Source organism: Hyaena hyaena, unplaced genomic scaffold (genome assembly GCF_003009895.1).
Source record: "Hyaena hyaena isolate Hyena2069 unplaced genomic scaffold, ASM300989v1 scaffold_109, whole genome shotgun sequence".
In the NCBI taxonomy this organism is placed as follows: Eukaryota; Metazoa; Chordata; class Mammalia; order Carnivora; family Hyaenidae; genus Hyaena; species Hyaena hyaena.
In genome coordinates, this window is record NW_024080740.1 from 3,650,343 (window position 1) to 3,722,431 (window position 72,089).

The 72,089-nt window shown below is 38.3% G+C and overlaps 3 protein-coding genes and 1 pseudogene across 9 annotated transcripts; 2 read left to right on the top strand and 2 right to left on the bottom strand.

The window, feature by feature from the left end:
• Positions 1 to 6,783: 6,783 nt before the first annotated feature.
• On the bottom strand, positions 6,784 to 11,193 carry GNG11 (G protein subunit gamma 11). Its single transcript, XM_039236228.1, has 2 exons — positions 10,660 to 11,193; positions 6,784 to 7,206 (listed from the first exon to the last, which is right to left on the bottom strand). The coding sequence occupies exons 1-2, from the start codon at positions 10,753 to 10,755 to the stop codon at positions 7,081 to 7,083; spliced, it is 222 nt and encodes a 73-aa protein (XP_039092159.1). The 5' UTR covers positions 10,756 to 11,193; the 3' UTR covers positions 6,784 to 7,080.
• Positions 11,194 to 18,298: 7,105 nt separating this feature from the next.
• Positions 18,299 to 43,577, bottom strand: GNGT1 (G protein subunit gamma transducin 1). Of its 7 annotated transcripts, none has more exons than XM_039236255.1 (4): positions 43,347 to 43,577; positions 23,339 to 23,533; positions 22,628 to 22,733; positions 18,299 to 18,576 (listed from the first exon to the last, which is right to left on the bottom strand). In XM_039236255.1, the coding sequence occupies exons 3-4, from the start codon at positions 22,721 to 22,723 to the stop codon at positions 18,448 to 18,450; spliced, it is 225 nt and encodes a 74-aa protein (XP_039092186.1). In that variant the 5' UTR covers positions 22,724 to 22,733; positions 23,339 to 23,533; positions 43,347 to 43,577; the 3' UTR covers positions 18,299 to 18,447. The 7 variants fall into 7 exon arrangements, with proteins under 7 accessions (XP_039092186.1, XP_039092184.1, XP_039092185.1 ...); XM_039236253.1 differs by having other exon boundaries at positions 22,628 to 22,730; positions 43,347 to 43,576; XM_039236254.1 differs by lacking the exon at positions 43,347 to 43,577 and adding an exon at positions 26,507 to 26,648 and having other exon boundaries at positions 22,628 to 22,730.
• Positions 43,578 to 43,690: 113 nt separating this feature from the next.
• TFPI2 (tissue factor pathway inhibitor 2) lies at positions 43,691 to 47,525 on the top strand. The gene is made up of 5 exons (XM_039236249.1): positions 43,691 to 43,885; positions 44,182 to 44,364; positions 45,242 to 45,427; positions 46,649 to 46,819; positions 47,186 to 47,525. The coding sequence occupies exons 1-5, from the start codon at positions 43,798 to 43,800 to the stop codon at positions 47,266 to 47,268; spliced, it is 711 nt and encodes a 236-aa protein (XP_039092180.1). The 5' UTR covers positions 43,691 to 43,797; the 3' UTR covers positions 47,269 to 47,525.
• Positions 47,526 to 55,708: 8,183 nt separating this feature from the next.
• On the top strand, positions 55,709 to 56,634 carry LOC120234427 (annotated as a pseudogene).
• The last annotated feature ends 15,455 nt before the right edge of the window (positions 56,635 to 72,089 follow it).

Below are 72,089 nucleotides of genomic sequence, written 5' to 3' on the forward strand. Positions count from 1 at the left end.
TTAATTTTGCAGCTCCTACACTTAAGAGGGGGCATTTATTTTCCTTCCCTTTAACTCTTGTTTGGCCTTGTGTCTTCCTTTGTACAACTGAATGTAATGAAGTGGTGGTGTGCTAAGTCTTTTTCTAGGCCTTAAGATACCTTCTATGCTTCCACTATTCTCAGAACTCTGCTATGCTATGAGAGCAAGTCCAGGCAAGTCTGCTAAAGGATGAAAGGCATATAACCCAGTCACCAATTTTGCCCTAGCCAACTCCCAGTCAACACCCAGCTAACCAGTTAGCTCCCAGCTGATCCATCGGCTGACTGCAGATGAATCAATCAAACTAGCCATGATCAACAGAACAAGGATCAGATAAATGGACTGGTAGACTCATAAGCAATAATAAATATATTGTCTCATTATGTATTTATTTATATTTTATTTTAGAGAGAGAGAGTATGAGTAGGTTAAAGGGACAAAGGGGAGGGGAGAGGGAGGGGAGGGAGGGGGAGAGAGAGAGAGAGAATCTCAAGCGCCTGATGCGGGGCTCGATCCCACAACCCTGGCATCATGACCTGAGCTGAAATCAAGAGTCACACATTCAACTGACTGAACAACCCATTAAAGGCGTCCCATTAATATATTGTTTTAAGTCATCAAATTTGGGGTAATTTATTACTCATAATAATGGAAAAAGCATTTCAAAGACTTTTTTTTTTTTTTTACCAAAGGCAGTGTACACAATTAACTATAGATTCCTTTTGCTTCTGTTCTATACATTTGATAAATGCTTTCTTAGTCTGCTAAGTTGCACTCAATAAGTGAAATTCCTCTCTTAGTTTAATACTTTACAAATTCTTTTCCTTCATTTAAGCTATTATGTCTTCATCCATGAAACGTTCCCCCAAAAGGTAGAAACTGTCCTAGTCTTATTCTAATCATTCACTTATTATCCTCTTTTTCTCAAACACTAAATCCACTCACACTTTGTAGATAAATTGATTTAATTAATTGGACTTGATAAATGTCACTACCACTTGTTTTGACTGCCAATTCCTAGAACGCAGAAAAAATATTAGCTGAACTTTTCCAAGAGTGTCATGTGTATAGGCCCTTAATCCATTTGTTGAATCAAATTAAAGCAAATTATTTTTAAATGTCTAAATTATTCCCCATTCCAATTGAAAACTCCAAATGTTAATAAATATTCATTTATTCTACCTTATATCTGCTTTTATATTAATGTATGTAAATAAGAATCAGCTGAAACCCCAATTGCCTGTGATCTTTCAAAGATGAATTAAAACAAAAAAAGAAAAAATAGTCAAGTCTCAGTATTTGCAGTTAAAGAGCACCCACATCCACGTTGCGGTGTTCCTTGCTAACGCATAAATTCAGGTTTAAGGATGAAACATTCAGCACCAGTGGCCTTTGAACTGTTCTTAAGTAATCAGTGAATTATGTTAATATTTATTGTAGTTTTTAGGTTATATTTTCAAAGTGTTTAACATACATTTAAATGTTTCTCTCCTCTCCTCTTCATTCTTCACTTTTAGATTTTGGGACACATACAGGTTTCAATACTACTTCAAAACACTCCATAAGCCAAGACCAACTCCCTTTCTCTCTTTCCCTAGGCTGCACCAAACAGAGCTACAAAAGTTTGAGTGAATACACTACTTCTGCAGAATAAATATTGTTTTATTTCTTTATATTTCATCTGAATCCTTCCACGAGGGATTTGAAGGCATTTACTGATAAATGCCGATCAATGCCAAAACATGAGGACCTTTGGGGGATTTAAAGAGCTCTACGCATAACCTAGAGAATCCAGCCTAACAATTCCTAAACCAACTCTGTGAAGCTGGTCATTAACATTGTGTGTCAGGCTGGCAGGAAGAAAAAGATGAAATGACATAAGCTAAGGACTGTACCTAACTTTATTAAAGAAAACATACAGGTCTTACAGGAAATGAGTTCAATCACTTCTTAGAAAATATTCTTTGGTACCTGTAGGCAATTCTCTAGGGCTAATGGTGATTTAATAATTTTGATAGAGAAAGTCCTTTCAGAATCTGATTTATTTCTTCTAGATACTCTACCATAATTTATGTAGTTTCTCTCAGAAAAAATTCTGGTACTAACCTGAGAGATTATATTAATCAGCAAATGAGCAAATGCTACTTGGTATATAATTTTAGCTTATCGCTGTTATAAAAATTTAGGGTGTGATATGATTTTTACTAAGAAAGCAAAATTCACCGACTTGGTACTGGTTAACATGTTTATATTAGGCTGTGATTACAGGAAGCCAGCCAACCAACCCACCAACCAACAAGCCAACCAGTAAAACCAACTGAAATAAGCTACTATAAAGTGCTATGTCATACATCAGGGCTAAATATTTCTACGGTGATAGAAGCTGGCTATACACGTGCCAAAAACGACTTCAGAAAATGATTGAGCTAAGAGTCCTCTTCACTCTGCACATATATTGGCTTGTATAAGAGAGGCCATACTGCATATTGTTTAAGGCACGGTCTGTGTTGCCAGTTATCAGTTACAGTAGCTCTGTGACTTTGTGTATTTTATTTTCCCCATATATAAGGTACTTGTGAGAATTAAAAGACATAATCTATGTTAAAAGGCTTACTCCAATGCCCCCAAAATATTAAGCACTTCATTTGTGTAAGCTATCATCATCACCATGATGCCATCAACAGATCATCATTAAAAAGTTGAAAAAAACACTTCCTATTTATTCTAACCTATACATCATAATATACTCTGTAACTTCCACCTACATCTGATTAATTATAATTTCTGTAAATTCCATGATGTTAAGGACTTTATCTAATTCACCACGATATCCCTTGGGCCTAAACCAACACCTGGCACATAGAGAGAGCTCCAAATATTTTTGGTTTTGAATAAATAAATGCATACATTTTTATATATGCCAACGTGAATCATTTTTCATGACAGTTAATTTTACAAAGATCTTTTCCTTTCATTTTAAGTGTAATTTTTGCACAATACCTTCAAGGTCAATTTCTGAAGTTTATAATTCACCTATTTTAATCCCCCTGCCTATTTTCATGTTTGATAAAGTTAGGTACTCTTTAATGTCAGGTTTACAAAGAAGGTCATCACTTAGTGTACGTGTGGACCGAAAGGAAAAGGAAGAAATGGCATTAATGAGTCTCTACATTCTCCTAGTGCCAGTGGACGGTTTTGAATAGTCTGCGGATCCATCTCCTCAGACTGAACATACCCCAGGTGGAGGAGGTGCTGATGATGCCCTGGTCTTCCCTGGTCAGGACAGCCTGATACACAGAGTAGGGTATCAGGATTCATTTTAACAGGACACATCCCACAGCACTTTCCTTCCATGACCATCCTGCTCCTTTCTATTAAATGAGAGAGATCTTCTGATTAGTCCCTGCTCTCCTAGACTGTTATAAATAGGGGGTTATTTTTCATTGATTAGCATCCTTCTAAGACTCATAAATAATGAATATAATGGAATATAATAACTATAAATATATATTTTTATATAATATATATTATATAATGATAAAGTACTATATATTATATATAATATGATAAAGTAATAACCATTACTGACTTAATATTTTTCTCTTATTTGGCAGGATAAGCTGAATAGACCAAAATATACTATTGGTCATGTTAACTATACAAATTTATTTCTGATTCATAGGACATTAATAATAGCAAAATACACTTACTCACCAAAGCCTAAACACAGTAAATATAAAACCTGCTTCTATTTGTTATGTTTAAATTAATTTTACTTTTTAAAGTGGATAACACATTTACAGGGTGCAAAAATCAAAACTTTATAACATTGCTATTGGTTTCCTGTATAACCTTACAATGTTCCTTTAAACAAATAAAAGCAGATACAAATGGGTACATGAAAAGATGCTCAATATCACTAATCATCAAGGAAATACAAATAAAAACCATAATGAGCTATCACCTTGTATCTGCTAAAATGGCTTTTATCAATAAGACAAGACATAGCAAGTGCTGGTGAGCATGTGGAGAAGGAAGCAGCCGTGCACTGTTGGTGGAAATGTAAATCGGCGCAGCCACTATGAAAAACAGTAACTCAAAAAACTAAAAAAATGAAAATGGAACTACCATATGAACCAACAATTCCACTTCTGGGTATTTATCTGAAGAAAAGGAAAACACAAATTTGTAAAGACATCAGCAACCCCATATTCATTGAAGCATTATTTACAACAGCCAAGATACGGAAACAATCTAAGTGTCCATCAATGGACAAATGGATAAAAATATATAATTAGATGGAATATATATACACAAAATGGGAGTATTATTCAGCTATAACAATAGAAGGAAATCTTGTCATTGCAACAACATGGATGGACCTTGAGGGCATTATGCTAAGTGAAGTAAGTCAGACAGAGAAAGATAAATACTGTGTATAATCTTACTTTTTCGTGGAATCTAAAAACAGCAACACTCTAAGCTTATAGATACAGAGGGAGTTGTAAGAGGTGGGGGCTGGAGGCATTAAAATGGGTGAAGGTGGTCAAAAGGCACATGAAATCGCACTATAAAAATACAGGAAATCAAGGAAATGCAAATTTAGAAAGTATCAAAATACCAGTTTGCATCTAACATGTAAAATAAACTGTCTTAAAATATCAAGCACTAGTGAGCTTGTAATGTAGATTCTGCCTAGAAATAGGAAAACCAATTTTGCTAATTTAATGAGTTCAAAGAACCTGAGTCTCCATACACAAAGCATAGTCACTATTTAATCAGATACCAAATGATTAACACAACTATATACTTGGAAGAAATTGAACACATGATTTAAATTCTACTTAACAAATTCCAACTCACTAAAGGTTACTTTTATAATAAACCCAAATATATAGTTGTTATATTTTTCATTTTCTTCCTAATGCAAGCTAATACGTTTTTAGCAGTTGAACACTTGAAAATCAAGAGGATTTTATTACACTTCTACATGTTTGCTGAATTATTGTGATGAAATAGTAAGAAAAAAAGAACAGAATTAGGTTTAGTGGAAACATCTATAAGATTGGAGATTTGTTAAGGAAAAACCCGAAGTGGGCTAAGTTGTCATCTGGCTGAAAGTACACGAAAAGCCAAGGCGAGGACTTGGAGGTCTACATAAATGGATAGCCTTGTAATCCACAATTCTCAAGAAGTTACAGGATAAATGTGTTGACTTGGCCCTCCATCAAGGAAGCAGGTGATCTGATCTGCCTTCCCAAGAACAAGAATAGATGCTCGTTTCCTCTGCAACACAAGAAAACTCCATGACTTGAGAGAAACAAACAGCCCGTTAAAGCCAAACTTCACAAGCCCTAAACTAGTAAAATCTCAGGCCACTTTAAATGTGAAATGACATTCCAGTACTAATTGCTCTTTGGCTGTTGGAAAAATTATGCCTTTACTGTTCTTAAATCTCATCTTGGAGTAGATCATGCTTTGGGCTAAAATTATCCATGGGCTCTCAGTAATCCCAACTGGCGTCAACACTTGGAAAACAGCAGGAAACTGAAGGAAATAGTCCCTGCTCTTGGTTTGCCCTAACTTGCTCTTTCAAAAGCCTGGGGCTTCCTGTTCCTTCTCAGAGAAGGGAAGAAGAGTAATTTCAGAGTGAGGATGCTGTTATGTTTTAGGAAGCTGCTAGAGGTCACAGGCGCCTCTCTGGCTTGATAAGGTATGGGTCTAAGCAAGAGGCAAAACCTTGTCAAGAGGCAGAACCTGGGCTTCTGGTGTCACATTTAAAATTGCAGGGCAAGTTAAGAACTAAGCCCATTTGAACTGCAACTAACCAGTAAGGGTTATGCTGGTCTTTCTTTTGGCTCAAACTTTGACCAATTTCCTTTCAAAAAAAACAGAGGGAGGGAGGGGAAAAATGCTCAAAGTAAAAAGGTTCCCTTCTTTAAGGTCGGTACTACGGGTGCCTTCATAAAGAACTTGAGTGGACCATGTACCTTGGTGCATTGCACCCAGGGGTTAAAACTGTGGCAACTACCATCCTTCCATGAAATGTTAAGCCACGGACTAGAGAAGGTTAGCAACACCTATCACTGACAAAGGCTAAATGGTCAAACTATATGACGAATGCCTACAGGTTGACGAAGGGGAAAATAAGTGAAAGGGTGAAAGATTAACTGGTCCCTTTGGAAGAGAAGGAAAGGTGGTATGGTTGGCCCGGGCTTGCTGGAAAAGAATGGTAAAAGTAGGTGAGCCAAGTGTCCATGCCAATGCCATAGAGCTGGAGCGTTGCCATGCCCAGGACCTTCAGATCTTGTGGGAGATACGGCTCCCTGAAGAAGACATACCAGGGCTGACCTCCTGGTATGTCTCCTGTGGCCCAAACCTGGCCCTTTCCCAAGGCCACTATTTTAGCAGCACTTTGAACAGGATCTGTATGATGATAAACCTGGGAAGCACTAATGTGGTTCCTGACTCAGAGGCTCCAGCTCCTGTCAGTGTTAGGAGTTCTACTCACTCAGTTCCCTAATAGTTACCATTAGATAAAATACATTCCAGAAGTCAGAACTTAGCACTGTAAACCAACTGAAATTTGAAGTAGAGAGGGCTGGCTTGGAGACCTGATCTGTCAAATCATTTAATCTTCTGATACATATCCCAAACATGCGAAAGGTTAAGGGGAAAAATACAAGAGTAAATGCAAAAAAAAAAAAAAAAAAAAAAAAATTAAAAACCCAAAAACTAAAATGCTTTTTAAATCACCAACAGTCATTTTCCAGAGATAAAACTTTATTTAAGTCATCAAGCAATACTGAAAGAGGTGAGTCATGCACAAGTAATGTCTTTATTCCCATAATTGTACGTTTGATACTCTCTGCCCTCTTAAAAAGGGTGTGTAGTGAGCAAAGATGAGAAACAGCTTTTATACATAACCATATCAATATAAGTATTTAAGAAAGTCTTTAAATTTTGTTTTTCTTTCTGTGAAAAGAATTTTGGTTTTATTTCAGAAAACCGAAACAAGCTAGTTCTTCTATTGAGGATGAAATTTCTCTCCAGAGTTATTTATGAAATAATACAGCTGCCTTTCTCTTTAAAAGGATTCTTGTCCTCTGGAATTCCTTTCACAAGAGGATCCTCTCCAGAACGTTCTTCAATATAGTTCTTTATTTCTTCAGAACATTTAGACACCTTAAGAAAAAAAGAAGAGAATGAATTAGGTAAGGATCATCTACACTTTAGTGAAGTTAATATAATTGAGTACAGCCAGCATTTTAAAAAAGTAAATAATATGAAAATATTAGCACAAAGCATGCACAATACATACGCTACATATGAATGACGCAATCTAAAATCAATATTTCTCATTATGGTGAGGGCCAAGAAGTTTGAAAGTCACCATATTAAACAGATCATCTCCATCAATTTCTGTCCATTGTGCCTCATATGATTTCCTGCCTCTGCTAAAATACAATTATGGCGTATCCATAATATTTTAGGAACTGAAACATACCCCACTTTCCATTTCCCATGCTAATGAGCAGGTGCAGTAATAGATAATTCCCAAATGTTTTGGGCTGTATCCTGCCAAAATTCTCACTTATTATGAGTGTGTGCCATGTTCTGCAATTTTACAAAATGACAGAAACATTGGAGAAGGCCTGATGCTGGTAAGGTTGAGGTTGCCCATTCATACCATTTGTGTCTCTATTCAGAATCCCTTCCCATTGCTTAAGGGCAATGATCATAACAACAGATTTATTTGAGGCTTATTAGGCTTATCGGAGACTCTTGTGTTTATGTAATTAGTTGAAACTTTTTCACAAAGGAGCAAGGATTGAATACTTTCCTCAGAAACTCTATCCTTCAGAAACAGGTTGCAAGAATGAGTTTAAAAAAAGAAAAATGAATAAAAAGGAAAGGAATTGATGAAGGCCCGCATTAAGAATAAGAAATTAGAAGTAAAAATTATGAAAGCTCCAGCAAATTCTAATGTAGACTTCCTAACCCTAAAAAACTGTTCCCATTGAGTTTGTAAGCTAGATTAGTAATCTTCAAATTGTTTTAATGGTGATCACTAAAACATGTTTGCATAATTATCCCCAAATGTGTATAATTATAAATAATATGTAATTATTTACTTATAAATAAGCACAGATGCTGTGTTCATATATAATGCATAATTATAAAACACAAACTGGAAATTGTCAAACGATGAGATGTAAAATCTACCCAAAAGTAGAAATTGCAATATTTTACTCCCATATCCCAAAGAGTCTTTGCACACAATGTGAAGACCACTGTTCTAAAATTTAAAACTAGCTGATATAGTTATATGACTTAAAATGTGTGGTGAAATAAACATCTTTTCAAGTGCCATTCTCTCAGGTAACAAATACTCTTATTTGTTGCTGATGTTTACAGTGCATGCATTTCATGTGAATTGTCAGAAGTACAGTTACAAGTATCCATAACCTGGGGTCTGTGTGCCCAGAGCTATTTGTGGATAGAATTAGAGTTCCCGCAAATTTTATCTTTCTTACAGAGACTTCTTCATTAGGTTTCCAAAGAGATCTGCAGCCTCCAAAAGTGAGTAATTACTCCTCTGAGCATTTCCTTCCGTGATCAAGAAGACAGGTTTGAACAATTAGCTAGAGCCAGAGTTCAGCCTGTGAATTTTGTGTCCTTGGCCCGAGCAGAGCACACAGCTCAGACATGAACCATTTATTGACAGAATAATGAAGTGGGCATTAGAACACACGTGTTTCAGTAAGTGCTCTATGATTATCTCTGAGGTCTTAAATAAGAAGGTAGTTAGCCTCCTTGGGATTCAGTTTTTTATCCTTAAAAGTGAAAGCACTAAAAGATCTCTAAGAACCATAATGTTTGCATAGCACTAATACTCTATAATTCAAAGTGTATATAATGTTTGAATATTATTATTAGGATTTAGATGCCTCTCCCTGTATCCCCTAAGGCTATCCCTCATGTTTTCTTTCCCCTTGGCATACACTTGCAGTTGGAAAATGGATCCAGCAGGGCGTGTCCTAAAGATTTGGAGGTGAGGAGCTGGCAGGGAGGAACAGGCTAATGAATGACACCTTTAATTTCCACACAGTCAGCTGCATCCAGGCTCCTGCCCGATTTCTGATTTGAAGCTTAAAATACCTAGGAGACATTTGTCGCTTTTTCTCCAATAAGTTCTGTACACTCTTGCTATTAGGATATTACAACTTTGTACAATGCTTTACTTTAGTATATGCGACTCTGTTTAGTATGTAACCTCTAAGATGAATTGTGTGAAAAAAATCTAAGTCGCCAACACATACTGCACTTTGCCATCCACAAAATGGGTCCCTTGAAGTTTCAAGAAAGTACCCTATTGTTTGGGTCATATAACTTTGTTTTTTTCCTTTAAACACAGCAGTATCTTCAAAGCTACAAAAACTTTCAACAAGGATAGAAATAACTTTGCACTCCAAAATCTAGGAAGCATAAGGATTTGAGAAAAGAAATGCATAAAGACTAAAACTCAAAAACACCTGCCTCTTCCAATATCACTCAAAATGTTCATCATGAGTAACAGGACTGTGTCATGAACAGATTTACCATAAGCAGAGCAGGAAAGCAAGCGAGCATATGCACCATACCTGCTTAATTTCCATTTTTTTCTTGATTTTTTCTAGTATTAAGCCATAGAAAAATGAAATTATTTTTTTTTAAGCTGAGGAAAAAGGACTAGAGCATTTCCTTTAAGAAATATCCACCCTAAAACCTATCACTGGACCACAAGTTGCCTGATTGAGGAAAAACGGAAGAAATGCATGCTCATATTACCAGTAAGAAGTTGAAGTAAATTTACAAAATCTCCAACAAATGTCAAATTTCAGTGGAGACTTCTGAACACTGAGGCCTATGTTCTCACTGAATTTGTAATCTACTTCAGTGGTCTCTAAAATTTTTAATCATGACCACTAAAAACAATTTTTATATGCACCTCAGTACATTTATAAATATTTACTTATAAATAAATGCAGATATACTGTATTCATTCATGGTGTGTACTTCGAAAACAAAGTGGAAAGGATAAAGGGATGAGAGTTACAAATAAATAAAAATAGGAGTTGTAAGGTTTTGTTCTTAAGCCCCAGTGAGGTGTTCATTGCATACCTCTGGAGAGGCCTTGTGAAATTCAAAACTGTATAATTCAAATACCTAAACTGTGATGAATTAAATAGTGATTAAAAAAACAATAACAACACCTTTAAATACCATCCTTTCCCATTATGAAAAAGATTAAGGAACAAAATAGCCATCTGCCTTCTTCCTGTAACTTGAGTTTTTAAAACCAATGTCTAAGAGCAGGCAGAATTTTTTGTCCACGGCTCCCCTTCTAGGCTCGGATGCTCTGACCGTGGACTTGAAATGACTCACGGGATCCTTGCGCTCTCCTTTACGTCCTGTGATTTCCCCACATCAACTAGCAGTTCCCAGGTGCTACCAAAGCCCCAGTTTAAGAGACGCTGGGAGGTTGGGGGGAGAAACCAAAGAACAAAAAAGCTGTGCTGTTTTACTGTAACAAACCAGGCGAAACTGCCCTTGGTTCATTTCAGAGAAGGGAATATTCTGGGACAGTCAATTTACCTGTTGCCTCTGCAATTTCACTTCTTTGCGCAGTTGCTCAACTTCCATCTTCAGCTTTTCCTTTTCTGGCAAATCTTCGATATGAAGGGCCGGCATTTTCCGCCCAGAGCTGGGGCCCGGGGACTGCTCTGGAAGTGGAGCGGCTGCAAGTCCAGCAAACCAGGGCGCGTCCCCAAATAACTGCGATGCCCGCGCACCCCGCCCGCCCGCCGGCGCAGGACAGGACCGCCTCCCCGAGGAGGCCCCCAGAGGCCGGAGCGCTCGGCTGCTGCCGGGTCTTCTCCCCTCGCCGGCCCTGCCCAGAGTCCTAGGATTTCTCTCGGCCCCCAGGACCCTGGGTGGCCTGGCCCAGCGAGCCCGGGGACGGCTGAGTTGGGAGGGAGCCTGAGACGCTCGGCGCTGCCAGATCTCTGAGCGGGGTGCTGGCCCCCTGCCGGCTCCCGACCCTGCCACGCCCGCCCGCGCAGGACTGGCCAGGGCTGTGGCCGCAGCCACTGGGGCTGCGCTAACCCACTTTCCTGGAGAAACAACTATAAAGTTTTACTTTTCTCGCTTTTTCCTTTTTTTTTTTCGTTCCCAAGTCACATCCGGGGTTTGTTTGCGAAGCAAGAAAAGGAAGACACTACCCGGCAGGAAATAACGGCCCTTCACCTCTCCCAAATTTCAAAAATATACAGCGTGTTCCTTTCCCCCAGCTAATATACACGCGTATTGTGGAAATGCGAACGCTCAAGAAAAGGCCCAAGAGGAAAGTGAAACTGACCTGTAATCTCAGAAACACCCAGCATGTCTGTTGATGGACATCTACCCAGTTGGTTACATGCCTGATACATATTTACACATGTAGGGATCAAAGGGGGCATCGGGATGTGAATATTGTTTACAACTTGCAGGGCCATTTTGTGACAGTCAATGGTCTGCATCCTCCACAGCAGAGCTTTTATTCTTTCTTCACGGGAATGTTTTGTAAGGATTTGGAGGACCCGGGGATGATGATACTAGAGAAGACAAGCAGCAGTCTTAACGTTCTTACCAGAAAGTGTTTCTCCACTCTCTGTCAGTCAAGGTTTGGGTGACTGTTGACACCAAGGGTCTTGAATTCCTGGCTTCAGGTGCTGGCTTCGGCAGCACACATACTACAATTAGAATTCTTGGCTTCAGCACCTTTCTGGACATACGGCGGATTCACTGAGTATTGGTTTCTCCACTATCTGGAAAGCAGTATTCATCTTGCTGCCAGGAAAAGTGTCTGTTGTGACAAATGCTTACCTGCAATATACGGCTTCCCTTTGATTATAAACTAAGCCTTTTTAACGATGCTCAATAGACTAGAAGAAAAATAAAGCATTAAGTAGGAAACCTTTACAGGCAGTCAGATATTTCCCTATTTGGAGACATCACCTCCTGCCTACAGAGCCGTATTCAAGAGTGGTGGCATGAACTGAATTTTTCAGGGCACCGGACCTGAGACACCATTGCCACTCCCTATCTTGTAAGCAGAGGTTTTGTTCATAATTTCTCTCTACGTTCCGCCCACTTATCCTCAATGAATATATTGGAACAAGAAGAACAATGAGCTTCTTGGTGATTTCTCTGGGTCTAATTCCAGCTCTGTCCCTGGCTAGCACTGGAAAAGTGCTATTTTTTTCCAGATTTTGGCTTTCTAATTTATAAAATATATGATGGAGCGGGGAAGAGGTGGATTAGCCAAGGTATGTTTTGTTTCCAATTGTATTTATGTATCCATGTTTGATAAACCACTTTCACAAAGAAAACTGTTTAGGAGCTTCTTTTTCTGTATTTGGAATACCACACATTCCAGGATCTCCCAGGCTCAAAGAAGTCAGATCAGCTGCCAGAGTTTCTCCCTGTTGGTAAGCAGTGAGCCAAGACAAAAAGCTCACATCTGTCTCCAAAAGCGATTCATATTTTCTGATTCCCCATTGCTCAGATTAAAAGGTTGCTTAAAGATAACTTAAACAAGTTAGTGAAAGTAGTTAACGTGGCCCAAATTAAATAAACTCAGGGCCCAAATTAAATAAGTTGTTTAAATAACTTAAAGTATTTCTGGTCCACATCATAGAAGTAGAATTATTTTAGCCTGGAAATTTCTTTTCTATGAAATCATCAACTTGCATGCAGTGATAAATGTTTATAAAACCATAGTGGTTCTTTCACTTCTTGCACAGTATTATTAAACTTAAATTAGAGATGAAGTACATATTAGTCTACATTTTTTTAGTTTTTATTCTTATAAAATAATGCCGAGTCCTAATATCATATTAAGTTGATTAAACTAAAATGAATTGAGAAATGCAGAAATCCCATGACCACACAAAATTCTGAAATATGTCTTGTAGTTTGGCTTTAAATGGAAGGATGATGGGAACACTTTCTAGAAGAGCATGTAGCCTCCATCCCTCAGCATGGAATTTACCTCCTAGACAGCAGCCTTGGTAAGCAATTTCTTTTGTATTCTCAAAGCAATGTTCTACCAACAAAACTTTTTGGATAAACAGATTTTAAAATCCATATCAGTTATATCCAAATGTAATGTTAGCTTTTTAATTTTACATATTACTCTTAATAAAAGTTTTTTTTTACAAAATAGTATGTGTACAAACCATTCTGCAATGAAAATATCAAGTATAATCATAAAGTAACTTTTATTAGCCCTTTATCTTCTGAAAAATGCTTTAAAGAAAACTGCTTAAGAAAAATGTGTTTATTTCCTATCTATCTATCTATCTATCTATCATCTATCTATCATCTATTGAACCTTTACACCCAACATGGGGCTTGAACCCATTATCCTGAGTTCAAGAGTCACAAATTCTACCAACTAAGCCATCCAGGTGCCCCTATTTCTACTTTTAAAGTATAAAAGAGAAAAGAACATGAAACACTTACCTTGACATGCAAAAAAAAAAAATCTTTGGCTATTTTTCTGATTGTATTAAATATGTTGTTAAAAATCCGTATAAAGGAAACTGTATAAGAAAATATCAAGGGTAACAAAGGCATAAATAAACTTTTGAAAAAAGAAAATATCAAGGGTATTATATTGGAATTTGTTTAATGCTAGATTGAACTCAAAAAAAGACCAGGATTCTGGTCTTATTTTATCTTCTGACCTTTTTTTTTTTTTTTTTTTTTTTTTTTTTTTTTTTTTTTTTTTTTTTTTTTTTTTTTTTTTTTTTTTTTTTTGCGAGACATAGCTTCTTTCTGCCTCTGTTTTGTTAGTGTAAATAAACTAGGTTATTTCCCAAATTCTGCTCTTCTGGGATTTATAAAGTTCATGGTGACTGCTTAAGCCATTAAGATGATGGTTTCTTCAAGGAATGTATTTAACAAATATTTGATGCACTTGGTTTATTTTATTTTACTCCAATTTATTAACAATTCTATGGAAAATTTCACAGACTGACCCATTCAACTGTGTGCATAAGCTTCCTTTTCTAGATGGAGATAATATGAAGTAACAGGATGACCTATGCCTGATGCTCCAATTATTTTTATTTTTTTATTTTTCTGAGAGAGAGAGAGAGCACTCAAGTGCACTAGGGAGGGGCAGAGGGAGAGAGAATCTTAAGCAGGCTCCACGCCCAGCATGGAGCCAGTCATGGGGCTTGATCTCACGATCTGAGATCATGACTTGAGCCAAAACCTAGAGGCACCAGAGTGGCTTAGTCCACTGAGTGCCAGACTCTTGATTTTGGCTCAGGTCATGATCTCGTGATTTGTGAGATCAAGCCCCACCTTGGGCTCTGTGCTGACAGCTCACAGCGTGTTTGGGGTCTCGCCCTCCTTCTCTACCTCTGCCCTGTTCATGCTCTGTCTCTCAAAAAGAAAAAGAAAATTTAAAGGAAAAAAGAGTCAGATGCTTAACCAACCGAGCCACCCAAGTGCCCCTGATGCTCCAACTATCCTAACTACTACTTAGAATTCATATCAAAAATTATTTATCAGTTTTGCTTATACAAGACTTTAATTTCCGTTTAATTGGTCATTCTTATTACTCATTTTACTGTTTTTCTCATGTTAATATTATTTTAAGAATTTAGGAAGCTTGATATTAGCCTTGTATTCAAATCTGACTCAAATCAATCCAAATTACGATAACAGTGTGTTTTTGTTCCCTGCTAAAGCTTAAGCTCACTTACGTGTACAAAATACCCGCGAAGTGCAAATATCTCAAATGGTATACTGTAGTAAATATGTATACTTAACTCATTCTCACTACTGGTACCAGGAAGTTTTGTTGAAGGGCCAAATGCTAAGGCTGTGCCTGGAGTATCTTTTGTTTCCCTGTAATCTTACATCATTCCTTTTTACTTAGTAATCCATGGTCCTAAAATAACAACTTCTGGGGGAAAAAAAGTCACTCACCATTGTAGTTGTATAGCCTGGGGAACAGTCATGATTATCACATCCTTCTTCCTAATCCATCTTTCTCTATCCTTTCTTTCTATGATTTTTATCTTATTCCAACTTCTGCAGACAATCTGATTTTTTTTTTAAGTTTCCTTATTTATTTTAAGAGAGACAGAAACAGTGCAAGTGGGGAAGGAGCAGAGAGAGAAGGATCCAAAGAATCCCAAGTAGGCTCTGCACTGTCAACACAAAGCCTGACGTGGGGCTCAAACTCACGAAACCATGAGATGATGATGTGAGCCAAAACCAAGAGTGAAATCCTTAACCGACTGAGCCACCCAGATGTTCTAACAATCTGTATTTTTAAGCGACAGGAATGTTATCCTACTGTCGATTTATTCCTTAATTAAGCTAATAAGAATTCTGAATTATCCAATATAAAAAGTATTGTTCTTTCCTGCTTTTAATTGAACACTTATTAAGTCAATTAAATTGCAGAGACAATTTATTAGTTGGTACAGCAGTTTCAATGATAATCAAAGCTTCTGGCTTGGGAAATTTATAATACAGACTGGAGATCAAGACAACCATACAAACTGTAATAAGAGAAAGCAAAGCAATGTTAAATGAGTTTAAAAGATTTACAGAATACTCTTGGGATGGAGCGAGGGACAGAGGAGATAGTTTCTAGTGAGTCTCAGAAAGGAGTAGGATTCAAAAGGCTGAAGTAAGTTAGAGAAGAGGGATATTTCAGGTGGAGAGATCAATATGACTAAAACTGCAGAAAGTGGGGAAATGGGGTGTCATGTCAGGGGTCATTTAATAGTTATGTTTGTTGGCTACAGGAAGTCTCCAGGGCTTATTACAACAGAGGACATTTGTTAGGTTTTTATCTAGATGCTCATCTCTCTTCTATGTGATTTTAAATTTTCATATAAGAATCCACCCTGTTCTCTCATTGTATACATGAAAACAACTCATGATGTTCAAAGAGTTGAAGTAGAAAGTGGACAACCAAAACTTTAACTTAGACTTAGCTGGCTCCCAGATCTATTTCCAGTTGTTAGAGATGTTGGTTAGGACCATGCATGTTCCTAATTGCCATAGCAAAGACCATATTTTATTAATTCAGGAAAAAAAAATAAATGGAACACGTAATAAACTTTAAAGTGCACTTAGAAATATCCTGGAGACAGACCACAATCAAACAAGTAAAACAAGTAAAATATATAGAAGGCTAGATGGTTGGTGGGAGCTTTGGAAGAAAATAGCGTGAACAGGAAGACAGGTAGTGCTGAAGGGGTGCAGAGAGAAGAGTTTTGTAATTTTAAATAGGGGGAAAGAGCTTCTGCTGAGGAAAAAGGTAAGAAAGTCCAATAGTTTATCCTGGAACCCCTTAATACCCAAACCATGCCTATATGTGATAGAGTGCGTTGTTAACCATGTGGCCAGAGATCCATAGTCTGGACCTGAGAAACTCACCACTTCACTTTTCTGAGCCTGGATTTCTGCCATTTCAAAATGAAATGGTTTGACAGGAGTCAGTAGACCTTTGCTGAGCATTTACTACCACCAGAGTGGGAAAGCAGTGTGCTAGGAGCCAAACTTGGGACCACCTTGACATTTCCTTCCAGACCAAATAATAGATCATTCTTGTCTTGTTTTTAAAATGGATGACAATCAAGGAGCCTGGGTGGCTTGGTCAGTTGAGCGTCCAAATCTTTATTTCAGCTCAGGTCGTGACCCCAGGGTCCTGGGACTGAGCCTCATGTCAGGCTCTGTGCTGAGCATAGATCCTGCTTAAGATTCTCTCTTTCTCTTCCCCTGCCGTTCTCCCGTGCTCATGCTCACTCTCTCTCTCTCTCTCTCTCTGTCTCTAAGTAAATAAATAAAATAAAACACTGATTTTGATCACTAATATATCCAAAACTAACACAGTACATGTGAGATAGCATAAGGAAACACTAACAGTAAAAGTAGTTTCCAAGTTGGGGTAATTAACACTTATCATTTGTTATAAAAGCAGAGGCAAATTATTTTAGTCATTAGCACAAAGGTAGTGAAATTTGGCTTATGTCAACTCAGTAAGATGGCAGGAGGAAACTGATTAGGAAGATGATGCAGAAGATAGCTACTTTTCTACCATTTTGCTCTTAACAGTGCTATAGGAAAAAGAACTATACTGGTGAGAATCTTCTTAGAGATGGGAGGGAAAAGCATTATCTTAAAGGATTCTAGATATGTATCTAGTTCCTTTCTAGATATAATACTAGTGTTATCAATACTAGTTAACACTTACTGGGTCTTACCGTGTACCAGGTGTTATGCTAATTGCCGTAATCATTCTAGTGTAATATTTAAGCCCTAACTAAAAGAGGATAGAACCATTATTCCTATCCTACAGTAGAAGAAACTGAGATTTAGAAAGATTAAGTAATTTATCCAAAGTCACTTAGGCAGTAAAGCGCCAGAGCCAGAACTCTCTGGCTTCTAATAACCTTTACTCTGGCACTGATTGAATCCACTGGTTAAATCCACTGTGCTCCATGACCACAGACTGACTCTTAATCCATTTGGTATTCTCGTAAAAAGTCACATCATGGTAACAAGTAAAAATGGTATGAATATAGGAAGAGGTTATATTAAAACCATCACTGCTGACTAGGGGTTGAGACAGCAAGGAAAACAGAAAACAAAACATACACAACAAAAATATAGCACACATTCTGTCAACATCGATCCTCTGTGAATCAAAAGAATAGACATCCTAATTCTATAAGCAAGAGAAAGGGGTTGGAAAAAATATAGTGCTGACCATGTGATTTCCTGGTGGAATTATTAGGACTGTTGAAAGTTAAGAAACATAAAACATTAACTATATGCTGGAAGCCAGAATAATATAGACTCATTCATGAAACAGTAGTTATTGATTTTTTAAAAAATTTTTGAATGTTTATTTTTGAGAGAAAGGGAGAGAGAACAAGAATGGAGGTGGGGGAAGGGGAAAGAGAAAGGGGAAAGAGAAAGACACAGAGTCCTAAGCAGGCTCCAGGCTCTGAGCTGTCAGCACAGAGCTCGACGTGGTGCTTGAACTCAGGAACTGCACTGCAAGATCATGATTTGAGGGGAAGTTGGTCACTTAACCAACTGAGCCACCCAGGTGCCTCATGAAACACTAGTTGCTGCTAAAGAAAGGGATCAATCAATATTCACTGCCAATTATATGTTAAATTCTATGCTAAATACCTTAAGAAAAACAGATTTATGCATTATCACGTCCCAATTTTTATTAAAAGTTTATATTTATAAATTTAAAGGTTTACGTACATGCTTAATAGAATTCTTATATGTGACCGAAAATTAGTACTGTCAATTAAAGCTCAAGATATTCCAAGGATTTTTTTTTTTTTTTCCTTAGGAAATCACACAGCCTCCTTTGAGTTCCTTGAAGGGGTTTTTGTCCTCTGGGATACCCTTTACTAGTGGATCTTCACCAGATCTTTCTTCAACATAATCCCTTACTTCTTCACAACATTTGGAGACCTTAAAGGAAAGGAGAAAGAAATGACACATTCGGGTCAATACAGAATGCTTCAGAATCCAAGAATGATTATAATTTTTGTATTCTTTTAAATGTGGCTCTGCTTTCTGCCAATGTATATGTACTTTCTAGGAGAGAAGAAGGAGTGGCTACTTTCCTTCCTGACCTCCTGGATATCTTCAAGCCAAGGATAACCATGTGATCACACTCCAGCTGATCACACATCAGCTGATCACACTCTCAGTAGACACTGCCTCCAACTTCTCTAAAGGAGACAGGATTCACTGATCAGAACAGCTGGCAACAAAAGCCAACAGTGTTACTCACCAGAGTGAGCACTGATTACATCCTTTTCCTCATTCTAAAAATGTGACTTGTAAAGGTGGAAGCGAATGAATAATTCCAGGCTTATCACCACTGCTGGATTCTCAGAAGTAGACATGTGTAATTTTATTTTAAGCTCATTTATAATGATTGATCATGACAGTACATTAGAAGGTGAGCTCCAAAGGGTCAGGGACCTTTGTCTGATTTGTTCACGTGTATCCCAGGCATCTAGAGCACAGACTGCATTTATAGTTGGCGCTCCATAAATAAGTATTTGTTGAACTGAGAGGTTTTTTTTTTTTTAATGAGATTGATCTTCCCTCTTCCCTCATCTGTACTATAATAGTAACAAGTTCATGAAAAATCAGGCTTTAGTACTTTAATGGACTCAGCCAGAGCCTGAATGATCCATGTAACATTTTACATACTTTTTAGAAAGAGTCAATGTTCTATAACATATATAAATATAATTGTATGTGTGTGTATATACATGCATATACAGGATCAAATTATTCTTTCCTTTTAACTTTCAACTTGTTTCCTTTCACTTAATACACCATTCATGAAATTAACATGAAACTACTTCATTTCCAGCAGCCCATTAGGTGGCCATTCCATAAGCTATCTAGCTATTGTGTTTTTTAGTAAAATACTTATGCTATTTTTATATGTAAATTTCCAGCAACATTAGATATGAGACTTAAGATTACTTTATAACTCTGAAAACTCATTACGTACAGATTAGAAAACATCATTCCTAACTGGGGCAAGGCCTTGGTCAAGTGGCTCCTTCAGCTGGAGTTTATATACAATTTTAAAATATGCAGTAATTTAGATTCATATTTTTTTCCTTCTCAAAACGAAGATTTAGATTTCCCCTCTTTTTTTTTTTTTTTTTTTTTTAACACTTCTTCAAGCGCCAGCTTTTTGGGCCCCAATCAGGGGTCAGGAATAGAGGTTTAATTGCTGTCCTAATTCTGGGGTCAGTGAGGGGCTGGTTTTGACAATGCCTCACTGGGATCTGGGGCTATATGGAGCCATAAATTACCCTCAAATCTCATCTGAGTGTGTTGTTCAAAATGTATTTCAGTGGGCTTGTTGTAAGTATAGATAGTTTAATATAGGATTACATGGCGTCATGGAAGGCATGAACACTTGATTCAGGCCACTCCAGGTTTGAATTTTGGTTCTACTCACTTAACCGCTATAGGTGCTTAGTTAGGAGAGTTCATCTAAGGTTTAGTAACTGCACTATGAAATAGGAACAACAGCACTAATTGTATTAAGTTCCCAGCATATAACAGATAATCAAATGGCAGCTATTTTCAGCTATTACCACAAAGATTATCTTTAGTCTTTGCCCACTGCATTGACATATAATCACTGCAAATCTGTCCGCTCTATAAACGGGATGCAAGTAGTTGTCTTACTATGACAAGAAAGCAAAATAGGTTGAGGTATATTATGAGTCAGTCTAGGTCTCAGACATCAATAATAATTGAAAAAGTAGTAATAATAGTAGAAAGCACTTGCTATGTCCTAGGTATTGTTCTCAGAGCTTTATATATATTATCCCATTTATTCCCCCAATTGCCCTCTGAATTAGATTTTGTTACTATTCCCATTTTACAGAAAATATCTCAGGTGAGAAGGTTCCACAGAAAGAAAGTTGAGGAGCCAGATTCTGAGTTAGGGTTGTGGTCCCAGTATCTATCCACTGGACCCTACTATACAGATGCTATGTCATCCTGTATCAGAACTGTCGGGTCAGGACCTGAAATTTGTGTGTGTGTGTGTGTGTGTGTGTGTGTGTGTGTGTGTGTGTGTAGTTTTAGCAGTCTGGTATTAAATTAGTGTGACTTCCAAGAGTGAGGAGATGTTGAGTAGTAGGGAAAAGGAACCCCCAAACTTGACAGATGGTGGGATGTATGTGATATTACCCCCCCAAAAAAAAAAATTCCCAGGTGGGCTTGCCACAAGTGAATGATAAACATGAATACAACCAAATTGCCTTCAAAACAACAATCCTGAGGATATAAATAATCAAACAGCTTTTGGATGTTTCAGGTAAGAAAAAAAAAACACTTCCCTTTATGCCAAAAGTTTTTTTTTCCCTAAATTATAAAGATTTTAACTTTTTTGTTGTGAGCTACAAACTTTTTGTGCTGTTTATAACGTTAATTATTTTAACAACAAAATACATCTTGCTAGTATGGAAAGGGCAACAGGGGAGTTTGAGACAATTACAAAGGGGAAAAAACCCAAAATTTCAATCTTTGTTGGGAGTAAGAATTTTGACCAAAGTACAAAGATAATGCAAACTACTCCCCTCCCTTTTTGTTGCGCTGGCTTGATAAAATAAATTTTTGAAAAAATATAAAATATACTCTTATTACTCATGCAGGAGTGTTTGTTCTACTTACTTTCCTAAAATGAAGATATCTAAAATACATAACTACATCTTCCAAGCTTCGGTCACTGTTTGTTCGGAGGAAACTTCTATTCCTTTGTCATTTCTGGCCCTTTTAACAGCAGAGAACTCTTGGGAACCATTTCCAAGATCTGTCAGATGTTTTTAGGAGGAACGAGTGAGTTCTTATGCTTGAACTCATTTTTGTTTGCAAAGAAGGAATAGAATGTACTTCTTCATTACTAGCCATGACAGTGCTGGAAGGGATGAGGTCTTGGCTAAAAGTATTTAAACATCAAACTACTGTATTAAACAAAAAGAAAATCTTATCAATTTAGAAAAGTAAAAATAAAATGCTTGTATGCATTGCTTCACTTTACTTCTTAGCTAAAATATGGTCTCTGTCTCATTTTCATTCTTTCTTCCTCTTTCTTTCTTTCCTTCATTTTTAAAAAAACTCCATAAAAATGTAGAAAAACATTTTTTAGCTTAGTGGTCATACAAAAATGGGCTAAGGACTGGATTTGGCCCATGAAAAATAGTTTGCCAAATCTTTGATTTACAGTCTAGTCAAGAGATAATTATGATTACTAACTTTCTTAATCTCTGATGATTTTTTTACCTGAACAGCTTATTTTTAACTACATTGAGCTTCTCCAGTAAACGATATGAGAGAGGACAAATAATTTCCCCTCTGTTCTTTTAGGTTCTTGGCTGAGACACCCCTGTAATAAAAAAGGCAGATTAACAGGAGAAAAACACACAGAAATTTAATAATGTGTACCTCCTGTATACATGGGAGAGGCCCAGAAGAACCAAATAACCTCACCAAAATGACCTAAGACACCCCTTTAAATACCATCTCCAGCTGAAGACAAAAGATGTCGGGGGGATGTGGGGGAAAAGCCAGTCACGGGAGGTTTCGTGAGGAAAACCAGTCATCAAAAACCCACTTAAATCAAGTGAATTTAAGTTCTTGCCTTCTCTACTGATAAGAGTTTCTAGTAATTTAGAGTCTCCTCTAAATCCTAAATCTCTAAATGCCTTCTCTTCCTGCTACACACAAGACACCCTTACAAACGGAGACATCTCTTATAACTGTAAACGTCTCTTACAAAGGGGCAACTTGTACTTCGTTTCCAGAGCTTCTCTACTATCTCCTGTTTCTTAAAAATAATCAGCCTAAAATAATACTAATGCCAAAGGAACATATTTTGGGATAGAAAATTTTGCTCCCCTGCAACGGTTTCTGACCTGGTGGTAGTAATGCCATATCTACAGCTTAAAATAAAATTCCAAAGAAAGCAGCAGTTTACCAGCATTCTTTCCAGCGTTACTTCTTTCTTGAGCTGGTCGACTTCCATCTTCAATTTGTCCTTTTCTGTTAGGTCCTCAATATTGATGACTGGCATCTTTTGCCTGTTGAAAAAATAGACAGTTTGTACACCTGAACTGCCAGCCTTGAGTCCAGCCAATGTTAGCCAACCCTTCCCTCCGCTCTTCACTTACTAAGTGAACTCTTCCTTTGTTTTAGTTTTCTGTGATAATGGATTTCTTACGAACGCTCTCTGAACAATTCTAGCACTGCATGCTGGCCTTGCAATTTTAAAGCTCCTTTATAATCTTCACTAATATGATTAAACCAAGCATTGGATTCTAAACACCTGCTCGTAAGCTTGTGGGGAGAGGTCAGTTTAATCTTCTGTGATCTTAAACACTCAGAGCCTCTCTTTTTCCCTGTTTTTTGACACAATTTAAAAATTTGGGTTTCCAACCTTCATCTCCAACACCAAAGCCCTCCACCCTATGATTAATGCCATTTAAATTAGTTTGAGGTCATTTTGAGGACTGCCCATTAATCCCCTAAATCGCTAGAGTGCTTAATCTGGTATTAACAGAGAACCATACAGAAACTGTTATTATGAGGTCTTTATAAATAATAGATTGAACTATGAACCAATAGAGCAGAAACACAGCAAACAATTTTATTAATCAAAAACAAACTAGCATGTTACGCTAAACAATACCTGGAAGTGTGTGTAACTGTCACAATGCATTGATAGCAATGCTGAGCAGATGTAGCAGGTTAAAGGTCGCATAGTGGGTCTGATCTATTGAGGATGCACATCACAGAAGAAGGGTCTTCTGCACTCTCAGCAATCTCTTCTCATTGATTAGATCAGTGGGCAAGGGGGAAGATGGTGGTACCCGTACGCAACGGTCTGGAAAATATTTCATTGTAGCCAAGTGGCATCACTTAAAATCTCACCTTTTTTGGTCCTCTCTTTTTCTTCTTTGTCTCCCTGGCCCAATTTTTATAATGACATATAGGTTTATGAACGTGGACATATTCAGGTCACCTGCTATTTTAGCGAACATTGTACATCTACATAAAAAAATTCTGCTAATAATTTATCAGAAATTAACTTACTTCTTTGTGCTTATACAGTGTTATCATTTCTAAAACCTTTCAGGGAATATCATTTCCCTTCTCAGTCTTATAAAAGACTGTTCTTCTCTGGAAAATTGGCATTTTATTTATTTTTTTAAGTTGTTTTTTTTTCTTTTTCTTTTTTTTTTTTTTTCTGAGAGAAACCATGTGAGTGGGGGAGGAGCAGATAGAGAGAGAGGAGACTCCCAGGCAGGCTCCATACTGTCAGCTCAGAGCCCAATGAGGAGCTCAAACTCATGAAACCATGAGATCATGACTTGAGCCAAAACGAAGAGTCCAATGCTTAACTGATGGACTCACGCAGGCATCTGGAAACAGACATTTTAGCGTGTTTTTAGGAACAAGTCCCAGCACAAATATAGAAAAGAACATTCTATCAGTACCCAAGTCAATGTTTCCCATACTTTTTACTTTTGCTATTCTGTTCTTATTTTAAGAAACAATATGACAACAAAAAGTTTATTCCTTCCTATGTAATTACTGCTTAGTATTCAAGAGCCCATGCTCAAGTTTATTCTCCCCTTCCTTCTCAATACATTCAGACTATCTATAACCATTCAAAAGTGTATCTACCTCTGCTGTTCATTTTTAGCTGTTGACACTGGCCTTTGCACAACTTTTCTCCATTTTGGAAAACTAATTCCATTTGGCAATGGCTGTGACACAGTGCATAAAAAAATTCACTTTAGGGCTCCTTAAAATATAAGCCCAATCTAAGAGGTTTTGATTTGGAACAGGGTTTAGAACTTCATTTTCTCTGTTCTAGAGAATCCCTACAGTATTTTTGCCAATGAAATAATCACTCATTGGCTCTTGATATGTGTGTGGTCCTGATCATGTTACTTAACTCTCTGTGCCTCAGTTTCTCAGGAAATAGGAACAATATTATTACCTACATTGTAGATTTCTTGAAAGGACTAAAGACTACAAAGAGTATGTAGTACGGAGCTAGTGTTCAGTACATGTTAGCTGGTTAGTACACTATACCTCCTGTACTTCCAGATTTTCAAACTGTGCTTACCTTACATGTCATTTGCTGATAGGTAGCTTTATAAGTGCTTTTAAAGGATATCATGTGGACATGATTTCATTCATTTAATATCATGCATAGCAGATACCGTTGGTGCCCTGCCTAGATTCCTCTTTCCAGGATGGGATATTCATCTCCCCAACACCTGCAGGTGTTGACTGCCAAGGGCAAGCCTTCTGCATAAGTTTGTTCTTGGATGATGGAAATCACTTCAGCTGATGTCTGGGAGACTATACTTTCAGCTGGCCCCTGTAGCACATGGCTGGCTAAAGTGAGGTTCTAATAGCTCAGACTACTTGCCTCTGGGCTGAACAACCTTATGATTGAGAACCTTCCAGAGCCCCCATTGCATCAGGATCAGCTAGACTCTGAAACTACAACTTTGCTTAACTTCTGACTCATTCATGCTTTCTGCCCTCCTTCAGAGGCTTTTCCTGAGAGCTCACCCTTGATAAGTCACTTGGACAAAGATCTCTGCCTTGGGCTCTGCTTCTAAAAAATCTAAGGCACAATGGGTTATAAGGAGCTTTAGAAGAGTATTCATATCTTTCATAACTTTTACGTCCTTTCTCCTGCATTGTTCAATATATAAAAGGGAATCATGAAGAGTTGAAAAAGTCACTTGCAACCTACATCGTAAATATTCACCTAGACACATAGAAACATGTAAAGTATCTAACTTTATTAACAAATGATCTCCCAACTCTAAACTGCTGTGATTCACCATTTTAATAATATTCTTTTAATTTTTTTTCACATTTCTTTATTTTTGAGAGAGAGAGACAGAGCACGAGCAGGGGAAGGGCAGAGAGAGAGGAAGACACAGAATCTGAAGGAGGCTCCAAGCTCCGAGCTGTCAGCACAGAGCCGACATGGGGCTCAAACCTATGAACTGTGAGATCATGACTTGAGCAGAAGTCAGCCACCCAACAGACTGAGCCACCCAGGCACCCCAATTTTAATAATATTTAAGGTAAAACACATTTGCTTTGGTAGAGGTAAATCTAAGAAAATGTGAGTATGCTTGCAAAATTTGATGCCATAGGACTTGCATGAGAAAACTCAAAGAGCAAGGATCAAAACTCTAACCTCCCTCAAGGACACCCAGACACACAGAGAAGGGCAGTGTATATTGCCTGTGTGTAGTCCAAAGGCTCAGAGTTGCACTGAAGGGTTTAAAAGAATTCAGATACAGCAACATCTAATCATCCCTTCTCCCATTTTACAGATGAAGCAAATGTGGTCCAGAGAACTGAAGTGCCCCAAATCATACAATCCATGGCAATAGAGCTGGGGTTATAGCACAAGTGTTTGTTTACTGGTCTGGGGTATTTTCAACTCCAGCATACTTATCTTTGTTTTTGTTTTTGGTTTTCAGCGCACTTTGTTACTCTTTTCCCGATTAGTGTAAAAGAATAGATTTGTTTTTCATACCCTAAAATTACACAGAAAGAAAGCACAAAATTGAAAACAAAGGGCAGTAAGCTCACCCTGCCATATCTACCCCCTCCCTCCATACCTGGGCCACTCATATTCAAAGCTTTGAAGTTGGGTCACCTGTCTATGGAAAGTCCTAAGATCTTGTAACTGGCCCTACTATCAAGCTCACCTATTACTCACCCCACCTCCTCCAGAATATAAAAGGGAAGGACAGAAGACACAAAGCGACAAGCTAAGGTAGCAATTTGCGGCTAACTCAGGGGAGAAACATACCCTAGTAGAAGATATTTGCCTTTTTACTTCTTCTTCTTACTTCTCTACTTCTTCTTCCATCCTGTACTACAGTCAGAGGAGATGAGGTCCAAAACGACAAAGGGAATAGAAGAGGGAGGAAGTATCTCAGAGTTGTGCTCCATCAATAGAGCTGTGGTTCTCAGTGGGGGCAATACTGCCCCCTCCAGGGCCTTTTGAAAATATGCTAGGTTGTTCATGATCTTCCCTGGTTTTGTGGGTGTGGGTGAGGGATGTAGGGAAGATAAATCTATGTAGAGTAACTTAAGTGTCTCACTAATGTGTTTAGCATTTCCTTTAGGTTTCTTGCTACTTTATTCCAGAATTAACATGGGCTAGTATAAATTTCAAAAGCTACCTGTTTTCTGCTTGTTTTTACGTATTATAGATAAGCATATTTTGAAATAAGGGAATTTGACAAAATATTTTACTTATAGGGAGCCTGGGTGGCTAAGTCAGTTAAGCGTCCTACTCTCAGGCTTCGGCTCAGGTTATGATCTCACAGTTCGTAAGTTTGAGCCCCACATCTGGCTCTGTACTGACAGTGCAGAGCCTGCTTGAGAGTCTCTCTCTCTCTCTCTCTCTCTCTCTCTCTCTCTCTGCCCTGTTCCTGTTCCTGCACACACGTTTGCACGCATGCACACACACGCGCACACACACACACTCTCTCTCTCTCTCAAAAATAAATAAAATATTTAACTTATAAGGATATATTAGGAGAAATGACTGAAATTATTTTTATAAGTCCCCCATTTTATACAGAGGACCAATCGCACGTTCTTTGAAATAGAAATCTTGCTAGCACGCTTTAAATATTTTGATTTATAAACATCAGTCTGACACTTTTTCAGAAACAAATCCACTCTATTATGTACAATAAATTTGTAATCATATGGCTATAAATTTTCTTACCTTGTACTATTCTTTTTTGTCCTGACATTTGGACCTATACAAATAGCTAACGTTTTATTCATTCATTCAGCAAATATTTACTGAGTGCTATTATGTGCCAGACACTATTCTAGATGCTTGAGTGTAGAGCAGAGAAAAATATAAAAAACATTGCCCATGAGGAATGTACATTCTAATGAGGGAGAAAGATGATAAACAAGATAAAATGTACCATATATTAGATTGTGATAAGTGCTAGGGGAGGTATAATAAGTAATTTGTTTATTTCACAGACATTTATAAGATCCTACTTTCCAAGTCTTGCTCTTAGCAATGAGATGTAATGGTGAATGCAACAGGTAAGTTCCCTGCTGTTGCAGAGCTTAGATAACAGTGAGAGGAACAGACAAGTAAAACAAAACAAATAAACATTGTGGTACCAGATGACAAAGGCTATAGTTTATGATAAAGAGTGACTGGGATATGAAGCAACATCATATAGACTGATTAGAGGTAGTGCCAGTGGGACCAAGACTGTCAAGAAGGAGCCAGTAACGATCAGGAGATGAGCATTTCATGCAAGGAGAAGGGCTAGGCAGGAGGAAGAGCTCATGCAAAGGACCTGAGGTAGAAACAAATTTGTTGCAGTGGGAGAGTAGAGAACACAGTGTAAGTTGAATATACACTCAAGGGAGATTTGATGGAGAGTGAGGGGTGAGGTCAATAAGGGCGACGGCAGCCAGATCACACAGAGAATAAATAAAGTGAGAAGCTAATGAGGGGTTCTGATTTTATTTTTAAGGGAGGTATTGTGACATGGTATGCTGTGTTAAAAATACTCTGCTGTGTGGAGCTGAGTGGGGAACAAAAGTGGAAACTGGGAGTTTATGTAAGAATTTGACACAACGGTCCCTTAAGAACAAATAGATCTGAACTATATTAGCGGCCATGGATATAAAAATATATGGGCAGATTAAAAATGTGAGTTGGAGGTAGAATTGACAGGACTATCTATGGATTGGGTGATGAAGAGATGGGACATGTCAAGAGTGACTTCACAGTTTGGGGCCTGAAAGTCTACACAGAAGTGTCATTGACAGAAAGAAAGAAGGTCAGGGTATATACAACCAAGGCTTCAATTTAAGACATATAATATTTGAGACATATAATAGACATCCAAGTACAGACATTAAGTAGATATAAGTGTTTAGAATTCAGAAGTGAGATCAAGACTATACGCAAATATATGTATACGTGTATGTATAGATAAGTATGTATATACACTTGAAATCATATAAGAAAAAAGTACAGAAAGACAAGAGTTCTCAAGGTTGAGCTTGGAGTCACCCTGACCTTCACTGGGCAAGCAGAGGAGAAGGACAGATTGAGAAGGAAGAGTCCATTAAATAGGGGAATACCAGAAGAATGAAGTGTCATAAAAACTAAGAGAAAAGCATGAAATACTTTGAAAAGTTTGAAACTGTAAAATATTGTTGAGACAAAACATAAATGTGGTCCTTGGTGACCTCAGAGGCAGCTGCTTTGGTTGTCATTTGAATTGAGAGGTCCAGTAAGATGTGGAAACATAATGAGGTGCCCTTGACAGGAGTACTTCCTGTTCTTCTTCCAGATATGGAAGTTTAATTGGAGTGCAATGTGGAAAAAAAGGGAGATAAGGAGGTGAAGCAGATAGTGAAGAAAACATTTCTAGTACGTTTTGCTGGAAAATGGAGCAGTGAAATAAGGCTCTAACATAATAAGTAGTTATTTCTTAAAATAACTAATCGAAGCTTTCTCAGGGTAAACGTTGAGCTACACACCTTTCTTTTGAAAAATAAGAAAGGGGGAGATGTTGGGAGCCATTCTGAGCCCACTAGTCGAGAAAACTCCTGGTGAGGTTAAAGCAAGTTTGCACGGTCTCTTGCCAATCAGATGATGACCGATATCCACCCCCACTCAATTATTTCTGCTTGAGCACCAACCCCCAAGGTACCTTCTTGATCAATATGGGGAGTGACTTGTCCCCTTATTCCGGCCCTGGAATGATGATTGCACCTTGTGAAGGAACTTATTGTGGGAACTTCTTCTTTTGATTATGGGAACAGACATCGTGTCTCCAGCAGGTCCTGTTTCCCTCCATACTTTCCCTTGAGCTATGAACAGGCTAATGACCCTTACTCACAAAAGATTGACTTTCACATGTACAATTCTGTTTCTACCGTTGCGTTAGTCCTGGATGTTCATACAGCTCAACATGTAAATCAACTAGCCAAAAATGTCTCTCATGCCCTAGCTAGTCAAGAAATCATAAAACTAGACACAAAGGTAAATGTCCTCGAAGAGGCTAGTCTGTGTATTGGAAATGAGCTAAACTCTTTAAAGGTATGGTTGGCTCTCCGGTGCCATAAAGAATACAACCAGAAAATCAAGTCTTGCCCGGAGACAAAGAGCCTAACTTAGAGAGAAGGAACAGATAAGAGCAGAAGATAAGTTAGTACATACGCCTTTGCTAACCGATGGTGTATAGCAGCCCCTTCCCTAAGGCCTACATTGCACAAACACCTTCCCTTACCCTGGCAGCTGTGATGAGGATGGATAAGAGGATCTACAAACCTATGACTTAATCTTAGTGTTATTAAAATGTGAACACCTTGTTATTTTCTTAATTACTCAACCTCACGATAATTGGGGCAGTTCTGCAAGAAGACTTCTGTAAAACCTGTTTCTGTACATTTTCCAAAAACACCTTATCACAAAGAGCTATCCATTGTAAAAATTCCATTTCCTGATGCCATGTTAACATTTGACCTATAAATAAAGACACCAAAACCGACAGGACGGAGATGCCTGCCTGGTGGTCAGAAAGGATCTCGGGGCTCTCTCACTCTCTCTCTCTCACCGACACCATCCATCCTTCAGGGACCCCTGGACCTGTCGGAGCCGGCGCGGCCTCCGACAAGTGGTGCCTGAACAGCGGACCTGAAGGTAATCTCTTTAAATTATGTCGTTTTCATTGCATTAGTCGGGACGGTTAGGATTCCACCGTAGGGTGCCGCGGACCCCCCTGCATAAGATAAGTAGGGTTAGTTGGTGGATAAGCAAAGAACTGTTTTTGAGAAGCTATGAGCCATAAAGAGTCTAAGGAAAAGAGACTCTTTATAGATGTGATACGGAGTCTGCTTACAAAAAAAAAGGGGTAAAGGTACCTTTCGACAAATTGCTCGATTTTTACATTTTGTTCAAAAACTGTGCCCCTGGTTCCCCAAGGAAGGAACTGTTAATATAAATATCTGGAATAAAGTTGGGGACGAAATTAGACAACGTCCTCAAAAAATCCCGGTCGAAATTCTTTCTCTATTGACCATTATAAAGGGGACGTTAGACCCCTCAAAAGATACTTCGGGAGTCTTTAAGCCCAGTGCCCCCCAAAATGATAATAAGGTGGACTCAGGCACTGTCCCCGAGTCCACCACTACAAAAGTTTCAAATTTAACATCAAACAATTGGGCTTTCCCTGTTCAGACTACAGGGACTTTCCCTCCATCTGGGCCACTTCCTCCCACGCCACCTTCAAAAGGAGTAGGGCTCAGAGCCACCGTTAGAGAGGCAGAAAAAGAGGGAGATACAGATTTTGTTCGCTGCTTCCCCGTTGCTCTTGGGGGAGAATTTGATGAGGACCCTTCTTGGGAACCTCTTCCCTATAAGATTATTAAGGAACTAAAAACTGCCTGCACTGAATATGGGCCACTTGCTCCCTATACACTCACATTGCTAGAGGCCCTAGTGTCCCGCTCGATGACACCTTATGACTGGATTCAGGTTGCAAAAGCCTGTCTGTCAGGAGGCCAGTATCTGCTATGGAAAGCGGAATATGATGACCTCGCTAGGAAAAGAGTAGCAATAAATAAAAGGATGAATAGGAGAGACATTACCCTCGATAAACTTCTAGGCGAGGGTGATTTTGACACTGCTCAAGCTCAAATGTATCTTAACAAAAACACCTTACAGCAGGTCACTGATTGTGCCTATAACACATGGAGAGCTTTGCCAATTGCAACAGGCAGGGCAGCTACCTTGGGAGAAATCCGACAACGATTGGATGAAAGCTATGAGGATTTTGTATCTAGACTCATACAAGCTGTTAGAAGAGTGATAACTAATGATGAGGCAGCAGACATTCTCATTAAACAACTAGCATTTGAAAACGCCTCTTCTACCTGCCAATCTTTATTATGACCCATAAGAAAAACAGGCACCTTAACCGAATATGTCAAACAAGCGCAGATGTTAAGTCCTGCCTTTATCCAGGGCGTGGCCATGGCAGCAGCTTTAAAGGGAGAAACATACCCTCAAAATGTCAGGTCCTTAGGGCAGTCAGGAGGTACTAAGAGCGAAAAACCTTCCTCAAGGTTAAATTGCTATTCTTGTGGGCAAATGGGACATTTCAGTAGGGACTGCCCCACAAAAAAGGCAAATACCTCTCTGCCAACTGCACCTGTTCCTCAGGTGATAAACAATAACAACAAGCCCAGGACTATATGCCCTAGGTGTCAAAAGGGCTTTCACTGGGCCAAAGATTGTAAATCGAAATTTCACAAAAATGGCCAGCCACTGGGAACCAATCTCCAAAAATCTCAGGACCAGGGGAACGGATTGAGGGGCCAGCCCCAGGTCCCGACACTAATTGGGGCAAAACCCCTCAGCCCTCTCCATCCGTTCGCCAATTCCAGTCAGTCTCTGAGCTCTATAGAGCAACCCCAGGCGGCGCAGGATTGGACCTCCGTTCTACCACCAGCACAATACTAACCCCTGATTCACCTCCTATAACTATTCCCACTGGTGTAAAGGGGCCCCTGCCCCCTGGGGTAGTCGGACTAATATTGGGACGGAGCTCCATCTCCCGTCAGGGGATCACTATAATCCCTGGGGTGGTTGATGCTGATTATCAGGGAGAGATCAAGGTGCTGGTCTCTCCTCCTTCTTCCACCAAGCAAATTTTTAAGGATCAGAAAATTGCCCAGTTACTATTATTGCCTTATTATCACATAGGAAAGGATGTCACTGATGCCCCCAGAGGAGAAGGAGGCTTTGGCTCTAGTGATATGGCCTTTTGGATACAGGAGATTGAAGCCTCTAGGCCCACTAAAGTATTGCAGGTTCAGGGAATTCCTATTCAAGGACTTCTAGACACCAGAGCAGATGTCTCCTGCATTGCAGGAAAAGATTGGCCTTCAGCTTGGCCAACTCAGAATGCTCCTGCTACTCTTGTGGGTATAGGACAGGCTTCTAATGTGGCAAAAAGCTCTCAAATTCTAAAATGGTCGATGAGGAAAACAATTCAGGAACTTTTTGTCTTTATGTTATTCCTTCCATCCCTTTTTCTTTATGGGGACGAGACATTTTACCCCAAATGGGAATGTTACTTTACACCCCAGATGACAAGGTCACTAATCAGATGTTACAAATGCAGCTTCATCCCAACAAAAGGCTGGACCAGACACAACAGGGTATGATAACTCCCCCGTAAATATAAAACTCAAAAAAAGGATTGGCTAGCCACACTTGTAGAAGGGGCCATTGTTCCTGTTTCTGCTGACCCAGTAATCTGGAAGTCAGATGCTCCTGTTTGGGTAGAACAATGGCCCTTAACTTCTGAGAAAATAGCAGCAGCAAGACAACTTATAGAACAAAAGCTTATGGAAGGGTATATCGAGCCTCCAATAGTCCATGGAATACTCCCGTTTTTGTTACTGGGGAAAAAATCTGGAAAATGGAGAATGTTGCAAGATCTGAGGGCCATAAATGTTACTATGGAAACTATGGGCTCTCTTCAACCAGGGCTCCCATCCCCTATAGCTGTCCTGGATAGATAGCAGATAATTGTGAAGTTTGTTGACCAGGCCCTTAAACCAGTTAGACAGGCTCATGACAACCTTTAACACAAGTAGATTACGGGCTGCACACTTAGCGTTCTGTGTTCACTCCGTGTGGTCCTGGCCAATAATAAAGACTCCCTTAATTCGGCTTCTGAGGTCTCGGTTGGTCTCTGTGTATCTCAGCATAATATTTTGGAGGTTTCAGAGAGATTATGGAGACCTCGGACCTCCAAATTCCTGTCTCATTCGCCTGCACCCTCCCCGGCTTCTGAAGATGTCCTGGGATCCGGGGAAACAGTCTTGTCTTTCCTGTCGCCCCCAAAACGGCCCCAGTTAATCTGTGGGAGTCACCTTTCTAAACCTCCGGAGGTAAGTCAATCTACCATCTGAATTCTGAACGCACATGTGCTTTTGTCTGGGGGATTAAGTGGAAGGCTGGACGCAGCTACTTCCCACCCCGGGGGCACCGAGACGTCAGTGTGGCCACTTCTGTAACCTGTAAACATGTCTTAGGTCCACTTCTGTACCTGTTTTGTCCTGTTGTCATTGTCATTGTTTTTAGTCTCATCTGTAGGAGTTCTGTGAGAGGGAGTGTAATAGCCTCTGGTGTGTATGTGAGTGTGAATGTGCGACTCAGTCTGGCTTGCTTGCCGGGTTCGATTCTGACTGAGATAAAATCAGACTGAAGAGGATGTTAACTCTCTCTGTTCCTCTGCCTAGTAGATGTGAAGGTTTCTCACTCATTCATTTCCCAAGTCAAGAGCTATAATTGGAGCCAATTGTGGTTAGTCTACCTCGGGACGGGACGGGGACTTTAAGGAATGCTCCCAAGCAGCTGACGAAACTCCTTTTGTTTCAGGGAAATTCCTGATCTTCTCCAGAGGGACATGGACTGCCTAACAACAACAACAACAACAACAACAACAACAACAACAACAACAGAAACCTGAATTCTGTTCCTCTGTCTGAGCTGACAAAATTTAAAACTGGGAATTCTCTTTATCTGCCTCCTGCTGTCACCGTGCCTGTTCTGCCTTCCCTTCCCCCTCCTGTTTCTGCACCAACTTGGGTGTGGTCTACATAACTGGTTCCTGTGCCACCCTCAGTGCCTCGGGCACATTGGCTCCTCCTTCCGCCCTCTAGGCCAAGGAGCAAAATGCACTTCCACCGAAATCTAGGTCTTGATTACTGAACATAGGTTTGGGTTTTTTAACTTCCTATTGCAGAGAAAGTAAGGCTATTTGGACCCATTGGAAAACATGGTTTGTGCTTACTTGGTTCGTGAATTTACCATTAGAAAATTCTTGCATAAACACCTCTCAGTTGGTTGCTAAGTCCTCAATTCGAGACTAAGGTTTCCTAAGAGTTAAAATTCTGCTAAGTGTACTTAAGACTGATGGAAAATAAGGAAAGCAACCCTGTATATAGGAAAATGAGAGATATGTAAGAAAGTAATTTTGTCCTAAATGAGACTGATTGTTTAGAGAGAAATGGCTTTGGGACAAAGGTTAAAAGCAAAGGAAAATTGTAGAAGGTTCATGAAGGAAAATCTTTTAAAAAGAATTTTACATATGCTCAGGATAGACTAAGGTTGAGATGAATGGAAGTTTAAAAGTACACTAGTATAAGGTTAAAACTGCTCTTCTCTCTGTTCAAAAGACAAAGTTTTCTTGGATTGTAAATCTGCTCTTGATAAGACAATGTAAACAAAGGTTTTCTCCTTTGTCTGCCAAGAAAACCAAAAGTTTTCGGTTTCATCTTTATCAGATCTTTGATTGCTTATTCAAAGGATGAAGGTCACCCCTTTTGAAAACATAGAGGTGTACTTCACAGATATATAACCAAAGGATTCAGCTCTTAAAGTTTCAGGCATTGCCCCATGGACCCATCACTCTGGAGTTAAGTAGGCCAACTCAGAAGAAACCTCAACCTGGCGAGGTGTTCCAGATCCAATCAACCAGCTTAAACTGACCCTCGAAAGGACACTGGCCCCTGAGATCTCCAGCCCTGCTCCAGCCACACCCGGGAAGCTGGCTGGTCTACACATGGCAGAAGCTTGAGGAATCACCTGTCTGATAAGATAAACTCTCCTTACTCCCTGCCCAGAAAGCTGGGGAAATAGCAAAAAGTTCTTGTTTACACTCACCTTCCTCTTATGTTCTATTGGTATTAATTGACTCTAATCTAGACACCATTTGTAAGAGCGGGGCTCATGGGAGATTCTATTAAACTAACCCTTCCTTGGTATGATGATTATGAGTTACAGGGTGTACAGGAGGTTAATTCCGCTCTCATGCCCAAGGCGATTCATTGGAGCTCTAATATTGGGCATTAGTGCACTGATCGCCATCATAGGGTCTGTGGCTGCTTCCACTGTCTCCCTTGTCCAGGAGGTACACACAACTCAACATATTGACCAATTAACTAGAAATGTCTCTTCTGCATTGGCCACTCAAGAAATAATTGACAGGAAATTGGACACTAAGGTTAATGCCTTAGAAGAGGCAGTACTGTTTATTGGAAATGAATTAAGTTTTCTAAAATCTCGTTTGGCTCTTTGATGTCACAAGGAGTATAACTGGATCTGTGTTACTCCTCTCCAACATAATGATACCGTTCACACTTGGAAGAATATCCAAAATCACCTACTTGGTATTTGGAATCATTCTAATTTTAGCATTGATGACCAAACCCTCCATGAACAGATTCAGGCTATTAATGCATCCTCTACCTTTGTCTCTCCTTCACAGGTTGCAACCTCATTTCTACAAGGGCTACAAAATTTCTTTAGTGTTCAGGAACTAAATTCACTCCTGACAAATGTTGGCATGGTGGCTGGAGTGTTGGTGCTCATTTTGTGCCTTGTTCCCTGTTTCTTTAAAATAACTAATCGAAGCTTTCTCAGGGTAAACGTTGAGCTACACACCTTTCTTTTGAAAAATAAGAAAGGGGGAGATGTTGGGAGCCATTCTGAGCCCACTAGTCGAGAAAACTCCTGGTGAGGTTAAAGCAAGTTTGCACGGTCTCTTGCCAATCAGATGATGACCGATATCCACCCCCACTCAATTATTTCTGCTTGAGCACCAACCCCCAAGGTACCTTCTTGATCAATATGGGGAGTGACTTGTCCCCTTATTCCGGCCCTGGAATGATGATTGCACCTTGTGAAGGAACTTATTGTGGGAACTTCTTCTTTTGATTATGGGAACAGACATCGTGTCTCCAGCAGGTCCTGTTTCCCTCCATACTTTCCCTTGAGCTATGAACAGGCTAATGACCCTTACTCACAAAAGATTGACCTTCACATGTACAATTCTGTTTCTACCGTTGCGTTAGTCCTGGATGTTCATACAGCTCAACATGTAAATCAACTAGCCAAAAATGTCTCTCATGCCCTAGCTAGTCAAGAAATCATAAAACTAGACACAAAGGTAAATGTCCTCGAAGAGGCTAGTCTGTGTATTGGAAATGAGCTAAACTCTTTAAAGGTATGGTTGGCTCTCCGGTGCCATAAAGAATACAACCAGAAAATCAAGTCTTGCCCGGAGACAAAGAGCCTAACTTAGAGAGAAGGAACAGATAAGAGCAGAAGATAAGTTAGTACATACGCCTTTGCTAACTGATGGTGTATAGCAGCCCCTTCCCTAAGGCCTACATTGCACAAACACCTTCCCTTACCCTGGCAGCTGTGATGAGGATGGATAAGAGGATCTACAAACCTCTGACTTAATCTTAGTGTTATTAAAATGTGAACACCTTGTTATTTTCTTAATTACTCAACCTCACGATAATTGGGGCAGTTCTGCAAGAAGACTTCTGTAAAACCTGTTTCTGTACATTTTCCAAAAACACCTTATCACAAAGAGCTATCCATTGTAAAAATTCCATTTCCTGATGCCATGTTAACATTTGACCTATAAATAAAGACACCAAAACCGACAGGACGGAGATGCCTGCCTGGTGGTCAGAAAGGATCTCGGGGCTCTCTCACTCTCTTTCACCGACACCATCCATCCTTCAGGGACCCCTGGACCTGCCAGAGCCGGCCTCCGACAGGATAGAGAGTCAAAGATGAACTTTAAGTTTGGGATGAAAACGATTTGGGATGGAGCACTCAGAATGGAAACTATTGTAAACACTGTTGTTACAGAAAAGTGACAGGAGTCAAGTCCTTGAGAAGGCAAAAGGGGAAAGGACCCAGAGCAGTAGCTAAGGGGCTGGTGTCTGATTGGACCAGGGCATGATTTCTACTGTAAGAGGCAGGAAGACAGAGAATGCTGGAGATATCATTGACCTGTAGGAACAATTCACACTTCTCTGGCTCCTTCAGTATACCTAGTCCATGCTACTCTACTCAAATGCCTTATAAAATAGACTTTTTAGTTTGACTCACTATTTTATTTGGCTAATAGTTAAGAGAGAAAAAAAAAATTAGTGAGAGTCTTAGGAGATGTACTGCCCTTTCAGACTTTTTAGTTTGACTCACTATTTTATTTGGCTAATAGTTAAGAGAGAAAAAAAAAATTAGTGAGAGTCTTAGGAGATGTACTGCCCTTTCAAACTGTAACTATCACCTACCCCCGCCCCCAAATGGCAGGATGTCCTTCCTGTGTGATTCAAGATACAAAAGCTTTTCTGCACAAAACTAGAACAAATGAACGTTTGAAGGGTTTAATGGCACTTTAGTAAGTAATGTGTAACTAACATGAGATTTGGGGTAGAGTATAGAAATTACAATATTATAGTAAGAAAGAGTGTCTTTATACTTGAAAGGTCAAGGTCCATTACTTTCTGCTAAATATAACCCTGAAAATAAGGACTTTAGTGATTAACTCTCTCAATCCTCTAATCTGATTACTAACTTTAGCAGATGTTTCTCTTGGAGCATTAGAGCAATGTATTTAAATTGTAGTGATCTATTTGTTCTCAATTATAAACTTTATGTTTGAGTAAAAAAGGAAATCTGAGATAAAGTTGTTCAGGTACTGAACTAAGGTCATGAGCACGTGTTATATATGATATGCCTGACATAGGTCCCCACTACCGTGCAAGAAAAAGAAGTGTGTACAGTGAGTGAAACCAGGGGATGGGGATTCAAACTGCCTGAGCTAGCTGCATAGCTTTGGCCGAGACACATATTCACCTGAAATTTCAGTGCTCGTTTGCAGAGTGGGGAGAATAAAGCATTTCCCTCAGTGGTTACTGTGGGAGATTTAATGAGCTAATATATGCAAAATACAATGCATACTCTCAATAAACATCATGTTCATTATTATTGTTATTGAGGTTCCCACATGATATTCAGGAGTTAGGGACAATTTTCCCTGTCTTCCCCACTTCCTGACATGCCACTGTCTAATGGATTGGTAGCCCAGGCTAGAATTGATGATGAGACTGTACTGTGCCAGCAACATCTTGGATAAAATAGTCCCAAATTTGTTCCAACCTTCTAGATGCCCTACATAATATGTAGCAACGTGAGCAAGAGAAAATATGGTCTGCCTCCTAGGTAAGACATGATAGCTGAGGGAACATACATCTAGGTACAATAGAAAGGGGGGTTCTGAGATTCTACCCTCCTGCAGAAGAAGGCAACGCTTTGCTAGAGCCACAGCATCTTTAAAAACCAACCAAAAAAAAAAAAAAAAAAAAAAAACAGCTGTTGAAGGAATGAGTCTCTATAAATAACAGGCATAGAAGATACAATGTTAGATATATTTATATGGACTGGCTATTATTTTGAATTGAGCTCTTGCTAAAATTTTATTTCCTCCTCTATGATCCCATAAAACCTAGTACATACTTTGATATTGTACCAAAAACACTATATTGCAATTTGGTTATGTAATGTTCATCTGTCTACTCTATTATGCTATGAGATCCCTAATGTGTTTGTCTTTGTGTCCCAAATGACAAACCCAGGCTTGGCACATATTACATATCCATTCTGCTTATTTTTAAAATAGTTGAGTGAAAAAATTAGCATGGTACAAGACACATTAAATACTCTATTATCTCGTTCTCCCTAAGGAGCACAAGAATAATAAAATTAGGCATAGAGAAATCTCCATCTTATTACAGAAGACTCACAGATGCACTCTATGTCTGACAGAGGGCACACTAGAGTAAATATTTCTTCAATGGCCCAACTAGCTAGAAAAATGCCTTGTTGGTGAAGAAGTTGCCTAAACTTTAACAAAATCCTCGTGATCCCTAATCTCAGAAAAGATTAACTGCCTTTCTTATCAAATGTGTAAACTTCTTGTGAGAGCCAGCTGGATTCATTTCGGATTTTATTTTTTCAGGGCTTAAGCTAATAGGCAGCAAAAATTGTGTTTACTAAGGAGTTATCAATGTAATTCCTTAAGTGACTATGTTATATAATATATATCCCCCAAATCACTGGGCTCAATTCTCCCCATGCATTCATGAGCTAGCCATGCCGCCTCTCTCTAAGGTGTCTGACAGAGAGGAGGACCATCTGCCTCAATCCTTTCCGTAACGTCATACATCATGACGACTGTCCAAACATGTGTGACTCTCAGAAGAGAGAACATCATACTTAAGGCTTGGTAGTTCCAGGAGCTAATGTGTTCCAAATCAACTTCGTATCCATTTTTTTAAGGGGTCGGGCGTGGGGCAGTGGTGAGAAAGAACAGAAGCAAGGGTCTGACACACGCACAGGCGCTCCTGGAGTCACTGCAGCTTCTGTGGGCTTTAATTCTGGTACTCAGCGCTTTCCTCCAAGGCCTTCTTCAGTAGAAAGAGCCCAGGTACGGGAATGTGAGAAAGAATACAGGGCTGTGTGTCTAGAACTTGGGTTCTAGTCTCTGCTCTGCCAACAACCAACATAAGTAAACATGACCCGCCCTTTTCTCTCTCCGGGTCTCAATTTATAATTTTGCAAAGTGAAGATAGTGGAATAGCATTCAAATTATAAGAACTCCATGCCTTATTTTACAGAACTCCAAACTGTTTTGGACCTCTATTTTTAGCCACAGCCACTAAAACTATTACTTGGTATAATAATGACAAATCAATCTGGGTGACTGTTCTTCCCAGATCCCTCCAGCCTTGCACTTCCTGTTGACTTTGGATAAAGGAATTCTTTTCCTTTGCTATGTGGCAACCTTTGGCCTAGATACTGGTTTAAAGATATAGAAGTACTATGACATCCCTACAGAGGCTGACTGTAGTAGTCACATGGCCCTTCCACATGGTCCTGAGTATAAATTCAGTAATTTAAAGTAGTCAAGGAAATTTATATTCCCCTTATATTGGAAGATACCTTCTTCATGGATATAAAAATACTCAAGTGTTTTGCAATTAAGAGGAGTAATTTCCTCCCTGATAACCTGGCCTGACAATCTCAAACTTCTAACTGTCCTCACTTGTTCAATTCTCCTTCCTGTCTCTGCTCAGCGTTCACAGGGGTGTTAAAGAGGCACCCTATGGGGGACCTGGGTGGCTCAGTCAGTTAAGCATCAGACTCTTGATTGCGGCTCAGGTCATGATCTCATGGTTTGTGAGATTGAGCCCTACCCTGAGTAGGCCCTTACTGATAGCATGAAGCCTGCTTGGGATTCTTTCTCTCCCTCTCCCCCTGCCCCTCCACTGCTCATGCTCTCTCTTTCTCTCTCTCAAAATAAATAAACTTAAAAAAAAAAAAAAAGATGTACCCTAATAGCACACAGAATAAAGGTAGAAAATAAACATTTCTAAAATACCTCTGAACTCGAATTTTGACCTGTGTCCAGAGACTCCAAACCACAGAGGGGTGAAAAGCCTGGTTTTGGCCCTTTCCCCTTCCCCTCTGTGTGCCTGTCACATAGCCTGAGTACTTAGTAGGACTAAGTCCACTGCTCTGGCTGAAAGAGCCCTGAGGCCCTTTTCTCCAGAAGAAACCATCATGGATAGATGTCTGATTGTGTGACACTTTTCCAGGCAGAGGGGTGGACTCTGAGCTCAGCCAAGAGGAGAGCTGGTGGGAACGATGTCACAGGTTTCAGTCCTCAAGGCCAGTTTTCTGATTGTATTCCTGTCTGTCTGCTCATGTCATTGTTTCTTGATTATGGTTGATACTCCATCTTAAAGTTTTGTGCCAAGGTTCTCAATGGGAATCAGGACATGGGTAATCTGGCTGGATTCTGGGCCTGTGTGTGAGAAGCTGAAGTACATCTCTTTGAGTGCCCAGGCACTTGCCCTTTAATCCTCATAACACATGTGTGGACAAGAATCGTCATTAAACCCATTTTACAGATAAGGAAACTGAGGCTCAGAGAGTTTATGTGACTTGTCTGAAGGAGCAAGGAATACCATTGCATCGTGCAATTTGCCAAAATAATCTGCCCTAATTCAAAACATTCCTCCTTTTAGATGAAGCAAAAGATGATCAAAAAGTACTAGCACCTGAGAACAAAGAGCAGGCATGACAATAGTCAATGCTGAATGATAACTTTGAATCAGTCCTTTGATATATTTTAGTCCACGTGTGAGATATATGTAATCATATTCAGAAGAATGAAAATAGATAAATTTGAATTTTCTCCTGAATGTGATACTGGATGTTTGGCAAAATTTCCCTCTCCTGTTAACATTTGAGAGTTACTGGGAGGGTCTAATCTGGTTCTCCTATGAATATGTCTTTCCCAAACCAGCTGGTATGCTAGAGCTACTTCACACTGGCTCTGGTGTGCTGATTGTACCTATTTATTTCCAACTCTGGTAGCCTGAAATTGGCCATAATGGGAGCATAATGGGAGTAGAGTAAACTATACAAACCAGAAACACTGCTCTCCCACCCCGGTTTTCTCCCTTCTGAGACCTGGTTGTTAAACATTTATCTTCATATCCTGGACTGTCAGTCTTAATCATAGATGTGTGGTAATCTGACAGCATCCGTAACACTGAATATTTCCAGATGAGGCTAGTTTTCTTAAGAATATGATTCTATGCCATGATATCAGGATAACTGTAAACTGGCACAAGGGATATAGTGTTCAAAATGCCCCAGACTGGTAACTAACTGTGAGCATAGTGTTTCTCAGAAACTTGGAAGAGTCCTGTAAACTCCTTCCAGACCTTCAGGAAAAGCCCGGAATAATTATTCCCTTGAAAATATTAAATACAACAAGAGGAAAAAGGAGGGGAAGACACATTCATCAAGAGAACCCATTAAAATGGTCTCCAAAAATATCTTTAATGTTTTATGTGAAAACTGAGTGTAGATAATTTGTTTTGTATAAATAAAAGGTTAGACTTGGGCTAGCATGTCAAAGGCGTGGTGAACTCTAATAAAGATGCACTGACAATTAGGAAATGTGCAGGAAGGGGCTGATCTGTGATCCCCTAAGCCCACTTCTCTTTGGAGTTTGATGTTCCGTCTTAAAAAACATAGCTACAATACTTACACGTGGCTCATGGTGGGTGGGGTATAACGTGGTGTAATCGTTTTTGGAAAAGTGGCAGTTTTTAACATTTATAAATATTTTGCCCAAGCGTAATAAAAGCTGTGTGTGCACACAACGCAGCTTTGTTCATAACAGTCCCAAAGTAGAAACAAGACAAATGTCCAGGAAGGGGACATCTGTCATATATTCATATGTTGGACTCAGCATTTAAAAGGAATGAACTATCAGTAATGTGGTGTATCATAAAACCAATAGTGGAGAAAAAGAAGTACAAAACTTTATAAAGCACATGCTTTAGGATTCCATTTGCATGCGATTCAAGAACAGGCAAAACGGACCTCTGAAGGTCAAAAGTGGTTGCCCCCGCCTGCGACTGGAAGGACTGGGAAAGGGCATGAGAGAATGTTCTGGGGTGCTGTAAATGTTCAAATTCTTGATTTGGAATAGTGCTGTACATTTAAGAGCTATTAGGAGTCTTTTATTAAATGGGGATTAGAGCTTGATTGAAATGTACACATCCGTATAAATGCGAATAAATACACACGGCCAAATTTCTAATCCAATTAAGGAATCTATGGCAAGGAGAGCCAGGCTCCCCTCAGCCCAAAGAATTTCACACTTTCTCTCTGCCCTTGCAATACTTACATTTCGAGCTTTCAGAACATGGGTTCAGGCTTCAGGGGGATGCTGCAAGTTGGAACCTTGTGCAATCCAACCCCCAGGTCATTTCCCTCTAGCTTGCCGACTTCCCATCACTGACACAAAGCCCCCATCTGGCCACCCCCGCCAGGCCCGGAGAGAAAGTTTGGGAGAGGCAGCTTCAACCTGGTGGGGAATTCCTCTCCCCCGCACACTTTCCTGTGCCCTGTTGGCGGCGGCGGGTCACTGAGCCGGGTGGGGCATGAATCAGCCTCCCTTCCAGGCTCCTCATAGGCACGCTCCGCCCCGTCCCGGGGTAGGAGGCGGCTCACCCTTCCACATAAAGCAAGCACCCACCACCTCGGCACCCAGGCCTCCTAGAGTCTCGCCTCTCTGCACTCTCCCAACGGGACTTTCGAGGAACGCCTCGCCCCGAGGGCTCCTTGAACGGAACACCATGGACCCCAGCGGACCTCTCGGGCTGTTGCTTCTGCCGTTGCTCCTGATGGGGACCGTGCTGGGCGATGGGGTTCAGGAGGCGCCAGGTATTGGCTGGTTCGGGACCCCCCTCTTTGCGTGGGCTTAGGCAGGGGGAGGCAGCGAGGGCGCTGTGGCCGTGGGGGCCCCTGCACCCGCCCTCTCCACCCCTACTTCCCAGGCCCCTGCCGCACTGGAGTCGTGGGAAGAGGCACTCACGCCGAAGTTCGCACTTTCTCTCTCTGCAAACCTCGCAGTGCTCGGAGGCGGCTCGGACCGAGCTCCCTGGGGAAGCCTCTGCCTTCCCGGGAGACGCGGCTGCCCTCCTTCCCTCTCGCCGACTACCCTTTTGCTCCTCCTGTAGGAAACAATGCGGAGATCTGCCTCCTGCCCCCGGACGAAGGGCCCTGCAGGGCCCTGATCTCCAATTACTACTATGACAGGTACACGCAGAGCTGCCGCAAGTTCATGTATGGGGGCTGCATGGGCAACGACAACAATTTTGAAACTTGGGAGGCCTGCAATGAAGCTTGCTGGAGGATAGAGAGTAAGTGGTCGCGTGCAAGCTCAGAACTCTTGCGCGCTCCTTGCACCAAAGGACTGGTGCTAATTTATTTATTTTTTAATTTTTTTTAATGTTTTATTTATTTCTAGGAGAGAGAGAGAGACAGCATGAGCAGGGGAGGGTCAGGGAGAGAGGGAGTCACAGACTCTGAAACAGGCTCCAGGCTCCGAGCTGGCAGTCAGCCCAGAGCCCGACGCGGGGCTCGAACCCACGAACCGCGAGATCGTGACCTAAGCGAAAGTCGGACGCTTAACCGACTAAGCCACCCAGGCGCCCCTAACTGGTGCTAATTTAATGTTATGCCTCCTTGAGGACACCGTTTTCCTCGTGTTGATCATACATCAATCTGAAATACTTCCAGTGGATTTCATTATTAAAGTAGGATTTCGCTAACTATAAATTTTCCTTTTGCCCCGGGATGCCCAAATATGTTTTGGGTTACTACAGGGATATAGTGGAGAGTCATGGTAATGTTTTCTGTTTTACTTTAATTATATTATTGTATCTATTAAGACTAGTAACAGAGCACGGGACTTTGCCATTCAAGGAACTAAGCCGAGGGAAAACACCCATCCCTGTGAATAAGTTTAATTAACTTCCTGTGTAGAAAACTCAGAACACCCTGTGAGAACAGAGAGAATTCCCACTACATTTGACTGGCTCTGGTCTGGACATTGTTTAAAAAAAAAAAAAAAGCCAAAATATTTGGATTAATGAAAAGTCTCTTAGGGATTTACTATCCCAGTACTAAATGTGATGCTGTATTCTGCCCAGTTGTTTCTGAAAACAGAGTAAAGTTTTGATGTAATACTAAGAACGATCATTTTTGACTAACATTTTTTTGCCCTCCTTTTCCTAGAAGTTCCCAAAATTTGCAGGTTGGAAGTCAATGAGGAGCAGTGCGGAGAGTCCACAGATGAGTATTTCTTCAATCTAAGTTCCATGACATGTGAAAAATTCCTGTCTAGCGGGTGTCGAAGCAATGAGAACAGGTTCCGGGATAAGGCTACCTGTATGGGCTTCTGTGCACCAAACAAAAAGAAAAGTAAATACTACTTTTATGTTGTTTCTATTTCTTTAATAAGACTTTAGGAGCGGAAAAAAAAAAATCAACAATTTGATGTGGAATTCACATGGCTTGTGTTCTAGTGATTCCACATGTGGTATGATGTTGATCTTCACACTATTGCCCTCTGATGGACTATAATTATTCCCATTTTTACATATGAGAAAACAGGCTACCAGAAGTTAATGACTTGTCAAGTTCTCAGGGCTAGAAAGTCACAAAGCCATGCATGATTTCAGTTTTTGCCTCCTCTTCTGGATTGTTTCTTCTGAACAATTTCTTATCTACTTAATTTACACAAAAATTACAGTATTCTAAGTGTCATGACCTCAGGCTTGGAATCACTTGTTATAGGAGATAGTGGTATGTATAGAGACTTAAGGTGGTGAAACTTGAGAATTTCTATCTAAAGTTTTTGGCTAGATTTCTGTATTCTTTAGTAATTGCAAATTTCAGGAAAAAGAGATTTCTATCCTTCTTTGTTCTCCTCCCCGTTTCTTGCGTACATCCTCACCCTCAGATTCCCTAAAAATTATGGGTTACTAGGGTAGCATTTAAGTGGAGAGAGACAATACAGGCATTTTCCCTAGACATAGCAGACACGTAGAAAAAAAATATATAACCTTAACAAACAAGGAAAACTTGCTTTGGCAGAGATTTGGGGAAGCTTTATAGCTATTCACTGTGTTCAAAATGTAAAATCTTGAGTTAATGAACACACGGTGGTTACTGGTGTTTTTTTAAATTTTTTGTGTAAATGTAAAGGTTCCGGTGGCTACTTGGGAATTAGATACGTGTATTCTTGATTAATAGCGGAAGGAGAGCTGATAAAAACATTTAAAGTAAACCTACCAACGCAAGAAACTTTACTAAAGCATGACCTATATCAGCCCTTGGAACACAGTCTGTTTCTACCTGACCATATCTGTTCTTTGGGTTTAATTTCTTTACTCATTCAAATGATACAAGGACATAGCTTCAGAAGAAATTCTCCCCAGTTTATGAAAATTTTATATTTAACTAAGTATAGCATGTAAGCTTTCTTGAAAATTGAGACACACTTTTTAAATGGTTTAGTATGATATTTTGGATTCAGAATGAAGCTTCTATGGGATTAGGTTTTCTTCAGTTACTTCAGTAATCACAGTTTATTAGTTCTGGTATTGCTGCATTTCTAATTTTATTTTCTTTTTTATAAAGGTCCGTCATTTTGCTATAGTCCAAAAGATGAAGGACTATGCTCGGCTAACATAACTCGCTATTATTTTAATCCAAGACACAAAGCTTGTGAGCCCTTCACCTATACTGGCTGTGGAGGGAATGAGAATAACTTCGTTAACATGAAGGACTGCAAACATGTTTGTGTAAAAGGTAGTGAATTTTATCTTACTTAAGTTTTAAACTAATTTTATAAATAATTCGTAAGCAAATTTATATTTTTATGTATCCATTTTCCTAATAGCATATTGACATTTCTAGACTACTTCTACATAAATAGCATTTAGTACTGATCAGTTTTGTCAAATGCTAACGCTGTCTCACTACAATAGACGCTAGCTGTATCCTTGCATTTGAAAGGTAGAAAGTCATTAACCTGAGTGGATAGTGAGTAAAACTGACTTTATATAATCATTAAAAATAGTTGGGGTGAGTTCGTAAGCATGTTGGAACTGTTGATTTAAAGTGAGCGTACCGCCTGGAGATATATGATATTTATTTTTATTTTGTTGACTTTAGTTTTGAAGAAGGAAAGGAAAAGGAAGATGCCAAAGCTTTCCTTTCCTACCGGCAGGCTGAAGATTTGGAGGAAGCAGTCTTAACCTTTTTTCGTATATTTCGTCCTGTGAATGCTATTGTCTTTATGGTTGTGCCTGAATAATAATACGGTAATGTGGGTAAATGAATTATTAACGATTTACTCACCTGTTTTTATTGCGACAGGTTACTTTTTTGTGTATTCCCATACATAACTAGCTGCTATTTAACTGTGAATCTATTATTTTTAATCTACTATTCACCTAGAGGAGGTTGAATTCTTACTGTGCATAAGGTAATAAAAACAAATGTGACTCACCCAGTTCTTGGAGTTGTTCTTCCCGAAATTAGAAGGTGACAGCGACTGAAAAGCATGAGACAATATAATCATGTTGTCTTAATACATACGGTCATAAAAAGGACCAGCAAATACATTTCATCGTACATTTAAAAGTTTAGGGGCACCTGGGTGGCTTAGTCGGTTGAGCGTCCGACTTTCGCTTAGGTCATGATCTCGCGGTTCGTGGGTTCGAGCCCCGCGTCGGGCTCTGTGCTGACAGCCAGCTCAGAGCCTGGAGCCTATTTCAGAGTCTGTATCTCCCTCTCTCTGACCCTCCCCTGCTCACGCTGTCTCTCTCTCTCTCTCTCTCCTAGAAATAAATGAAAATATTTAAAAAAAAAAAAGTTTAATTATATTTTAGGCCCAAGGAAACTAATTTGCAGATTTATCAACACTTGAGAAAATATTCCAAGTGCTGTTATGTAGACATGACTCACTTCTATTTCGATTGTGTCATTTAAAAGATGATAAAATGGGGCACCTTGGTGGCTCAGTCGGTTGAGCGTTGGACTTTGGCTCAGGTCATGATCTCACTGTTTATGAGTTCAAGCCCCGCATCAGGCTCTGTGCTGAGAGCTTGGAGCCTGGAGCCCGCTTCGGATTCTGTCTGCCCCTCCCCTGCTCATGCGCTGTCTCTCTCTGTCTCTCAATAAATAAAATTTTTAAAAAAAGGATATAAAATAACTTTTTTGACTGAATAAAAAGTTTGTAAATTTATTAAAAACAAAGGTTTTCTTCTGAGGATAAAATTCTCTCTCTCTTTATCTATGTTTCCATCCACCCAGCCCCATCCACAAGCATATATATGTTTATACATATAGAATAAATGGCTTTTAATATTCTATTGTTACTTTATTTCCTAAGATATAATAAAATGGAGACCACTAAAATTGTTAAAATCTTTAACTGTTCAAGGTGTTTATTTATATTAAACCAGACCATACATGAATTTAATAATTTAAATTCCACTAATGAATTATTCTTGATAAATATGATCATTTCAGTTAAACAATTTTTTTCTATAATAAAGTTTTTGTTAATTCCCACATTTTCATGGCAAGATTAATATTTTTTTTGTTTCTTAGTTTTTTAAAATGTTTATTTATTATTGAGAAACATAGAGTATGAGCAGGGGAGGAGCAGAGAGAGAGGGAGACACAGAATCCAAAGCAGGCTCCAGACTCTGAGCTGTCAGTGCAGAGCCTGATGCAGAGCTTGAACTCACAGACTGTGAGATCATGACCTGAGCTGAAGTCAGACGTTTAGCCGACTGAGCCATCCGGGAGCCCCAAGATTAATACATTTAAAAGTATGCCCCTAATCTAGCAAAATTGTAAGTGCATTTGCCCATTGCTTGAGCAATCCCTCTTTTAAAATTCTATTCCAGGGGTGCCTGGGATGACCCAGGGGTCGCAGCTGATTGTCCCACTCTTGATTTCATCTCAGGTCATGATCCCAGGATCATGGGATCAAACCCCTCATCAGGCTCTGTGCTGAGCGTGGAGCCTGCTTAAGATTCTCTGTCTCTCTCAAATCAAATCGAAACAAACAAGTATATCCCAAAAGTATTGTGAGAAAAATACAAAATGGTATAAGCCTGAGGACATTCACTGATGTATTATTTGGAACAACCGAAAATTGGAAACAAACCAATCAATCATCATCAAAAAACTTCAATCGGTTGAAGAAATTATGGATGAAAAGTGAGCAAAATATCTATATATGGGTATCATCTGATCCTCAGAATACATTTAAAAAAACAGGGTATAGAACAACATGATAAAATATACATATCACAGAGGACATAAGGATATTAAAAATAGTGGCCTATAGTTGGAAGGATGAAACAGGGTGGCACAGGTATGGAGATAAAATTTATGTGAATCCCTCTTATTATATACTTTTGATCTTTTACCACGCAAACTACACAATTTAAAACCAAAATTAAAAAGAATAGAAAGCATTCCTTCTGCAATTAGAAATAAACCAAAACAGTTGAGCCCAAGCGAATATCAGATAGTGGCATAACTACACAAAGAAAATGTAATTATTTCTAATGACTTTCAAAGCCAGTATTTTGACTCTATCTTTTAAAGGCTATAATCTAAGGGTCAAATAAATTCTGAATAAACCTGAAAATGCATTTAGTAGTCTTATTAGTAATACTGATAATGTTATTTTTTTTTATAGTTTATTTATTTTTGAGACAGAGAGAGACAGAGCATGAATGGGGGAGGGGTAGAGAGAAATAGGGAGACACAGAATCTAAAATAGGCTCCAGGCTCTGGGCTGTCAGCACAGAGCCCACTGTAGGGCTCGAACCCACGAACTGTGAGATCATGACCTGAGCAGAAGTTGGACACTTAGCCGACTAAGCCACTCAGGCATCCCTATTTCGAACCTATCATATATAGAAAATATATTTCTTTGGAAGTCAAGATTTTCAGTATTAGGAGAAAAAGAAGTATGAAATTAAGAAATTAAGAAAAAAGCCTTTAACTTTTAAATTGGAATTATCAATATTAGTATGAATTCAAAATTTAATTTCTCTTTCAAAAAAAAAAAAAAGGAATTTCCCATCCTTCCATTTAAAATCCTTCCTTGAAGCAATGATAATCCAGTAGCAGTAAGTACACTTACCAAGATTCTGAGGAGAAATCATCAACTCCAGGTCTAGGACAGGAAATATGGAAGATGAACCTGGGCCATCTTATTCCAGATAGCAAGGAAGCTATCAAAGATGAATGAATCAGGGTGGCTCAGTCGGTTAAGGTCTGACTTCGGCTCAGGTCATGATCTTACAGTTTGTGAGTCTGAACCCCACATGGGGCTCTGTGCTGACAGCTCAGAGACTGGAGCCTGCTTTGGATTCTGTGTCCCCTTCTCTCTCTACTCCTCCCCTGCTCACACTCTGTCTCTCTCTCTCTCTCTGTCTCAAAAAAAATTGCAAAAATGTAAAAAGAAGACTAATGAGTCATATCATAAAAACAGGAAGGTAACAACAAGGGCCTTTCAATGATCTAAAACAAGGCAATATGAACATCAAAACAAATAATGACCACAATATACATAAATATATAAAAATGAAAACAAAATGAATTAATAATTATACACACATGCACACCTCCTCGGTCACTTTTGAAGGCTGCTGAAGCACTCTTTCATTACTTTGAAAACTGGTAAGTTAACAGAAAGAATATTTATCCTTTTTTATTTATCCTTAAATTTTTACCACTGGGAAACTAAATAGTGTATGAAAGTAATTCATAGAAGAATCTCACCTCTTACATCCATGAAAACATTAGAAGATACCCCTAATGAAAGTATGCACCTGGGTAATGATCCTCTGTGGCTGCCAAAGCCGTGGCTTGAAAGGTTGATGGAGGAATTAGGCTTATGTCTCTGAATCCATGGATAATTTCAGTATTAGTATAAATGTGCCAACAGTCGTTCTTTGCTTCTTGATATGATGCGGTAAGTAGTGCACGCCTCCTCCCCATGAAGAAATCTGGAAGAAAGAAAAAAAAATTGAAACTGAAGCTAATCAAACCTCTAGACCTATCATTCATGAGGCAATACTGGGGATAAAGGAACAAGTTAGAAGAAACCAGGGAAAGTCAGCCAGCCAAATCCATAATGTTGGCCACTCTATAAGAAAAATACCTTAGGTTTTCCAACAAACCAATGAACTTTTTAAAAACAATGGGAGGAGCCAATGATTTTATAGCTTTTATATGGGATGCAGCATGTCATTAAAAAGTTTTTGGTGGGATACGACCTGAATTTGTGACTACTTTTGGTGGGTTTTGAGAATGATTAGAGCAAAAGGATCTTATATACTCTGAGACTGTCCAGTGAGTGATACAGAGCCATTGGGGTTCTGAGGGCTACAGGAAAGCTCGATTTGGTATTTGCCGCCTTTAACTCACCTGCAGACAAAGCCCTTGGGAGACGGATCAGCCTACATTCAGCTACAGCTGCAGCTTTCTGTTCAGCTTGGGTAGGAATTTTGGAAACAATTTTCTAATACCCCAAAACTTCTGTCATTTTATTTTAATGAAGTATATAAAGCTGTCGTAGGCCATCCTGCAGTCTAAGGGAAATTCCTTCTCGCCACAGCCTGAAGACAAGTCACTGCTGTGGTTTCACCAGACAGCCTGATTAAAAGGAATGTCTCGTTCTAGGATACAAAAAGACACAAAAAATGATGGGCTGGCTTTTAATAACATAGTCTTTTTTGAAAAAAAAATTACTCTGACCACCACTCATTCCCGCTCTATGGACACACATCGTCACGTGTTTAACCACAGAACCTGGTTACAGTGGAGCCTTTAAGACTGCCTGGATCACAGCATCTCCAGGTACACATGCTGTCTCTGCCCACAGTCTCGTAGACACTTAGCTGGTGATATTGCTCAGTAATGTCCTTTGGAGTATCTGTTCCTGTACTGTAATAGTGGCTCCAGTAAAATATAGGTCTTGTGATAAAAATAAGGAAAGGTGGAAAAGTACAGTTTGCAGTTTTAGGAGTCTTTGTCTAGGTATTACAGGCGGAGAATGGAGACAAGCAAATGTGGGAATCAGAACCATCCAAAATTGTTTTGTCTTCACTCAGTATTCAGTTGGTCACCAGGTGTATCTGTTCAAGTCTATTCTAACACTGTTTTTCTTATTCCAGGAAAATTAAATCATTTTCCCAAATCTACTCCCTGCCTGTGTGCTCCCAATCTAATCATCCACACTGATGCCAGGGTAATCTTTCTGGGAAAAAAAATTTTTTTATCAAGTTACTCCTCTTAAAATTCTCCAGTGGTTTTCTGTTGAATCTTCATGCTAACTGCCCAAGCCCCTAGGGCGTCATTTAAGACTTTTTACAAGTGGGCCATGACATTCCTTTCCAGATTTATCTCCCCCATTCCATTATCACCAGTAAGCTACAATTCAGTTACACTAAATTAGGTTCAGTTTCCAAAGAATGTCACACTGCTTTGTTTTGGGGGGTTTTTGGTTTGGTTTGGTTTGGTTTGGTAATGTAATTCACAAGTTTTGTGCATGAGAACCATCCAGGGAAGCAGGTATACGGCAGGTTCCTATGCCCAATGACCAGGGGTTTGATTTAGTGGGTCTGAGTTGGTAAAGAGGTACATGACAGACAATGACTCCAGATGATTAGAAAGTACACTTGTGCCACATTTGGAGGAACACTATTTCATGCCTCAGTGTAAGTTTTTGTTTGCTTTGAAGTGAATGGCCTCGGGGAGCCTGGGTGGCTCAGTCAGTTAAGCATCCCACTTCGGCTCAGGTCATGATCTCATGGTGCGTGAGTTCGAGCCCTGCATCAGGCTGTGTTCTGACAGCTCAGAGCCAGCTCAGATTCTGTGTCTCCCTTTCTCTCGGCCCCTCCCCTACTCACACTCTTGTCTCTCTCTCTCTCAAAAATAGAATAAACTTTAAAAAAATTAAAAAAAAAACCCAACAAATGAATAGCCTTCCCTCCTTACTGACCACTTGGTAGTTGTATCTTGCTGGCACAGTGCTCCTTGAGCTACCTCAACCAGGTTTAATCACTGGTCCTGTGGGCTTGGTGATATCTAGTACAACTTCCTAGTTGTACTAAGATAGCATTTAGTTATTTTCCTAGGAGTTTTATTGTTAGGATGTTTAAGTTTTTCATGCAAAACTAATAGGTTATATTCTGATTTTAAAATATGTTGTTATACTCACTATATACGATGTAAAAAATTAAAAGCATATATAAAGATAAGAATAAAAATAATCCAAAATTTCATCACTAAGTAATTAACAACCAGTTTTCTGTTTCCTTGAAGTGGAAGTAACTTAGTCAAACAGTATGAATATGTTGATGCTCTCCGTATATGCTGACAAATTACATTACAAAGTTATATCAGTTTATCTCCATCTAAAAATCTAAGAATATATGCAAATGCCCAACACATTAGGTTTTAAATGAACAGAAAAATAAATTCACTTCTTTGCCATAATAAAATTGTATCTCATCATTATTTTAATTGGTATTTCCAGGATTATTACTAAGGTTGAACCTTTACAAATTTTATACATTTTCTTTCATTAAGGTTAATACTTCCCTTTAAACTCAGCTCAAAAATTTTAACATGAAAATAGAGCTTAAGTTTTACAATTTAATTTTAATCATGAAAGGTTTCAAATGTACAGAAAATTACAGAAAACTAGTATAATTGACCCAGCTTAGAAAACATGCCAGGTATGTTTCAAGTGCTTTTTGTATTTTAATGGAACTCAAAATTAAAAATGCACCTCATCCTATTTTCCTCTCTCATGAGAAGTAACTGCTCTCCTGATGTTGGAGTGTATATATTTCTTGCATTAAAATTTTTTTAATGTTTATTTATTTTTGAGAGACAGAGAGACAGAGCGCGAGTGGGAGAGGGACAGAAGGAGGGAGACACAGAATCCTAAGCAGGCTCTAAGCTCTGAGCTGTCAGCACAGAGCCTGGCACGGGGCTCGAACTCATGAACCATGAGATCATGACCTGAGCGGAAGCCAGAGGCTTCACCGACTAAGGCACCCAGGTGCCCCAATGTGCTGCATATTTTAATGTTTGTATTATAAATATAATAATATTCCATAGCAACATGAAGTATTGTTCTATGTGCTTTAAAATTACTTATATGGTGTCACACAATGTATATCCATTGCCACCGTGCATTTTTACTATTATGTTTTGGATATAGCCTCTAAATCCATATTGTTTCATGAAGATCTGCTTCACTTATTTTTACTACTCTGTAATATTCCATTACATAAGTGGAATATTTACATATTGAGCACAGTGTGTTCATTTCCCTGTTAATGGATATTTGATTTAGTCCCAAATTTCAATTATAAACAATAATGAATATTTATATTTGTAGCTCATTATACACATACATGTGCATAAAAGTGAAATTGCCAAAGACAAGTTCATTCAACGTACTATACTGTGCCAAATTGCTCTTCAAATACTTGTAGCCAACAATGTATACGAATTTATATTTCTTTAAGTTTTTGACAACATTGTGCATTAGTGAAGTCTTTATTGCCGTTCATGTAAGTGAGCGGTTGTACCTCATTACTGTTTTCATTTATATTTTCCTGATTAGTAATGGGATTGAAAATTATTTTTTCACATTTCATCGGCTATTTTTCTATAAATTGCCTCTTTATACACTCCTTTCTCATTTTTACATTTGACTCTGTATCTTTTATTATTAACTTATATATTTTTATGCATTCTGGGTAAAAATTCTGTTAGTTATATAATATAGAGACACCTTCTTCCAATTTGTATAAACAGTGGTGTTATTTTGTTTTCCATTGCCTGTTGGATTATGATGTTACATTATTGCATGAAATGTCAGAAATCTGGGTTAACTTTGCACTTTCCCAACTTTTAAATTGATGATGCAACCTCATTACAAGGAAGCAGGAAGTAGGATGTTTGTGTGAAATCCCAGTAGATCATGTGATATTTCCTTAGGAAAACACAGTAACATTTGAACAAAGAGATAAGAAAGATTTTATGTGTTATAAGAAGTATTATATTGCATATAAAAAGCAATGGTGGAAGAAATATTGGCTAAGAATTTCCCCAAACTAATTAAAGACATGACTATATATTCAATAAGCTCTGTGTACCCCAAACAGAAAATAAAACAAACAAAACCAACAAGGCACACTACAGCCCAACTTCTGAAAACTAAAAACAAACTGACAATCTTCATATACCTAGAAAAACAGAGATAATACCTCCAAATGAGCATCAAAAAGACTGATGACTGACATTTCAACAGAAATTATGGAAGTCAGAAAATGACAGATTAACATTTTAAAGTGCTAAAGAGAAACAAACAAACCCTGCAAACCAATATTCTATATCCAGCAAAAAATCCTTCAGAATCGAAGGATAAGTAAGATGTTTACAGTTAAACACAGCTGAGAGGATTTGCTGCCAGCAGATCTGCACTACAAGTAACATTATTGGGAATTCTGAAGGAAAATGATTCCAGATGGAAGCACATAACTGCAAAATGGAATGAGAACACTAGAAGATGTAAACATCAAAAACTATAAAGGAGCCCATCTCTGCTGCTGCTCCCATGGTGCTGAGCTGGGGGGCACCACCATGGAGGAGATGCCACCCTCGGGCTGCAGGAAGCCACACCTGCAGAAGCTGCCGCAGGTGATTACTCGCAGTGTGGAATCACTCCCAGGTGTGACAGACGTTACTATCATAGAAAAGCCACCTGCTGAACATCATATGGATGTCTCCATGAGAACAAAATAATAACTCCTGGCAGAGCAGGCCCGGAGGATGATGCACTTGAAGCCAGGGAGAACCACCAGAGAAGCCTCACTTCGATTCTCACAGTGTGATTGTCGGGCTGGATCCTTGCAGTAGGAATGGGAAGGTTTGCCTTGCCTACAAACGAGGGAAACCAGCAAGAGCACAAGATGCTGACATCTGGCTACTAGACAGAGAGTTACACTGGCATTTTCTTTAAAAATTGTTAATGTTTATTTATGAGAGAGAGAGAGCGAGCCAGCCTGTGAGTTGAGGAGAGGCAGAGAACAAGAGGGAGACAAAGAATCTGAAATAGCCTCCAGGCTAACAGAGGGGCGGGGATGGGGGAGGCCTCAAACCCAGGAACCAGTAGATTATGACCTGAGCCAAAGTTGGATGCCCAACTGACTGAGCTACCCTGGTACCCCTAAACTGGCATTCTCTCAGAGATACATTTAGTGCTTTCTATGGTCTGCTTCTCACACACCTGAGCCTGCCCCAGTAGCCATGTCTTCATCAGCCATGGCATCCCACAAGTCAAGCAATGGTTCAACACTTAGAAGCCCATCACCTATAACACAAACCTGCTCACAGAGACCAACTTCTTCATGAACAAGCTGGATCCCAGCAAAGTGTTCAAGAGCAAGAAGACCTTAATCCCCAAAAAGAAAGCGCCCAAATAGCCTGCAGGTAGCCAGAAAGGGCCCTCAGTTCCTCCCTCCACTTCTAAATTCTCTTCTAGCTCTAGAAACCCTATTGGCAAATGAGCATCCCCACCTCCTCACCAGTCCCACAGTGATGCTTCCCATGCACAGATGGCCCAAGCCTCTTCCCAACTGAGTGAGCCAAATTGTAGGCCTTTGACTCCTGTTGGCATTAGCCAAGAGTTCAAGGGCAAACTCAGGTCTCGCCCAGAGTCCTTTCCTCACTCCCAGCCTCTGAAAACTGTGGAGAATTTCAGAATTTGTTTAAGTAGCTAAACAGATCTGTGAAGAGCTTTCCTTTCTCTATGCTCCCAACCCTCTAAACTTCTCAGCAGCATTTAGAGAAGGCCCCCCAAAAAAACCACTGGTTTTGACCCATGAGGTGTTGAACAGTGCTGCTCTGTTGGTAACCGCTAGCCACATATGACTGTTTAAACTATATTAAAATTCAGTTCCTCAATTGCATTAGTTATGTTGTGAGTATTCATGTGACTAGTATTATCATCACAGAAAATTCTCTTGGGCAGCACTGCATCAGAATATTTTCATGCTGCCCTTTCACTAATCTGGGGATTATTTATTTTTGTTAGAAAACATGGATATCTTAATTTGATAGGTTATCACGTTCCATTAAAATTCTTGAAGATACAATTGTATATGTTATTTTTGTCTTTCCTAAGTAATTCTCACTCTACTCCTTTCTTCAGTTTCCTATAAAGTTTGTTGTTTCCAGTAAAAAACTATAAATGAACATTCTGTTTAAAAGCAGAGTATTATATCTCATGCATAAAATCTTATATTTAAAATATATGAAATTGATGGCACCAAAGGTATTTTGATTAACAGAATTAAACTATTTTCGTTTCTTATATGCTTTGGGGAGTATTACAACTTACCATGTAGAACTCATATAGTGATTTTAAGAATAATCAATGAAATAATAACAACACATATATACCTAAAAAGCTAATAGAGGAAAGAATGGAATAAAAAAAATAAAACAGTGACCAGAAATAAATAAAAGACCAGAAAAGATAAATGAAGAAACAAAGATGAAATTATTAGAAAACAATGGCAAGATGGTTGACTTAAACTCAACCATCTCATTAATATAATAGGTAACTAGAAATTAATAGAAGATCATTGGAAACCTCAAAGTGTTTGGAAATTTAACACTTATATAGCACATGTGTCAAAAAAGAAATCACAATGAACTACATTTTAAATTGAATGAAAAAATCTGACATATCAAAAATTGCAAGCTGCAGTTAAAGTGGTGACCAAAGGGAAATTTTCATAGTATACTGATAAAGAATTTCAAAATCAATCTTCCAATGTACCATCAAAAGAAACTAGAAAATTAACTACAAATTGAACATATTTAAGTACTCCTTAAAGAATAGAAGAAAATATTTTAAAAGCAGACATCATTGTAAAGAAAATGAATATAGCAAAAATTATTTCTCAAAAAATCAAGTATTTTGTTAATAGGAAGATATTAAAGAAAGATGAAGAACATATATTATCAATATCATAAATGGAAAAACAGATGTTACAAATCCTAAAGATACTGAAAATAGAATGGATGTTAACAAATTAATACCAATAAATCTGATAACTTAAGTAAGCAAATACCTTTAAAACCACACATGACAAAACATGAAAAATTGTATCATTTGAGGGATCCAGCGCTAAATGAGAGTTTCTTTGTTCAAACATTTATTTAAAAAAATTAAAGACAGTGACAGTAAAGCATTGCATTAAATGCAAGACATTTATAAGTGCATGTGACTTCCTAGGTTATATGACCATGGGACTGGCCCTGCTTCTAAAACTGACATAAAAATAGATAGAAAATCTGATCATTTATATATCCATGAAGGAAAGTGAAGCCACGGTTTTCACCTTTCCAGAGATTTAACATGAAATAATCCCAATTTGCAAAATCGTTTTCATCAAATAATAACGCTTCCTATCTTTTGAGTCTCCCATAAGATAATAATTGGCAAAAGCATTGCAAGGAAGGAAAGTTAGATGTCAATTTCTTCCTTGTGAATAGATGAACAAAACCTGAACATAATATTACCAACTTAAGTCCAGCAATATGTAAGTCATCATGACTAAGTGAAGTGTATTCCAGTTTGTAAGATCATTTTGAACATAAGAAAATCCAGTAATTTTAACTGACCACATTAACAATAAAAAAATGGCAAATATCATACAATCATCTTAATAGATGCAGAAAAGATATTTGATACAACTGAACATCAATTCATGGGAAAAATAATCCCAACAAATAGGAATAGAAGAGATACAAAAAATAAAGAAGAGTTAATACTTATTCGTCACAAACTATTCCAAAAATAAGAAAAAAAAAGGAAAACTTCCAAGTTCATTCTATTAGGACAGTATTTACCCTGATACCAAAACCAGATAAAGACAACACTAAAAAAGAGAACTAGGGTCAATATCTCCGATGAACATAGATGCAAAATTTCTCAATAAAATACTAGCAAACTGAATTCAGCAATACATTTAAAAAAATTATTCACCACAATCAAGTGAGATTTATTCCTGGGTTGTAAGAGTGGTTCAATATTTGCAAATCAATGTGATTTGATGTGTCATCAATATGAGAGGATAAGAACCATATGGTTACTTCAATAGACACAGAAAAAGGCACTTGAGAAAGCCCATCATTCATTCATGATAAAACTCTCAATAAAGTAGGTTTACAAGGAACATACCTCAAAATAATAAAGGCCATCTATGAAAAACCTACAGTTAACATCATCCTTAATGGGGAAAACTGAGAGCTCTTCCCATAAGGTCAGGAATAAGACAAGGATGTCTACTCTCACCACTTTTATCCAACGTGGTATCGGAAGTCCTAGCCACAGCAATCAGACAACAAAAATAGATAAAAGCACCCAAATCAGTAAGGAAGAAACTTTCACTATTTACAGATGACCTGATACTGTATATAGAAGACCCAGAAGACTTCACCAAAAGACTCCTAAACTGAAAAACAAATTGATTAAAGTCATAGGATACAAAATCAATGTATAGAAATCTGTTGCATTTCTACATACACCAATAACGAAGAAGAATTAGGAGAAATTAAGAAACAATCCTATTTACAATTGCACCCAAATTAATAAGATACCTAGGAATAACCTAACCAAAGAAGTGAATGACCTATAGTTTTGAAACTATAGAACACTGATGACCACACAAAGAAATGGACAGACACTCCATGCTCATGGATTGGAATAACAAATACTGCTAAAATGTCTATATAACTCAAAGCAATCTACACATTTAATGCAATTCCTATCAAAATACCAACATCGTTTTTCAAGGAACTGGAACAAACAATCCTAAAATTTTTATGGAAACAGAAAAAAACTCCAAACAGCCAAAGCAACCTTGAGAAAAAAGAAAAAAAGCAAAGCTGGAAACATCACAATTCTAGACTTTAAATTCTATTATAAAGCTGTAGTAATGAAAACAGTATGAGACTGGCACAAAAACAGACTTTTAGACTAACAGAATAGAATATAAAATCCAGAAATAAACCCACAATTATATGGTTAAGTAATCTTCAACAAAGCTGGAAAGAATATCCAATGGGAGAAAGACAGTCTCTTCAACAAATGGTGTTAGGAAAACTCAACAGAAACATGAAGAAGAATGAGACTGGACCATTTTCTTATACCACACACAAAAATAAATTCAAAATGGATTAAAAACCTAAATGTGAGACCTGAAATCATAAAAATCCTAGAGAACACAGTAACTTCTTTGACACTGGCTGTAGCAACTTCTTTCTAGATATACCTCCTGAGCAAGGGAAACAAAAACAAAAATAAACTATTGGGACCTGATCAAAATAAAAAGGTTCTTCATAGGGGCGCCTGGGTGGCTTAGTCGGTTAAGCGTCCGACTTTCGCTTAGGTCATGATCTCGCGGTTCGTGGGTTAGAGCCCCGCGTCGGGCTATGTGCTGACTGCCAGCTCAGAGCCTGGAGCCTGTTTCAGTCTGTGACTCCCTCTCTCTCTGACCCTCCCCTGCTCACGCTGTCTCTCTCTCTCTCTCTCTCCTAGAAATAAATAAAACATTAAAAAAATTTTTTAAAAAAAGTTCTTCATAGTGAAGGAAACACTCAGCAAAACTAAAAGGCAACCTATGGAATGGGAGAAGATATTTGCAAATTACATATCTGATAAAAGGTTAGTATCTGAAATATATGAGGGACTTCTAAAACACAACACTGAAAAACTAAATAATCCAGCTTAAAAATCAGAAGAAGACATGAACAAACATTTTCCCAAAGAAGACATACATTTGGCCAACAGACACATGAAGAAGTGTCCATCATTATTTATGATCAGGGAAAGGCAAACCAAAACTACAATGAGATATCTCCTGACACCTGTGAGAATGGCTAAAATCAACAACATAAGAAATAATAGGTGTTGGTGAGGAAAAAGGAACACTCATGTATTGTTGATGGGAATAAAACTGATAGCCGCTCTAGAAAACAGTATGGAATTTTCTCAATAAGTTAAAAATAGAACTACCTTATGATCCAGCAATTACACCACTGGGTAGTCACCCAAAGAATAAAATAACAGTAATTCAAGGGATACATGTGCATCTATGTTTACAATAGCCAAATTACGGAAGCATAATTGAATAGTATTAAGTCATAAAAAGGAATGGAATCTTGCCATTTGCAATGACGTAGATGGAGCTAGAGGGAGTATAATGCTAACAAAATAAGTCAGTCAGAGAAAGACAAATACCATATGATTTCAGTCATGTGTGGAAATTTAGAAAACAAACGAGCAAAGGAGAGAAAAGAGAGGGAGACAAATCAAGAAACTATTAATTATAAATAACAAACTGATGGTTACCAGAGGGGAGGCGGGTGGGGGTAGGTGGATGGATGGGTTGGGTGATGCGGATTAAGGAGTGTACTTGTCAGGATGGGCACAGGATGATGTATGGAAGTGTTGAATTACATATTGTGTACCTGAAACTAACAACACTGTATGTTAAGTGGAATTATAATAACAACAAAAAACAGCAACAAAAGAAATATACTGCTGACATTTTTTCTCTCTGTGACAGTCTTTTTGCCTGAAGCCCCAAAGGGTTTTCTTTAATTTTAGAGTCAATTAATTTTACTAAGTAATATATCATAACGGATCAAAATTTAAAGATCTGTTTTCATAGTTGTTCTTCTTCTTGCCACATATATTTTATTAATACACACACACTACTTGTCTTGCTTATTTTCTGTATCTAGAATTTTTCTTTTGAATACCTTTCTCTCTCTCACTTTGTATATGTTCTCTTGGCTCTTTTAATTCCTTAGTCAAGTGTTCCTTATTTTAATGCCGAAGCTATTTTCTGTTGAATGGCTTGTAATTATCTTGATTTCCAAAATTATTTTTTACATTTCTTTCCTGAATTTAGTCAATTCTATTTTTTCCATCTTTCTACATTTTGTCATTTCTATTATTTATTGTTATTTAAGTCATTTCTTATTCTTTATTTCATAGTCTTTATTGTATGGGGTGTTCTCTTATCTACCGTTGTTGGTTTAATATTATGGATTTTATATTTGAGTGCTGGGTTTTAATTTTATAATTTTTCTCTGTTACATTTTTAGGGATATTTTTATCCAGTGAAGCAATTAGTCTTCCTTTTTTTAAAGTTTATTTATTATTAAACTTTTTTTAATGTTAATTTATTTTTGAGAGAGAGAGACACAGAGTTTGAGTTGGGAAGGGTCCGAGAGAGAGGGAGACACAGAATCTGAAGTAGGCTCCAGGCTCTGAGCTGTCAGCACAGAGCCTGATGTGGGGTCTGAACTCACAAATGGTGAGATCAGACCTGAGCCACAGTCAGACACTTAACCAACTGAGCCACCCAGGCGCCCCTAAAATTTATTTATGTTTGAGAGAGAGAGATAAAGCACAAGCAGGGGAGGAGTAGACAGAGATGGAGACAGAATCTGAAACAGGCTCCTGGCTCTGAGCTGTCAGCACAAAGCCCACATGAGGCTTGATCTCAGGAACCATGAGATCATGACCTGAGCTGAAGTTGGACGCTTAACTGACTGAGCCACCCAGGTGCCCTTCCTTTCTTTTTATTAAAGATTCATAAGGATGTTGTTTGCTTTTCTGACCATTTTTAAATGTCTTGGATTTTTGTGCATCAGCAACAACCAGCATCCCTATGGAGAACTATGAAGGGTTTGGGTGATTACTAGGTTTCTTAGTTCAAGAACATATTCTTGAAATGAGGCCATTTTTGCATGTTGGTGTGTCTTCTACTTTCTGTGATTCTTTTACTTTCTCTGAGGTTCTATTTTTTTTTTTTAATGTTTTTATTTATTTCTAGGAGAGAGAGAGACAGCTTGAGCAGGGGAGGGTCAGAGAGAGAGGGAGACAGACTCTGAAACAGGCCCCAGGCTCTGAGCTGGCAGTCAGCACAGAGCCCGACGCGGGGCTCGAACCCACGAACCGCGAGATCATGACCTAAGCGAAAGTCGGACGCTTAACCGACTAAGCCACCCAGGTGCCCCAACTTTCTCTGAGATTCTTGCTTTCTACCATTTCCTTTCTTCCATTCACTATCAGATCTTCAAAGGACATTTACTTCTTTAGGGTGGTTGCACTGCCACCCCTAGTTCTGCGATTTGCTCTCTCTTCTCTCTCCCAGCTCCTTCAATGGCTGTGGCTTTGATCCACCAGGATTCACACTCTCGTTGAGGTAAAACCCTCTTTTTTGGGGGGGAGGTGACATCATCACGTTTCACCAACTACAGGATCCTACTACAGTGTTTTCCTGCATAATCTACTCACTTTCCCCCCAGTTACATGTAAATAAATGTTTGTGTGTTCCCTTTTTCTTAGTGTCACTCTACATGTAAGTCGTGGGTCGTTTTACTGGATCTCTTTATGAATCCGTATAGTCTTTCGAGGCTGTGTGGAGAAATTACTATTGAGGTATCCACAATTATCCTAGGGAAATATGAAGTCCAAAAATAATGTTAAAACTAAAATAATCTTTTAAGTTTTAAAAATCATTTCCTTTATTCTTTTTTAAACCTACTTTGATTTTTATATTCACTTCTCTTAATCTATACAGAATATAAATTACATGTTGACATCACCTTCAAAGCCTAAGCTCCTTAACCCGTGAATGAATTTGTAACATTAGCTTATTTAGTACTTGATGCTAATAGATTCTTCAGCAAAGACACAAACTGATATAGTTGTAGACTAGAGTTTTGTATCAGAGGCCGGAAGTTTCCCTCTGAGACTAAAATGGAGGTTAATCTTATATTAATCTTGCATGTTCTGCTTAGACGATTCTTTTGATATTTGATACTGAAGAGGTCTGCCCTTTGTTCTTAGCTGTTCTCCCCTGGATATTTTTCATCTGAATCACAGCACTATAATTCTCATGACAAATTGATATTTGGCACTGTGCTGTAAAGTTAATCTTTTCAGATAACTTATAAAACATTGTTTTTTACAGGAATAAAAAAATAGAGTTGTTCAGCTATAATTTTAATATATTCCTAGTCCTTTTATGTTTCCTGGGTTTATAGGAGCTAGATGAATGATGGTATATCATCAGTGTAATTATTACCTGCTAAAAACAAACTTTTGTTTCAAACACAGTCTACAATTTTAAATGAACAACCAAAGCTATTTACAACTTTCTAACAAATATTGCTGTCTATAATAAAATGTGGTAAGATGTTATTTTCAAAATCAACCTTTGTATGTAAATGTCACTTCTCATAACTAATAATCAAGGCTGGCTTAATATTAAGTGTTATGCTTCAAGGAGATAATTTTCTTTAAAATAAGGATATTGCTATGTTATGTCAATAGTCCTAAAATGTATTTAAGTATTTAACTACTAAAGGCCAGGTATTTGCCCTTCTGAAAAAACAAATGGTCATTTCTTGACTTTCTTTTCTAAGGATTTGTGTCCATTTTTAGAATGATATAACACTGTTTTATTTCTTTTTAAAAGTAATTTCTTCAAAATGGAAAAACGTTCCATGCTCATGGATTGGAAGAACAGATATCGTTAAGATGTCAATACTACCCTAAGCAATCTACATATTCAGTGTAATCCCTAACAAAACAACACCAGCATTCTTTCACAGAGCTAGGACAAATAATTCTAAAATTTGTATGGAACCAGAAGAGATCATGAATAGCCAAAGTATGTTGAAAAAGAAAGACAAACCTGGAGGCCTCACAATTCCAGACTTCAAGCTGTATTACAAAGCCATCATCATCAAGACAGTATGGCACTGGCACAAAAACAGACACAGAGATCAATGGAACAGAACAGAGAACACAGAAATGGACCCACAAACACGTGGCTGACTAATCTTTGACAAAGTGAGAAAAAATATCCAGTGGAAAAAAAGACAGTTTCTTCAGCAAATGATATTAGGAAAACAGGACAACGACGTGCAGAAGAATGAACCTGGAGCACTTTCTTACGCTCTACACAATAATTAACTCAAACTGGATGAAGGACCTAAAAGTAAGATAGGAAGCCATCAAAAGCCTAGAGGAGAACACGGCAACCTCTTTGATCTTGGCCACAGCAAGTTCTTACTAGACATGTCTCCGGAGGCAAAGGAATCAATACAAAAAATGAACTATTGGGACCTCATCAATATATAAATCTTCTGTATGGCAAAGGAAACAATCAGCAAAACTCAAAGGCAACTGATGGAAGGGTAGAAGATATTTACAAATGACATACCAGATAAAAAGTTAGTATCCAAAATCTATAAAGAACTTCTCAAACACAACACCCCCCAAAAACCAAATAATCCAGTGATGAAAAGAGTAAAAGACATGAATAGAGACTTTCCCAAAGAAGGCATCCAGATGACTAACAGACACATGAAAAGATGCTCATCATCACTCATCATCAGGGAAATATAAATCAAAAAAACCACAGTGAGATACCACCTCACATCTATCAGAATGGCTAAAATTAACAACTTAGGCAACAAAAGATGCTGGTGAGGATGTGGAGCTGGTAGGAATGCAAACTGGTGCAGCCACTCTGGAAAACAGTATGGAGGTTCCTCAAAAAATTAAAAATAGAACTACCCTATTACCCAGCAATTGTACTACTAGGTATTTGTTTAAAGGATATAGGTGTGCTAATTCGAAAGGGCACATGCACCCCAATGTTTATAACAGCACTACTGGCAACACCCAAAGCATGGAAAGAGCCCAAATGTCTGTTGACTGATAAATGGATAAACAAGATGTGCGATGGATACACACACACACACACACACACACACACACACACACACAGGAATATATGTGGACTATTACTTGGAGATCAAAAGTATATATACTTTTGTGGTGTATATATATATGTATATGTATGTATCCAATATATATATATTACATATAATATATATATACTGGAATATATGTGGACTGTTACTTGGAGATCGAAAAGAATGAAATCATGCCATTTACAACAACATGGACAGAACTAGAATGTATTATGCTCAGTGAAATAAGTCAGAGAAAGGTAAATAGCATATTATTTCACTCATACATGGATTTTAAGAAGCACAACAGAGGAACATAGGGGAATTGAACCAAAAAATAAGGTAAAAACAGAGAGGGAGACAAACCATAAGAGATTCTTAACTACAGAGTACAAACTGATGGTTTCTGGTGGGGTGTTGGGTGGGGGGAATGGGAAAAATGCCCGATGGGCATTAAGGAGGGGACTTGTTGGGATGAGCACTGGGTGTTATAAGTAAGTGATGAATCACTAAATTCTATTATTCACTAAATCATTATTACACTATATATTATTAACTAACTTGGAGTTAAATACATTAAAATCATTTAAAAATAAATTCCGGGGCGCCTGGGTGGCTCAGTCGGTTGGGCGTCTGACTTTGGCTCAGGTCATTATCTCACGGTTTGTGGGTTTGAGCCCCACATTGGGCTCTGTGCTGACAGCTAGCTCAGAGCCTAGAGCCTGCTTCAGATTCTGTGTCTCCCTCTCTCTCTGACCCTCCCATGTTCATGCTGTCTCTCTCTCTCTCTCTCAGAAATAAATAAAAAAATATATTAAAAAAAATAAATTTCAAAATAATTTCTTCACTATTTAGATACACTTATTCTTCAAGTTAATTTTAGAATCTGTTTTTCATGTTAAAAATAATCCCATCCCATTATGTGAATTTGCATAATATATATGCATATATCACACATAGGACAGAAGTAAGGTCATATTTTCATCTTCTTTATCATATGGTACGATGATGTTTTTCTAGATCCTACCATCAAGACAGGTGAAAGGTCCAGTACCCATCTATGAAAATTCCTTCCCTTAACTTGTGATAGTTTACGACTATCAGGAGCTAAGAGGCTTCTTCAGTCACAAATGATATTTAGAGTCAGGGAGGACTTGCCTCTCTGTCCATGGTCCTTAGATGTCCTTTTATTGAACAGGATGCACTGTCAGCAAACATCTGCACCTTTGCGAAGCAACTCCTGGGAAGCAGTTGTTTTACTCAGCCACCTGTCCAAATCAACTGGTCCTGCCAAGGAATGGAGGCCCACACTGAATCCATATCCTGTTTACTAATGTCAGAGTCAGGGATATTCCTCACTCAGGCACACCCCGCCCTTACTGACTCACTCGTAATCACCTTCTCCTGAAGATGTTCCCTGGAGGTGCTGTCTGAAGGGAATCAGACATGTTTCCATCAGCATGTGTGTGACACTTGCCCTTTTGCCTGTGCCAGTACTTCCTCAGAATTCCATGCTTTATTTATTATACTCTATGGAAATAAAAGGCCAAGAAAACCCTCTTTCCTGTAATGGAGATACACCCAGCATTCCAAGGACAGCTACCATAAATCCATTCATCTTACTTCTTTTTAGGGATGACAATCCCCAATATCAAACTGCTTCTTTCTTTTTTGGTTGGTAGGCTCCGTGCCTAGTACAGAGTTCGATGTGGGGCTTGAACTCACGACCTTGAGCTGAGATCAAGAGTCCAAAGTTTAACCGACTGAGCTACCCAGGCACCCAAGACCTGCTTCTTTCAACCATGAGCTACCTTGACTATCTTAAAGATGAATCAAGGGGTAAAACATTCACGGGTTTCTCTTGTTGGGCATTATATTAGAATAACAAAAAAAATATTCCTTAGTACATCATGATTCATTTACATCTTTTCTATTTAAAATTTGTTTTTCAATTTTTAAAAGTTTTGTTATTTGTGTCAGTGGAACTATGTTATAAATGATATGTTCTAACTGGTAATCACTGTTAAATAGAAAAGCCTTGATTTGGGGACTAGCTATTTTCTGATTAATCAAATACTAAATGTACCTTAACTGAAATAATATTATAACATGAGTTTTAAAGTTTTTCCACAGAATGAATCACAAAATTTACAAATAATAATTATATTTCCTGTGGCCAATGTCTAAATAACTTGTCTTTTTTCTTCTCTTTTTACATTGGCTGAAAAATTCAGAAACAGTGATACGTAATAGTGAGGAAAGTATTTTTGTTTATTTCTGACTTTTATCAATATACTTTTTGTGTTTCATAGTTAACTCTGCCATTGACTAAAGGTTTGAAAATCATATTTATCAGATTAATGAAGTATAATCTTTTTCCTAATTTACTAGCAGGTTTTTCCTTATATTGAGAATACATCGTGGATCTAGCTTGACAGATATTCAGCATATAAATATTACATTTTTCTCCTTTGATACTTTGACATGATAAATTATTGAAGAGACATACATTTATCAATAAATTCTAAAACATAAGATATATTAATATTAAAATTTTTAATATAGTGCTAAATTTAATTTGATAAATTTTATAAAAATTTGGTCTAAATCCTGTAGATTTTCTCTAATGCTCTCTAAAATGCTGGCATTAATGTTATGTCAGACAAAAAGCATATTCTAAAATATTCTATCATTATCATATGCCCTGGTATATTTTTATCATATTATAAGGTTTACTTATTTGGTGTTTGGAGGATTTTAATAGCTCATACCTTAAATTATCTGACCCTAGAATTCTGTTAAAGAAAATTATTTAAACCATTTTATCTTACTTATGGTTTTTGAGTTATTCAGGCTTTCTAGATCTTCTTGAGTTGGTCTTGGTAATTAAAATATTCCTTTGAAGTAATTTGATGAAGACTTTCCAAATTTGTAACATAAATTTTATACCATATCTTTTTAAGAGAAATGCATCATTTTACCCTTAATTATGGCTTTGCCTACTTCGTTAGAATGTTAAATGAACGAATTTTCAGTGAAACATGATTCCACTGTTTGTAATATCCTAATAAATTAATCTTGGATTTATATTTACTAACTTTGCCATCTTGAATTTGGGGATTTCATGGTTTTCTTTTCTGATGAAATGGCTTCATATGGAAGATTTGAAAAGTAATAAGAAAAGAACTGAAACAGCAGGAATCTGTGGTTAAATTTAAACAAACTCATGCCAAAAAAAACCCAATAATACTAATTTTAGAGGAGTTAAAAATAATAGAATTTGACTGCAATATTTTATGTAAGTGGAAAAGAAACTGATTACAATAATAGGTTTCTAGGAAAGTAAACACCTGGGTGGCTCAGTCGGTTAAGCATCCAACTTCGACTCAGGTCATGATCTCACAGTTTGTGGGTTCGAGTCCTGCATCAGCCTCTGTGCTGACAGCTAGCTCAGAGCCTGGAGCCTGCTTCTGATTCTGTGTCTTTCTCTCTCTCTGACCCTCCCTTGCTCATGATGTCTCTCACTCTCAGAAATAAAGAAAACATTAAAAATTTTTTTAATTTTAAAAAAGAGGTTTCTAGGAAAGTATTCACTAATATTTGATTTTGTTAGCTTAAGATTACTATAAATATAGTATGTGGTTTCCAAATTATCAAAGAGAAAAAGATGAAATTAGAAACATCATTCACATGAGGACAAGAATAGAGCAAAACCGACTCAAAAGATACAAAAGCTAGGACAAATAGAAAGCACAATAAAGGCTGATTGAAACAAATATGATGATGATTACATTAAATGCACTTGGAAAATTTTTTGGAGACAAAGATTATCTTCCTGAAATAAATGATAAACTTAGTTCTTTGCTGTTCAATAGAGACAAATGTAAAACAGATAAATAGAAAGTCTGAATATAAAAGTATTGAATACATCCCAGGAAGATATCAAACAAAAAAGTTAGTATATCTCTATTATATAAGGCTGAAATTTCATCTACTATTCATATTTTAAAAATAAATTCCATGGAAAATATTACTATTCTAAATGTCTGTGTACCTAAGAACAGATTATCTATCTTTATTTATAGCAAAGTGAAAAATTTAACAGAATTATAAGGATAAAAAAATGTACCAACATAGGTGGAAATCTTGATACACTTAACTCAGTAAGTGCTAGATCAAAACAGAAAAAAAATCACTAAGGATATGCAGACTGTTTAAAAAACTCAAAATTAATGCAATTTATATCAGATGGACACAAGGAACACTGCCCCCAAACTACAGAATACACATCCTTTCAAAGTAGGGGTGACCAAACTTTCTTTGCAAAGGGCCAGATGGTAAATATTTTAGGCTTTGCAGGACATACAGTTCCTTCCCTCCCTCCCTCTCTCCCCCTCCCTCTCCCTCCCTTCCTCCCCCTCCCTCTCCCTCCCCCTCTCCCTCCCTCTCTCTCTCTTTCTTAAATTAAATTCAAGTTAGTTAACATACAGTGTGGTATTGGTTTCAGGAGTAGAACCCAGTGATTCGCCACTTACATATAACATCCAGTACACAATCCAAATAAGTGTCCTCCTTGATGCCATTCACTCAATTGGCCCATCCCCCTACGCACCTCCCCTCTAGCATCCCCCAGTCTGTTCTCTGTACTTAAGAGTTTCTTATGGTTTGGCTCCTTCTATGTTTTTATCGTATTTTCCCTCCCTTCCCCACATTCCTCTGTTGTGTTTCTTAAATTCCACAGATGAGTGAAATCATGAAACTTGCCTTTCTCTGACTGACTTATTTCACTTAGCATGATACGTTCCAGTTCCATCCACGATACAGTTTCTACCACAACTGCTCAACTCAACCATTGTAGTATAAAAACAGCCATAGAGGACATACAAATAGATCAATTTGATTGTATTCCAATAAAATTTGATTTATAGAAACAAATGGCTGGCAGGCTTCAGTCTTTGGGCCATAGTTTGCAGATCTCTCTTCTAAAGCATACATATAGCATCGATGAATACTACCACCTAACCATGAAGCAAAACTTAACCATTTTTTTATGTTTTATGTCTTTATTTTGAGAGAAAGAGACAGAGACAGAGCAAGCAGGGAAGGGACAGAGAGAGAGGGAGACACAATCTGAAGCAGGCTCCAGGTTCTGAGCTGTCAACACTGAGCCTGAGGCAGAACTCCAACCCACACACCGTGAGATTATGATCTGAGTCAAAGTTGGACGCTCAACCGACTGAGCCACACAGAAGCCCCAAAACTTAACTGTTTTTAAGGTATGGATATTATATAAGTGACATTCTTTGAAAAGAATACAGGTAGGTTAATTGCCAGCAATCAAAAAGTTATCTAGAAAATCACTTTTGTTTGGAAATTTAGAAAAACCCTCATAGGACAAAAAAAATTGTAAATTAGGAAATATTTTGACCTGAATAATAATGAAAATATTATCTATTGACATTTGTAGAAGGCCAGGGAAACACTTAGAAAAAAGGTTAGCATTTAATGCATATATTAGAAAATATGAAAGGCTAACTTAATAAATTGAGCATCCAAGTTAGGAATCAAGAATAAAATAAAAAATGAAAGAATTTGTGCCAAAGTAATCTTAAGAAAAAAACAAAGTTGGACATCTGACAATCCCAGACCTCAAGATATACTAAAAAGATAGAGTAATCAAAATAGTAAGGTACTAGCACAAAAACAGACATGGTCCATGGAACAGGCCAGAGACTACAGAAAAAAAGCTCATACTTATATAGTTAATCAATCTATGGCAGAGGAGGCAAGAATATACAATGGGGAAAGACAGTCTTCAAAAAATGGTGCTGGAAAAACTGGACAGCTACATGCAAAAGAATGAAACTAGACCCGTTGTTACACCATACACAAACTTAAACTCAAAATGGATTAAGGACCTGAATGTAAGACATGAAACCATAAAACTCCTTAATGAAAGCATAATCTCTTGGACGGTGGCCTTAAAACATTTTTCTGTAGATGTCTCCTCAGGTAAGGGAAACAAAAGAAAAATAAACTATTGGGACTATACCAAAACAAAAAGCTTTTGAACAGCAAAGGAAACCATCATCCACAAAGCAAAAGGACAATTTATTGTGTGAAAGAATCTATTTGGAAATGATATTTAAGACAGGGTTAATATCTAAAA

Excerpts from the sequence above, each read along its gene's own strand:
- TFPI2 (XM_039236249.1), top strand. The coding sequence starts at position 43,798 with ATGGACCCCAGCGGACCTCTCGGGCTGTTGCTTCTGCCGTTGCTCCTG. Across the intron at positions 43,886-44,181 it reads TGGGGTTCAGGAGGCGCCAG|GAAACAATGCGGAGATCTGC; the intron begins GTATTGGCTGGT and ends CTCCTCCTGTAG. Across the intron at positions 46,820-47,185 it reads CAAACATGTTTGTGTAAAAG|TTTTGAAGAAGGAAAGGAAA; the intron begins GTAGTGAATTTT and ends TGTTGACTTTAG.
- GNGT1 (XM_039236250.1), bottom strand. Across the intron at positions 18,577-22,627 it reads TAACGCTGGAAAGAATGCTG|GTCTCCAAATGTTGTGAAGA; the intron begins GTAAACTGCTGC and ends CTTTCCTTTAAG.
- GNG11 (XM_039236228.1), bottom strand. The coding sequence starts at position 10,755 with ATGCCGGCCCTTCATATCGAAGATTTGCCAGAAAAGGAAAAGCTGAAG. Across the intron at positions 7,207-10,659 it reads TGAAATTGCAGAGGCAACAG|GTGTCTAAATGTTCTGAAGA; the intron begins GTAAATTGACTG and ends TTTTTTCTTAAG.